General features: G+C 38.2%; 1 protein-coding gene across 4 annotated transcripts; it reads right to left on the bottom strand.

Annotated features, from left to right (window-relative positions):
* Positions 1-22,131: 22,131 nt before the first annotated feature.
* SPDL1 (spindle apparatus coiled-coil protein 1) lies at positions 22,132-62,210 on the bottom strand. Of its 4 annotated transcripts, XM_049874290.1 has the most exons (12): positions 62,071-62,210; positions 57,075-57,256; positions 51,403-51,579; positions 48,829-49,023; positions 48,085-48,234; positions 47,891-47,989; positions 47,704-47,814; positions 42,366-42,506; positions 29,110-29,213; positions 28,322-28,509; positions 25,439-25,775; positions 22,132-23,009 (listed from the first exon to the last, which is right to left on the bottom strand). In XM_049874290.1, exons 2-12 carry the CDS (start codon positions 57,231-57,233, stop codon positions 22,862-22,864), a joined length of 1,809 nt encoding a protein of 602 aa, XP_049730247.1. In that variant the 5' UTR covers positions 57,234-57,256; positions 62,071-62,210; the 3' UTR covers positions 22,132-22,861. The 4 variants fall into 4 exon arrangements, with proteins under 4 accessions (XP_049730247.1, XP_049730245.1, XP_049730246.1 ...); XM_049874288.1 differs by lacking the exon at positions 22,132-23,009 and having other exon boundaries at positions 24,382-25,775; positions 62,057-62,210; XM_049874289.1 differs by lacking the exons at positions 22,132-23,009; positions 62,071-62,210 and adding an exon at positions 61,668-62,005 and having other exon boundaries at positions 24,382-25,775.
* Between the last annotated feature and the right edge of the window lie 9,879 nt (positions 62,211-72,089).

Genomic DNA, 72,089 nt, shown 5'->3' with positions numbered 1-72,089 from the left:
AGGCTCATATTGTGTGCATAGTGACACCAGTCCTGTCCACATGTGATTGGCTCAGGGACTGACAGATTCCTTATCTAGGCACAATTACATTCAACACAGGTCCAGAACCAGCAGTCTAAAGGCCGACCTATTTGTTCAACAAGCACATTTCGTTCTCACAATGTTTTTTGTTTTGTTTTGTTTTGTGTTTTAACAATTGCCAGCAATGAACTGTCAAGGGGTTTCACCTGAATTTCTAACTTTTTAAAAAAAAAAAAAAGTGTGATTTGGCAACACAGGGCCTGCATTTCTATAGGGCAGAAATCAGCTGGAGGTCACTTCAGCTGCTATCTTTTAAACACAGCACACACTGTCTAGTTTGCCACAGTCTCTAGCATCCCTCTTCTCCCCCAATACTGAGGCCTAGTCTCAGCTGCCATGTATCATTAGATTTATTCTATTATTTTTCTTACGGTAAAGGCAAAAGGAAAGCATTACTTTAGCTCATGTTCGGTCAAAAGTGGGAAAATGAGAGAGACTAAGAGGATGTATGTTTGGATAAACATGGATAGACCTACATGTGGATCTATGCCAAAAGATCCCCTCTAACTACCACAATGAAACAAACCAAGTTTGCTTCACTCATTGAAGTTGCCCGAGTAGTCCTTGTAGTTGTTTGAGTTGTGACCCCTGGTGGATGTCTCAGAAATGAGGGAGGCTGACACTTTCTGGCCAATATGGAGGCTTCCTATTGAGTGATAGCAAATGAACCTAGTCAGGTCCCTTCATTTCAAAAACATAAATGCTAGGTGCTTCTGGAGAAGGCAAATTGCTAAAGTCAAGGGTGTCTCTTGAACAATCCTATTCTTGGACCGAAGCAAGCAGTATATGCCTTAGAAGGAGAAAACAGATTCCTCATAAGCTCCTGTGTTCTTGCAATAAGCCTCCAGCAACTTGGGTGTATCTCTGAAGGGTAAGTCCAATGAACATCTGCACACCATGCTGTTATTGTTGATTTACTTGGCCTCCACTCATGCCTAAAGACTGAGAGCGCCTTCACTTCACAAACATGTACTGAGAGCTCAAGGTGTGAAAAGGCACTGAGGATATATCTTAGTGAACAGGTGTTATGGATTAACTTGTGCCCCCCAATAAATATGTGGTACAATTCTAATTGCTATATCTGTGGATGTAATTCTGTTTGGAAATAAGGTTTTCTTTGCTATGTTAATTAGATAGTACCTGAGTAGGATGGGTTCTAAATCTACTCACTTCTGAGTTATAAAAAGAGCAGAAAAAACACAGCAATATGCACACGGGAAGACAGACAACATGTGAAGATTACCAAGGAACCAAAGAATACCCAGGGCTACCCGTAAGGAAGGAATCGACATGGCTGATAGCCAGGTTTGGACTTTTAGCCTCCAGAATTGTGAGAAAATAAAATTCTGTTCTTTAAAGCCACCCACTTGTGGTATTTCTGTTACAGCAACACTAGCAAAGTAAGACAATAACATAAACAAGATTCGTGCTATCATGGATGTTGTAGCCAAGCCAGGAAGGCAGAAGACACATGCAGGCAGAAACAAGTACACAATAAAGTTTAATAAAGAGAATAAAGCAGAGAAATGAGCTAGAATGCCTTGGGGAGCAGAAAAAGAGAGGGTCAGGGAAGGCCTCTCTGAGGAAGCAATATTTAAGATGTGACACCTGGGAAGAGTGTTCCAGAGAGCAGGAACCACAAATATAAAGATCCGACGGGGAGAATGGAAACCCTGGTGGCATAGTGGTTAAGTGCTACAGCTGCTAACGAAGAGGTCGGCAGTTTGATCCGCCAGGCTTTCCTCGGAGACTCTATTGGGCAGTTCTGCTCTGTCCTATTGGGTTGCTCTGAGTCGGAATTGACTTGATGGCAGTGCGCTTTTTTTATTGTTGTTGTTTGTTTTTTAAGGGGAGAATATAAACCAAACCAAACCAAACCCAGTGCCATTGAGTCGATTCCGACTCATAGCGACCCTATAGGACAGAGTAGAACTGCTCCAAAGAGTTTCCAAGGAGCGCCTGGTGGATTCGAACTGCTCACCCTTTGGTTAGCAGCTGTAGCACTTAACCACTACACCACCAGGGTTTAAGCACGGTGCATTTAAGAGACTAAAAAGGGGCCAGTATTACTGGAAAGCAGTGACTGTGTGGGAGGAGATGAGGATGGAAATCAGGTAGTGTCATGGACTGAATTGTGTCCCCAAAAAATACGTTTATCAGTTTGCCTGGGCCAGATTCCCAGTATTGTGTGGTTGTCCTCCATTTCGTGATTGATATAATTTTCCTATGTGTTGTAAGTCCTAATCTCTGACTGTGGTTAATGAGGCAAGATTAGATTATATTAAAGAGGATTAGAGTGGGATGTAACGCCCTTGTTCAGGTCACATCCCTGATCCAAAGTAAAGGGATTTTCCCTAGGGTGTGGCCTGTACCACCTTTTATCTCACAAGAGATAAAAGGAAAGCGAAGTGAGCAGAGAGGGGGACTTCATAACACCAAGAAAGCAGCACTGGGAACAGAGCTCGTCCTTTGGACTCAGCTTTCTTACGTGGACAGTCTCCTAGTCCAGGGGAAGATTGATGATAAGGACCTTCCTCCAGAGAGAGAAAGCCTTCCCCTGGAGCTGACACCCTGAATTTGGACTTGTAACCCACTAGACTGTGAGAGAATAAATTTTTCTTTGTTAAAGTCATCCACTTGTGGCATTTCTGTTGTAGTAGCACTAGATAACTAAGACAGGTAGGAACCAGACCATGTAAGATCTTGAAGACAATGTCAAGGAGTTCGAATTTTACTGTAAGTATGTTTTTTATACTGAGAAGTGAGGAAGAGACAGGCAGCCAGCCCTGAGAGTCAGGAGCCAGCCTACGACTCACAGCTAGGCTGTGTTTTCCTGTTGAACATAAACAATTTCTCAGAACATCAAATCATGTCTGAACACAGAAAAAAAAAAAAAAAAAGTTGTCCAAACCACAGAAATAACCAAACATCTCTCTCTCTTATGGCTAATAAGAGTGACTGCTACTTTTTCCTTTTAACCAATGTGAGTTTTAGCCTCATTCTCATCTTCCATTCTTCTAGATCAGATTTATTAAGATATCTAATCATATAATTAGCCCTGATCCCTTAAACACGACCTAAAATCACCTAAAACAAGCCCAAAATCCTATAATAAAGTCCCTTCTAACAATCTCTTACTAAAAGGCCCCATAGTTCTCCATGTTTTGAGGTTACAAGCAATAAACTCAATTTGTTCAACTGTAGGTTGATGTAGATGGATGGAGGGCATTGATGTGTGTCACTGGAGGATTTTAAGCTGAAGATAATATGATCCATGTTTTTTCTTAATTACTCTGATTAGAGAATAAACTCTAGAGGTCAAGAATAGAAGTGACAAGATCATTTAGAGGCTGTTTCAGCATCCAGGGAATGATAATTTTGGATGGGACCAAAGTGCTAGGGGCAAAGCAGTCAAATGCAACACATATTTCAAAGGCGGTATCAACAAGACTTGCATATGGAGTGATGGGTACATAAATACAGATAAGTAGACAGCCAAAAACAGATGTCCAAACTAAGCTTAAATAAGATAGAAGTCTATTTCTTTCTCCCATAAAGCCGTAGTTGGTATTGCAGCTCTATGAAATTATCAGGGTGCCAGGATCCTTCTTTTGTGCTGTTCCACCATCCCTCAGGGTTAAAACCCTTATATATGTGATCCAGTATGACTCACTACCACATTCCCATCCTGGCCAGCAGGAAGGAGAACCAGGGAAGAAGAGAGCATGGCTCAGAAATAACACTCATGATTCCTGCTCAAATTCTTTTGGCAGAACCTGGTCTTAGGCTACATTTAGCTGCGAGAAATTTCGGGAAATACAGCCTTTATTCTGGGTGGCCATATGTCCAACCAAACAGTCTGTTACTGTGGAAAAACAGGAAAGCAGATATTGAGAGAGTGGAGAAGGAAAGACAAAGCCTGTGAAGTGGGTTAAGGAGAGAGTGTAAGACAAGGAAACAGAAACAATGAGTGTTAGTGACTCTTTTTAAAAATTTTACTGGGAAGGAGAGCAGATAAATGGGGTAGTAGCTGGAGGGAACCACAGAATAAAGGAGACATTAAAAGATGTGTAGTGACCATGGAAATAAGGTCTCTCAAATATCCTACTGTGAGGTATATAATTGCCTAATGATGCCAGCTGCTGTTCTCTGAAATTCACCACCTCATTCTTATCAAGGTCATGCTTCTCTTGCAGCCCAACACTAAGGGTGACAGGGATACTAAGGTAGACACATTCTGGCATGACACAGGACTTCTCTGACTGGCAACTCTGGCTTGAGGATTCCCTGTTGGCATTGCCAAAACTTCCTTAGAGCTGCAATATGATGCAATCTAAGACTTTCCTTTATCCCTTTCTTCATTCTTTCCCTCTGTCCTTCACAGGGGTCAAATCTACATCATGGTCTGACGGCTCTCTCAGTCTCCTCCCCATTTTCACTCATAGGTGTCTCACCCAATAATATTTTTGTATGTCTAATCCCATCTTGGAGTCTGCTTCTTGGGAGCCCCAGGCTGATGCAAGAGGAGATATTGGACCATATTTATAGCCTGATGGGAATGAGTCAGGCATGAGGGAAAAATTGAGGATGAGATCATTACAGATGCCTAGTCCTTCAGTAGAAGCTCTAGCGGTGGTTAAACGTTTAGCTGCTAAAAAGGCCTGGTGATCTACTTCCAAAAAATCAGCCATTGAAAATCTAATTGAGTGCAGATGTGAATTAGAATCAGTGATTCTCCACTCTAGCTGTACACTAGGATCACCTACACAGCTTTTAAAACTTCCTGCCTCAGGCCCTCCCCTCCTCCCAGACACTGATTGAACTGGTCTGGGATGAGGGTCCAGCAGACATGATAAGGCTTCCCCAGGTGATTCCAACCTGCAGCCAGAGCAGAGAACCACTACAAGCAAGGGAAGCGTTTGGTTTAACCCTTTCAAAACCCACTTATTTTCTGCTTTGAATTTTTTGTTGATGCCATGTGTTTTCAGTAGTAGAATTCAGCTGAGTCATTGAATGTATTTACATTTTTGCTTGGTGATATAGATTTTGAGAAATATTACGTGAAGATACATGATTTGTGGGAGCCCATCTGGCCCACTCTTCTCGGGCTTTATTGTAGGGTGCCTTCCATTTGGGTACATGGCGCACCTGTGGTCTTGCCTAATACCCCAGCTATTTTGCTTCAATGAATGTTTCTTTCATCTTTAACCATTATATAAGTACCCACTGGAGGGAAGCAAATACTTTCAGTGGGAAAAGTATACTTACTCCCAAAGAACTTCAGAGGCATAAAATTAACTAAGGTCTTTCCAAGGGAATTCAGTGGGGAAGATCAATGGAGAGATTAAGTACAGGCAACAGAATTTAAGTTAGTTAAGTAGAAAATTGAGGATTTTGGTGTTAATGAAAATGTGGTTGAGGCAATGGTCCAATGAGGTAGAATTATTAAAGTGGGGTGAAGGGAATCTTTGAGAGCAGAAATGGCTCATAATCATTTCTTTATCCCTAGTGCCAAGCACATAGTAGGTTCCCAAGTGTTCTGAATAAACGACAACAGAAAAAGCAGTTAAAGCATAACATAAAAATTACTCTCATTCTGATGATTCTTTTTCAAGGTTCGGCCTAAGAAGTTATTTCTTGAGTCCAATGGACCTAAGGTGGTTTTGTTCTAAAATGATTTCTGTACTGGTAGTTCAATTACAGAGAACAGAATCTAACAACTTGAAGTAGGAAGTGATTTTGTTAGAGGATTAAGTGCACCACATAAAAGTAACCTATGCTGGGTTTCCAGGCATAAATAACTACCAAAGCTATACTGTGGAGTTCGGCTTGGCAATTTTTACAACCACCATGGGTGAGATCTTGATTTCATGGTAAATCAGTAAGACAAAGAGGAAAGAGAGCCATCAAATGAGAGAAGTGCCAAATATACACCAATGAAACTTTAAGTTGTTCTGTATGTTGTTGCTTAAGTGAGATAGAAAAGTGCTAGTGAGTGTACAAGATGTCCACAATGTCAAGAAACATGGGATAAACCTATTTTTAAGGGTTTATTGGTTACTTTGTCAAACAATATGCTTAATATACTCTTCTTCATTGTCCCGATAACTTTTTGAGTACCTCTAGATCTGTTAGTCTAAAAACTGTGTAATAAGTATTACTTTCCCTGTTATTATATTCCTCCTACAGGTTAACACGTAGACCCTTTGCTTTAGATTTAGAGTATTTTACTAAAAAAACTGAAGGAACATATTATTTGAAAATATAAATAATACAGTGTTGAACTATAACATTACCCTATATTTCCCAAATTTCCAGACACCTTGTATAATAAAAACAGCTCAGACCAATTCTCATCTCTGTATTTTTAATGCATAGCACCAAATAAAGTTATTTTCCAACAAAGAGAGGGCTTCATAGAGAGAATTTACAGGAAATAGGGATAACATATTATTCATGGTAAAGAATTCATTGTACCCAATTAGGGAAAACATTGTTCCAAAGGACCATCTGTTTAGTCAGAGGAAATCACTTTACTATGTAGGTCTGAAATTTCACTATACTTACTCTCCCTTTATTTTTTTGCCTGTGTTTCTTTTATATTTACTTGCTGACTCTTCTTTGTCTTCCCGTTCCACATTAGGTATCCCTCAAGGCTCAAAGGAAGGATCATTATTAAAAAGAACATTAGATATAGGGTCAAAGATTCTGGATTTAAGGCTGGGCTGTAAGGGAAAAACACCTTGCTCATTGGCCTCAATTTCATCACCTGTAAAATTAGTTTAATACACTCAATTACTGCTAAGCTTCTGTCTAGTTCTAATGTTTTATGAATTTGTATTAAAGAACATTCACTAAGAAGGGTTTTGATGTCAAGCTAGTTTGCAATACTGGATCAAATTCTAAATGAGTCTAAAGTCATTATTGGCTATGCCAATTGGCCAATTAATGTGTCCAAGAGTTCAAAAAAGAAGGTGGGATTCTGGAAAATTTTAGTTTGTTAATGTCTGTGAATTCTTCCATTAAAACAGATAAAGCAACCAGGAAACAAAAATTTCTTGGATAACATTGACAATAAATTTGGTTTCAAGGTATGCCCACAAACTCCAAAATATGAGTGCATGTTACCACATCAATAAAAAAAACAAAATTTTTTTTTTTTCCTTTATCAGTAGCTGTGAGATATACATGATACCAGACTCTGTTCAGGGAGAGGCAGAGAGAAGCAACAGGGCATTGGATGAACATGAAAATAGGAGAACCGCGAAATAGCCAACAGGTACTCCCTAGGAAAAGTGAAGGTACGAGAGAAAACACAAGCTGAAACTGAGAAGCATTTTGGCATACTTGCAGGTAAGTGTAAAGCGTCCACAGTTAGGTCAAAAGGGCTGGAACACCCTGCATTTTGTAATCTTTCCTGTTGTTGTTGTTGAGTTGATTCTGACTCATGGCAACCCCATGCGTGCAGAGTAGAGCTGCTCCACAGGGATTTTTTTTTTTTTTTTTAATAAAAGTAACCATTTTTACTGCTTCATCAAGGACATCTTTCAGTAGCAGCGGGCATTTTTTGCACCGTGAGGGTTCGGTCGTCAGTAAACAGTGACGACCAGTCCACACTGGATGCGCTGCCTCGATGCACACCTAGACCTCTGCGGTTTTACCCACCTATTACATTTGCACCATTAGTGCAAGTGAAAACTGCAAAAAAAAAAAAAAGTCTTGGTTTCATTATGAAAATAGTTCTGACATTGACAGGGTCTTGGGAATCCCTCCCCAGGGTTCACAGTCAATACTTTTGAGAATCACTGCTTTAAGGCACTAATCACTCCCCTGTAATTAAGAGTGGGGCCGTTTCCATCCAGTCCCCAGAGTTTAAGAGTGGATGAGGGAAGTGATCTCTGCAGACAGAAGACAGTGCTGTTTTCAGATGACAAGGTATGAGAAGGTTGAGTGACAAAAATAGCAAATACTCAATAATACTGTCCACGGAGGTCATGGGGTTCTTTGTCCCCACGGTACTTGAGAGGAGACACAACCACCTTGTCCCCAGTAATTCCATGATTCTCTTGCCAGAGGCACCAGCTTGGCACCCTGGGCTCCTTTGAGTTGTTCTTTTGTGCAATCTGCTGACCGTGCTGTATCCTTCTTCCCTGTGTTTTATAGGAACTGTGCCACATGACGTCAGAAAAATGCCTGCTTTTATTTTTCTTCTCAATTATTTTTTTATTGTGGTGAATAGATATACAACAAAACATTCGCCAATACAACAAATTCTACATGTACAAATTTCTTGGCATAGATGAGTGAGTGCTTCCAGTGTTATATCCATTTGTTGAAACATCTCATTTGGCATTCCATCAATTCTCAGAGCCTTTTCACCAATGCTTTCAGTGCAGCTTGGACTTCTTCCTCCAATACTATCGGTTCCTGATCATATGCTGCCTCCTGAAATGGTTGATCGTTGGCCAATTATTTTTGGTACAGAGACTCTGTATTCCTTCTGTCTTTTTTTTTTTTTTTTTAAATAATTTTTATTGTGCTTTGAGAGTTTACAAATCAAGTCAGTCTCTCACACAAAAACCCATATACACCTTGCTACACACTCCCAATTACTCTCCCCCAAATGAGGCAGCCTGCTCTCTCCCTCCACTCTCTCTTTTGGTATCCTTTTCGCCAGCTTCTAACCCCCTCCACCCTCTCATCTCCCCTCCAGGCAGGAGATGCCAACATAGTCTCAAGTGTCCACCTGATCCAAGAAGCTCACTCCTCACCAGCATCCCTCTCCAACCCATTGTCCAGTCCAATCCATGTCTGAAGAGTTGGCTTTGGGAATGGTTCCTGTCCTGGGGCAACAGAACGTCTGGAGGCCAAGACCACCGGGGTCCTTCCAGTCTCAGTCAGACCATTAAGTCTAGTCTTATGAGAATTTGAGGTCTGCATCCCACTGCTCCCCTGCTCCCTCAGGGGTTCTCCGTTGTGTTCCCTGTCAGGGCCGTCATCAGTTGTAGCCGGGCACCATTTAGTTCTTCTGGTCTCAGGATGATGTAGGTGCTGGTTCATGTGGACCTTTCTGTCTCTTGGGCTCGTAATTGCCTTGTGTCCTTGGTGTTCTTCATTCCCCTTTGATCCAGGTGGGTTGAGACCAATTGATGCATCTTAGATGGCTGCTTCATAGCATTTAAGACCCCAGACGCTACTCTTCAAAGTGGGATGCAGAATGTTTTCTTAATAGATTTTATTATGCCAATTGACTTAGATGTCCCCTGAAACCATGGTCCCCAGACCCCTGCCCCTGCTACGCTGGCCTTCTAAGCATTCAGTTTCTTCAGGAAACTTCTTTGCTTTTGGTTTAGTCCAAGTGTGCTGACCTCCCCTGTACTGTCCTTTCCCTTCATCTAAAGTAGTTCTTATCTACTAATTAGTGAAGACCCCCTCCCACCCTCCCTCCCTCCCCCCTCTCGTAACCACAAAAGATTGTTTTCTTCTCAGTTTAAACTATTTCTCAAGTTCTTATAATAGTGGTCGTATATAATATTTGTCCTTTTGCAACTGACTAATTTCACTCAGCATAATGCCTTCCAGGTTCCTCCATGTTACGAAATGTTTCACAGATTCCTCACTGTTCTTTATCAATGCGTAGTATTCCACTGTGTGAATATACCATAATTTATTTATCCATTTATCCGTTGACGGGCACCTTGGTTGCTTCCATGTTTTTGGTATTGTAAACAGTGCTGCAATAAACATGGGTGTGCATATATCTGTTTGTGTAAAGGCTCTTATTTCTCTAGGATGTATTCCAAGGAGTGGGATTGCTGGATCATATGGTAGTTCTATTTCTAGCTTTTTAAGGAAACGCCAAATCGATTTCCAAAGTGGTTGTACCATTTGACATTCCCACCAGCTGTGTAGAAGTGTTCCAATCTCTCCACAGCCTCTCCAATATTTATTCTTTTGTGTTTTTTGGATTAATGCCAGCCTTGTTGGAGTGAGATGAAATCTCATTGTAGTTTTGATCTGCATTTCTCTAATGGCTAATGATCATGAACATTTCCTCATGTTATCTGTTAGCTACCTGAATGTCTTCTTTAGTGAAGTGTCTGTTCATATCTTTTGCCCATTTTCTAATTGGGCTATTTGTCTTTTTGCAGTTGAGTTTTTGCAGTATCATGCAGATTTTAGAGATTAGGTGCTGATCAGACATGTCATAGCTAAAAACTTTTTCCCAGTGTGTAGGTAGTCTTTTTACTTTTTTGGTGAAGTCTTTGGATGAGCGTAAGTGTATGATTTTAGGAGCTCCCAGTTATCTAGTTTTTCTTCTACATTCTTTATAATGTTTTCTATACTGTTTATGCCATGTATTAGGGCTTCTAACATTGTCCCTATTTTTTCTTCCATGATCTTTATTGTTTTAGATTTTATATTTAGGTCTTTGATTCATTTTGAGTTAGTTTTTGTGCACGGAGTGAGGTATGGGTCTCGTTTCATTTTTTTGCAGATGGATATCTAGTTATGCCAGCACCATTTGTTAACAAGACTGTCTTTTCCCCATTTAACTGTTTTGGGGCCTTTGTCAAATATCAACTGCTCATATGTGGATGGATTTATGTCTGGATTCTCAAATCTGTTCCATTGGTCCATGTATCTGTTGTTGTACCAGTACCAGGCTGTTTTGACTACTGTGGCGGTATAATAGGTTCTAAAATCAGGTAGAGTAAGGCCTCCTACTTTGTTCTTCTTTTTCAGTAATGCCTTATTTATCTGGGGCCTCTTTCCCTTCCATATAAAATTGGTGATTTGTTTCTCCATCTCATTAAAGAATGTCATTGGGATTTGGATCGGAATTGCGTTAAATGTATAGATCGCTTTTGGTACAATAGACATTTTTATAATGTTAAGTCTTCCTATTCATGAGCAAGGTATGTTCTTCAACTTATATATGCCTCTTTTGGTTTCTTGCAGAAGTGTACTGTAGTTTTCTTTGTATAACTCTTTTACATCTCTGGTAAGATTTATTCCTAAGTATTTTATCTTCTTGGGGGCTCCTGTAAATGGCATTGATTTGGTGACTTCCTCTTTGATGTTCTTTTTGTTGGTGGAGATGAATCCAACTGATTTTTGTATGTTTATCTTGTACCCCGATACTCTGCTGAACTCTTCTATTAGTTTCAGTAGTTTTCTGGAGGATTCCTTAGGGTTTTCTGTGTATATGATCATGTCATCTGCAAATAGAGGTACTTTGACTTCTTCCTTGCCAATCTGGATGCCCTTTATTTCTTTATCTAGCCTAATTGCTCTGGCTAGGACTTCCAGCACAATGTTGAATAAGAGTGGTGATAAAAGGGCATCTTTGTCTGGTTCCCGATCTCAATGGGAATGTTTTCAGGTTCTCTCCATTTAGGGTGATGTTGGCTGTTGGCTTTGTATAAATGCCCTTTATTATGTTGAGAAATTTTCCGTCTATTCCTATTTTGCTGAGTTTTTATCATGAATGAGTGTTGAACTTTGTCAAATGCTTTTTCTGCACCAATTGCTAAAATCATGTGATTCTTGTCTTTTGTTTTATTTATGTGGTGGATTACATTAATTGTTTTCCTAATGTTGAACTATCCCTGCATAAAAACAGCAGCATACCTGGTATGAATCCCACTTGGTCATGGTGAATTATTTTTTTGATATGTTGTTGAGTTCTATTGGCTAGAATTTTGTTGAGGATTTTTGCATCTACATTCATGAGGGATATAGGTCTATAATTTTCTTTTCTTGTGCTGTCTTTACCTGGTTTTGGTATCAGGGATATGGTGGCTACATAGAATGAATTTGGTAGCATTCCATCCTTTTCTATGCTCTGAAATACCTTTAGTAGTAGTGGTGTTAACTCTTCTCTGAAAGTTTGGTAGAACTCTGCAGTGAAGCTGTCCGGACCAGGGCTTTTTGGGGGGGGGGGGCGGGAAGGGAGTTTCTTGATTACCTTTTCAATCACTTCTTTTGTTATGGGTCTATTTAGTTGTTCTACCTCTGTTTGTGTTAGTTTAGGTAAGTAGTGTGTTTCTAGGAATTCATCCATTTCTTCTAGGTTTTTAAATTTGTTTGAATATAGTTTTCATAGTAATCTGATGTGATTCTTTTAATTTCAGTTGGGTCTGTTGTAATATCACCCATCTCATTTCTATTTTTAACATTTCTTATTCAGGTTATTTGCTTCCTCTCCTGTTTTTCTTTTGTCATTTTGGCCAATGGTTTATCAATTTTGTTGAGTTTTTCAAAGAACCACCTTTTGGTCTTGTTAATTCTTTCAATTGTTTTTCTGTTTTCTATTTCATTTAGTTCAGCTCTAATTTTTATTATTTGTTTTCTTCTGGTGCTGTGGGTTTCTTTTGTTGCTCTCTTTCTATTTGTTCAAGTTGTAGGGATAGTTCTTTGATTTTGGCCCCTTCTTCATTTTGGATGTGTGCATTTATTGATATAAATTGGCCTCAGCACCACTTTTGCTGTGTCCCAAAAGTTCTGATAGGAGGTGTTTTCATTGTCATTGGATTCTCTGAATTTCTTCACTCCATCCTTAATGTCTTGTATAATCCAGTCTTTTTTGAGCAGGGTATTGTTCAGTTTCCAAACGTTTGATTTCTTTTGCCTGCTTTTTCTGATTTTGATTTCCAGTTTTATGGCCTTACGGTCAAAGAAGATGCTTTGTAATATTTCAGTGTTTTGGATTCTGCTAAGGCTTGCTTTATGACCTAATATGTGGTTTATTCTAGAGAATGTTCCATGTGCACTAGAAAAGGTGTAGTTGGTTGCTGTTGGGTGGAGTGTTCTGTATATGTCTATGAGGTCAAGTTGGTTGATTGTGGCCTTTAGATCTTCCGTGTCTTTATTGAGCTTCTGTCTGGATGTCCTGTCCTATACCGAAAGTGGTGTGTTAGTCTCCTACTAATATCGTGGAGCTCTCTATCTCACTCTTCAATGCTGATAGTTTGTTTTATGTATCTTGCAGCCGTGTCATTGGGTGCATAAATATTTAATATTTAATATGGTTATATCTTCTTGGTGTATTGTCCCTTTAATCATTATATAGTATCCTTTCTGATGGATTTAACTTTAAATTCTATTTTGTCAGAAATTAATATTGCCATTCCTGCTCTTTTTTGATTGTTGTTTGCTTGATATATTTTTTTTCATCCTTTGAGTTTTAGTTTGTTTGTGTCTCTAAGTCTAAGATGTGTGTGTTGTAGGCAGCATATAGACATATCTTGTTTTTTAATCCATTCTGCCACTCTGTCTCTTTATTGGTGCATTTAGTTCATTTACATTCAGGGTAATTATGAATAGGTATGAATTTAGTGCTATCATTTTGATGTCTTTTTTTGTGTGTCGACAGCTTCTTTTTCCCACTTGATTTTATGTGCTGAGTAGGTTTCCTTTATATATTGTCCTTTCCTCATATTTGTTGTTGTAGATTTTGTTTCTGCTGAGCCTGTATTGTTCCCTTGTATTTTATTTTCATGAGTAGGGTAGTTTGTCTACTTTGTGGTTACCTTATTATTTACCCTTATTTTTCTAAATTTATAACTAACTTTTATTTCTTTGTATCACCATATCTTCCTCTCCATATGGAAGGTGTATGATTACATTTCTTAGTCCCTCTTTATTATTTTAATGTTGTCTTCTATTATATAATAACATCACCATTACCCTGTGTTGGGCTTTTTTTTTAATCTTGCTTTGTTTGTTTGTTTGGATTTCCCTGTCTAGGTTGACTTTTGGTTGCTCTGCCCAGTGTTCTAGTCTTGGCTCAATACCTGATATTATTGATTTTCTAACCAAAGAACTCCCTTTAGTATTTCTTGTAGTTTTGGTTTGGTTTTTACGAATTCCCTCAGCCTGTGTTTATCTGGAAATGTCTTAATTTCACCTTCATATTTAAGAGCCAGTTTTGATGGATATATGATTCTTGGCAGGCTATTTTTTCCTTCAATTTTTTAAATATGTCATCCCATTGCCTTCTTGCCTGCATGGTTTCTGCCCAGTAGTCTGAGCTCATTCTTATTGGCTCTCCCTTGTAGGTGACTTTTCTTTTATCCCTCACTGCTCTTATAATTGTCTCCTTATCTTTGGTTTTGGCAAGCTTGATTATAATACGTCTTGGTGACTTTCTTTTAAGATCTACCTTATGTGGAGTTCGATGCGCATCTTGGATAGATATCTTCTCATCTTTCACAATATCAGGGAAGTTTTCTGCCAAAAAATCCTCAACAATTTTCTCTGTATTTTCTGTTATCCCTCCCTGTTCTGGTACTCCAGTCACTCGTAGGTTATTTCTCTTGAGAGAGTCCCACATGATTCTTAAGGTTTCTCCATTTTTTAAAAATTCTTTGATCTGATTTTTCTTCAAATATATTAGTGCCGAGTGATTTATCTTCGAGTTCAGAAATTCTAGCTTCTACTTGCTCAATTCTGCTCCTCTGAATTTCTATTGAGTTATCTAATTCTGTAATTTTATTGTTAATCTTCTGAATTTCTGATTGCTGTCTGTCTATGGATTTTTCCAGCTTATTAAACTTTTCATTATGTTCCTGAATAATCTTTCTGAGTTCTTCAGTTGTTTTATCTGTGTGTTCCTTGGCTTGTTCTGCATATTGCCTCATTTCCTTCCCGATGTCTTGAAGGGTTCTGTATATTAAACTTTTGTATTCTGCATCTGGTAATTCCAGGAATGCACTTTCATCTAAAAGATCCCTGGATTCTTTGTTTTGAGAGCTTGTTGAGGTTATCATGGCCTGTTTCTTTATGTGACTTGATATTGACTGTTGTCTCCGAGCCATCTATAAGTTATTGTATTAGTTTATGCTTGCTTACTGTGTCGTAGCTGCTTGCTTTGTTTTGTTTTGGTATACCCCTGTGGGTTGCTTCAGTGAGCTAGCTTGATTATTTTCACCTTTGGAGCTCTGGTGTCCTGTCCCCAGCTGGCTAGAGCTGTTATCAGGTATATCAGTCTAGGAGTCCATTCAGTTTTCTAGTATGAATTCAGCTCAGGTTTCCAGGTAGCTGATATCAAGTGTGTGGTACAGGCTCTGTCCTACAGTCTTAGAGGGGCAGGGGTGATTGGCGTATATACCGGTATGATTGCAACAGGGGATCACGCTCTGAACAAGGCAGGGGGCTGAGAACCGATCCCCAAGTGTCTCTGAGGAAAACACATCTCTGTTCCCTAGAGCGTGCTGGTGGGTGGGCTCTGCTGAGGGACCATGGGCACCCAAAGATTTTGTTGTAAGGACTGGGAGGTACCAGTTATTCCTGGGCCCCTGTCGTGGGTGGCTGGTCAACACAAGTGGAGCCACCAGTCCTTAGGTCCCTGTTGTGGGTAGGTGAGGACCTTGTTTAATAGGCAAAGCAATGCCAAACGTCAAACACCCACCTCTCCCCCACACTGCTGAAATGGTTGGAGTTTGCCAACAAGGGCCTATTCTCCCAAAATAGGCCCACACAGGTCCATGCAGAAGGGAAAGGTGCTCAAGGTCCACGGATGGTTTATGCCTGGACAGGAGCTGCTTCTGTGCTGAGCTCCCCCAGTTAATGGAGCTAGCAAATTATCTTTTCCCCCCAGTTGGAAATTTTTTCCTTCCCCAAGGCCGGGAATATGGCTCCAGGTGCTCACCAGGGTCTATCTCAGGCCTAGGAATTCAGCCCCTGAAGCTGGGTTGGGGGTGGGGGGAGCATGGTAAAATATACGGAAGTACTTAGCTTTTGCCGTGAGCTGGTCGTTCTCCTCAGGTTCCGGAGTTGTGAGTGGGCTGCGTGGCTGGCTGTTTCTCCCTGAGGAAACTGCGTCCGAACGCTAGGACCGGCCCACAGCCACCACTGCCGCCGCCGCTCCAGGAATGGTACCTGAGGGCTTCCCACGATTCAGGTCCGGCAACTCCTCTCCACTTCTGAAGGGTCTCTTCCTTCCCCTGCCTCTCAGTTCGTTGTCTGAGCTTGCCTTTGATGCTCAGGGCTCCCGGCTTGTCACAAATATACTCGTTTCACTTGTTTTTTTGGGTCTTTGTCGTGAAGAGGGCTCGACGGAAGTGTCTACTCCGCCATCTTGGCTCCCCTGTTTAACTTTTTAAGCATCTGCCATATTGCTTTCCACAGCAGTTGCACCATTTCACATTTGCTCCACCAATGCACAAGGGTTTTAATTTCTCTAAATTGTTGCTAACTACTTATTTTCCTTTAAAAAAAAAATTTTTTTAATTATAGGCACCGTAGTGGATATGGTTATAAATTAAGCTTCCCTATGAATCAGAATCAATTTGACAGCACAGAACAACAAATGACTAAAGATGTTAGCATCTTTTTATGTGCTTATTTGCTGTTTGTATGTTTCCTTGGAGAAATGTGTATTCAAGCCCTTTGCCCATTTTTAAATGGATTGTTTATCCTTTTGTTGTTGAAATATTAAAGCCTTATTAAATATGATTTCTAAATATTTTCTCATTCTCTGCATTGTCTTTTCACTATACTGATAGTGTCCTTTGATGCAGTTTTTTATTTTTATGAAGTCCAACCTACCTATTTTTTCTGTTGTGGCTCGTGCTTTGAGTGTCTTATCTAAAAATCCATTGCCAAATCCAAAGCCATAAAGATTTACTCCTATTTTTGTCTAAAAGTTTTATAATTTTTATATTTTGATCCACTTTGACATAATTTTGCATATGGTACTGGATGTATAAATTGTTTGGGGGAATTTGCTATATTAGGAATATTAAGTATTCCAATCCATGCATACAGAGTCATTCCATTCACTTAGGTCTCGTTTTTCAGCAATGTTTTCAGGAAATTCTTGCACCTCTTTGGTTAAATTTATTCATACTTTATTCATTTTGGTGTTATTTAAATGGAATTGTTTTCATTTACAGATTGTTCATTGCTAGTGTATGGAAATACAACTGATTTTGTATATTAATTTTGTGTCATATATTTGCTGAAATCTTTCATTAGCTCGAATATTTTGGAAGGAAGTTTAGGATTTTCTACATATAAGATCATGCGATCGTATATGTAGAAAATACATATAAGTGAATCTGTCTTTCCTATCTAGATCCTTTTAGTTTTACTTCTTGTCTAACTGCTCTGGCTACAACTTGAGTGCAATGTTGAACACAAGGGGTGAGGGCAGGCACCGCTGTTTTGTTTCTGATCTTAGGGGTAAAGCTTTCAGTCTCACATCTTTAAGCATGATTTTAGCTGTGCAGTTTTCATAGCTTTATCGTGTTGAGAAAGTTCCCTTCTATTTCTATTTTATTATTATTTTTTTTAATCATGAAAATGTGTTGGATTTTATCAAACGCTCTTTCTGAGTTGACTGAGATTATCATGTGGTCCCCCCCCCATGATTCTATTACTCTGGTTTATTATTACACCTTGACAAATTTTTGTATGTTGTTCCACCCTTACATGACTAGGACAAATCCCACTTGGTCATGGTATGTAAGCCTTTTAATATACTGCTGGATTCACTTTGCTCGTATTTTGTTGAGGATTTTTGCAAGTATATTTGTAAGGGATACTAGTCCGTAGTTCTCTATTGCTGTGACACATTTCTCTGGCTTTACAACAGGGTAATACACCCTTTCCTCACTTATCAACATGGTTAGGTTTCAAAGACCAGGTCATTATGTGAAATTGGTATTATACAAAACAGAGGATAACTGCATCAGATCAAAACATGATGGATGACTGTATCATTACATAACGGCCAAATTATATTACACAAATGCCAAGTTACATCATTACATATCTGCCAAACCACTGAGAATCATGACCCAGCCAAGATGACGAATAACCTTCACCATCAAAGCCAGTATTACTCTCACCTTGTACTTTGGTGCTGGTTTCTGCCAGATGTACGCTGTTAATGCACAAAATAGTTGGATAATAGATTTTTTACCATTGTCATAAATGCAAAATGTTGGATAATGAGACAGTTGGCAAATGAGGTGTACTGGCCTCACAGAGTGATTTAGGAAATGATCCTCTTATACTTTTTGGAAGAATTTTAAGATTAGTATTAATTCTTTAAACTTTTGGTAGAGTTCACCAATGAAACCATCTGGTCCTGGGCTTTTCTCTGTTGGGAGTTTTTTTTTTTTTTACTGATTCAATGTCTTTGTCAGAAGTCTACTCAGATTTTCGAATTCTTATACATTTTGTAGCATGTGTTTCTAAAAATTAGGCCATTTCATCTAGGTTGTCTGATTTGCTGGCATACAATTCTTCATAGTATTCTGTTTATAATCCCTTTTATTTCTGTGAGGCCAGTTGTATTGTCCACACTTTCGTTCCTGATTTTAATAATCTGAATCTCTTTTTTTTTTTTTTTCTTGGTCACTCTAGCTAAAGGTTTGTCAATTTTGTTGATTTTTTCAAACAACCAACTTTTGGTTTTGATGGTTCTATTGTCTTTCTATTCTATACTTTGCTTATCTCTGCTCTAGTCTTTATTTCCTTTCTTCTGCTTGCTTGGGTTTAGTTTGCTCTTTTTTTTCCAAAGTCTTAAGGTAGAAGGCTAGATTATTGATTTGAGATCATTCTTTTTTAATTTAGAAGTTTACAGTTATAAATTTCCATCTGAACACTGCTTTCATTGCATCCTACTATATTGTTATATATTGTTTTTGTTTTCATCCATCTTATTTTCTAATTTAACTTGTGATTTCTTCTTTGGCTCATTTGTTGTTTAAGAGTAAATAGTTTTACTTCCACATATTTGAGAATTTTCTAGATTTCCTTCTATTGATTTATCATTTCATTCCATTGTGGTAAGAGATTTTTGACTTCAATCTTTTTAAATTTATTGAGAATTGTTTTGTGACCTAACATATGATCTATCCTGGAGTATGTTCCATGTGCACTTCAGAAGAATGTGTATTCTTCTGTTGTTGGGGAGTGTTCTATGTATGTGTTAGTTATAGCTGGCTTATGGTGTTATTGCAGCTTTCTATTTCCTTGGTTATCTTTGGTCTAGTTGTTCTTTCCATTATTGAAACTGGAGTATTGAAGTCTCTAACTACTACTGTTGAACTATTTCCCCCCTCAGTTGTCAATCTTTGCTTCATATATTTTGGGGCTCTCTTTTTAGGTTCATACATGTGTATAACTGCTTTATCTTCTTGATGGACTGACCCATTTATTATTATAGTGTCTTTATTGGACATGTAGGTTCATGTCTTTCATCAAATTTGAGATTTTTCCAGCATTATTTCTTATAATATTCTTTTTGCCCTTTCTCTGTCTACTCTTCAACTCATTTGATATGCATATGCTGACATGCTTCATGGTATTCCATGATTCTCTTAGGCACTACCTTGTTTTGTAGATTTGCCTTTGGATTCACATATTTTACATAATTACAAAAAATTACTATATTAAAAAAAGCAATACCTAAACAAATTATTCTCAGCAGTCATAAACTTGCCCTGTCCAACATACATGTGAAGAGGCTAAGATTTGAATTCAGGTAGTCTAACTACAGATGGAAACCCTAGTGGTGTACTGGTTAAGAGCTACGGTTGCTAACCAAAAGGCCGGCAGTTCAATCCACCAGGTGCTCCTTGGGAACCCTATGGGGCAGTTCTACCCTGTCCTATAGGGTTGCTATGAGTTGCAATTGACCTGGCAGCAACAGGTTTGTTTTTTTCAGTTTAACTACAGATACTAGAATCTTCATCATTATACTAAACTATGTAGTGTGAAAAGGCATAAATAAAGTACCTATCAAAACAATAAACATTAGCTCTCTCCCACTACTACTACCTTACTTGGGTAAACAAAACATACTATCTTGCCATCTTTGTTCTAGGTCTGTACAATGGGCTCACTATGTCTAATAAGTGAAAACTGAATAAATCAAGACTATAAATATGACTATTTGACCAACAAGGCTACTTTTTGAATAATGAGGAAAATGTACGTAATAAAGTTATGTTACATTTTGTTTACAAAATAAAAGTTTGAAAAACAGACTCATTTTTGATTGCCTTAAGAAACACAACAATCTGTTAGTCTGTCATTACTGTGTTGGCTTGTGTATTACTATGATGCTGGATGCTATGCCAGCAATATTTCAAATACCAACAGGATCACCCATGGTAGCCAGGTTTCAGCAAAGCTTCCAGGCTAAGACAGATTAGGAAGAAAGGCCTGGTGATCTACTTCCAAAAAGTAGCCAATAAAAATCCTACAGATTAAGACAAAATATTGTCCAACTAGACTCAAACATGCCAACAATCGTGAAGATGGCGCAGCGCCAGGCAACATTTGGTGTTATAGATGGGTCACCATGAGTAAAGCGGACTCAACAGCAACTGACAACAACAAAACAAACACAAACGTATTCTTTGCCCTCAACACGGGCACCCCCGTTAAGTGAGTAAAAGTGTTTATCAAAACTGAAATAATACCTAATCTTTCTATTCACTACTGTTACCATCACTACTTATCCACTTATCTCAGATATACCATTTTCTTCGGAGTCCCACATCCTATCTGTTAGTAACTCCTGACCATTTTGCATCTCTAAACATTACTGTAACTCTGAGCACCACTCTATACTATTGTCAATGCCTCAGTCTGTACCTGTATTTCCTACCTGGACTACCTAATAGCCAAACTAGTCTTTTTCTACCTCAACTCTTATCCATTTTCCATTATGCCTCGAGTGTTTTTACTAAAAATTCAATGAACAATGGCACAGCTTTGCTGATATAAGTGACTTCCCATCATCTACAATAGTGATTTTTCAATATATATTCCTAAAAGACTCACGATTTAGTAGAATTGCCTCAGAGGTCCTTAAGAGTGATAAGGTTACACGGGTAAGGTTCCCTGTTCTTCAAAGTTCAACCATAGCTGCCCAATTTGTTTACAGGTCTCTGTAAGTCTTTATTTGTAAAAAAGGACTTCCCGAACACAAGCTCTTCAAAATGCTGCCCCAACCTATTATACAGCTTCATTTTAGTACTACTGCTTTTCGTAAAGCCTATACATCCAACCAATTCTAAGTCTTCAGTTTGATGAATAAGAAATGTTGTTTCATGTCCTTATCCTCTGAATAGCTGTTTCTTCCACCTGCAATGTTATTCTCCCCATGTCTTAGGAAATTCTGAAACAACCTTTAAGACTCAGCTTAGCGATAACAAAAATCTATAAAGACCCTAGGCAGTTTCTTGTTTCTTTTTCTCCATTCTTATAGCACTTTGTGCACTCCTCTATTAAAAAAAAATTTTTTTTTCAACCCATTAATTTTCCCCATCATTTACTAATTTTCCCCATCATTTACTAATGCCTGTGAGCCTGGATAAATAATTTAACCTCCCTGAGGTCTTAATTTTCTCATCTGTGAAAGGGGTTAAGTATATCTAGCTCACAGAGATGTTGGGAGAGTTAAATGTGGCAATACACAAAACGACTTAGAAGAGTGCCTAGCACATTTGATTTATCCAAATGTTAGATATAACTATTTTTACTGTTAATACCACCACTTGTCTATATGGATCTATTCAACTGTGACTCTGAGGCCTTATTTTTACACACCTAACACATGCTCACAGTAAGAACTCAATGTCAGAAGGAACTGATCTACATTCTATAACACGCAGTATGAATAAAGCCAAAAATTTACTGCCATCGAGTCGATTCCAACTCAGAGCAACACTACAGGACAAAGTAGAACTGCCACATAGGGTTTCCAAGGTATGATTATGATTATTCAATTACTGATATTCTCAGATTAAATTTATTATTTCTTCCCCAGTGTCTTCTGATCCTTCTTTTTGCGAGCTATTATGTAACATGAAAATTCTAATTTCCTTAAGAGTATGCTTTTTGTAGCAGATTAAAACAAAATAAAAAGTTCAACATTTATTTAGAAGTTAGAGGCAATTTCCTTCAACTTCATATATTTCAACAGATTTATCTAATTAGAACAGATCCCAACTATATAAAAAAATATATATATATATACATATATATACACACATACATATGAAATTACATTATAGACAAGACTATAATCATTTAAAGGGGAAAAAGTCTTTATTTGGAAATTTTAGAATTTAATAAATGTGAATGTATCAGGGAATTATGAATCCCTGAAGTTTCTGCTTTTCCTAGTTTATTCGCTTTTGATAACATGTTACTTTCTATACATAGTAAGAAAATGGAAAGGGGAGAAATTACTGCAGTTTTATTTAAGATTTCAAAAGTGCTTGTTTCATATGCTTGAGACACAAAATTTAAATTGTGTATATGATTACAAAGATTAACATAGGTTCTTTAAACACTGATGAAATCCTGTGACAATAAATAGTTTAAAATCAAATTTCCTATTTTTACAACACACTGAAAAACTAAGCTCATAAAAAATATGTAGGAAAATAAAATAGTTAATGATCTCAGTGTTCTCTAAGTTACTGGCTGTTCCCATCACTCAAAAAAAATCCATATACAATGTAGCAAAAAGATTTATATTAATTATAACATTTCCTTCAGTTAATAGTTTACTCACTGTGATTCACAGAAGCTCCATGAAAGATCATCACTTAAGGAACTCTCCATGTTAGAATTAAAACCAAATTTTGAGGGCTTGGTCAAAGAAGCATGAAAATGCAAGGTCCTGGCACAATGAGTGGATATAAATAATCCACAAGCTGGTAGACTTCCGATAAAGACAATCTTAACTAAGCTCCAGAGCAACCTTTTGGGCAAACGGTATCTTACTCTTATTAAAGCAAAGTCTTTACTGCTGAGGGCACTGGGTCTCTGGAGTTGATTTGGAGGACACGTATAAAATAGGGTGTGATTTCTTACAAGATTCCTTTTCCAATTTGCTTGCAGTTTCTTTCCCTTCTTTAACTTCTGTTTGAAGCCTTGATTCAGCAGTTAACCTATAGGCATTAAAGTATCCACTCTGAATTCAAATGTGATTAAGAAAAACTAAAGAAGAAACAAACCCCCAGTATAATGGGCCTCCTTTGAGGCATGTTGACTTTTTTTAGGTATACAATAAAAAATAATTTCTGTTGACTCCAACACCATTAAGAAAATGAGGTCACTGCCTCTCTTAAAAACCCTTTTTACATAAATAGGCTTAACTTTTAAAATGTCTTTTATAATTTTTTAAAAATGATAAAAAATCATGGCAAGGTCTAAATTAAATACTTAAAACATCATCAGGTGCTTATCATGATAAGCACACAACACAAAAATCAAAATGCTAGATCAATATTTTAAAGTTAACATACAAAAGGCTAAACATAAAATAAAAATAACATGGAATCTTTGGCTGCATAAATAGATATCTAACTACTTGTCTCACAAAAAAAAACCAAACTGAGTTTCAACTAGGAGAATAATAGTTTAAGAAAAATAAACAGAGGTAAGATATTAAAAAGGCCTATGGCAAGGATATCCAATTATAAAGCATGCAATAGTGAAGTTCCCAAGAAAACCCATATTTATTATTATAAAACTATCTTAGAATTGTGTATCTAAGTTAAGCATGCAGAAAACAAAAAGTTGGAAACGTCTTAAGTTAGCAGATGGACTCACACACACACAAAAACAAATGTTTTGTGGCTTTTTATTTGTTTTTGTTTAGCAAGACAAAATCCCAATGTGCTACTTAAGTCAATCAAGTAGCTACATACATTTGCTTAGTAATTTTTAATCAAGCAAAAAAGGCAGAAAAGAAATGAAGACAACACAGATAGCAAGATTTGCACTGATCAATTTTGGAAACCACCTCCAGAAATATACAATGGTCAAGTACATTTACACAATGAGTCACATATAAACAAGTATAACCTCCCGAATTGATCTCGGAACTATTCAGTACTGTGAGTCACATACCATTCATTTAAAGTTACTTTTTCCTTGAGAATACTAAACTTTTACTTTTTGTGGCTTATACTGTAAACAGTGTGCACTCAACTTCTAACCAAAAGGCTGGTAGTTAAAAATCCACCCAGCAGCACTACAGAAGAAAGGCCTGGCAATCTATTTCCATAAAATTATAGCCACTGAAAACCCTATAGAGTACAGTCCTACTCTGGCAAATGTGGGGTCACCAAAAGTTAGAACTGACTTGATGACAATGGGTTTGGTTGTTGTCGTTTTTTTAAATAGGTTATAATACTATTATATAAAAATTCAGGGAAGGGAATAATAACTATTCCTTATAATAATAGCAGCTAACATTGTTGAAGTGCTTCCATTGTTGAGTACTACATTTATTAGCACTGAAGACTTAAAGGGAATTTAGATAAAACATACAGGGAAGCCTTTTTATGTAAGGTGGACATGTCTTACTATTTTAACTCAAATGCACATTAATAAAATGTCTTATTCTGCATCCCTCTCTCTAACACTTATGTAGCCGTAACAGCACCTTAAAGATCTCCTTTCAAAGGAGACAATAAAAATTAACTATTTTCACATCAATGAATGGCCTTAATTTTTTAAATGTGTAAAGTTAATTATTTTAAATGTATCCATCATTCCTTTGCATGTGGACATCCTTCATCATTTATCATTTTTTTTGACCTCCTCTATTTTCCTCATTCACCCATTTTTTGCCCCACTCTTGGTCCTACTGTACACATCCAGAGGCTATTTCCTACTGCACTCCAGCCCCAGCTACCATTACCTACTCTTCCCTTCTATTCACCTTCTTTTACCTTCTGAGTATTGTTATTTTTTTTTTAAAGGACAAGGCCTTTAAAATGTAATTCCCTCAGACACATATGTCTGACACTTCCTTGTTTCGTCATAAACTCAATTATACAGGAACTAGAGGCTTGATATAAAATGAAAACGAATCCGCTTTGATATTTTAAAATGTCAAAACAGATATCAAAGGCCATTCCTGAAAACTTAAGATTAAACAATTTGAAAAGCCACAGAAAACTTCACTTGACAGTTTTCTAGGAGGCTGAAATTTCTTAGACTAGTACAAAGCCCTTTTAGAAGGCAAGTTATTTTGTCTTTCATGGCCATTCTTGAACCAGGAAAAAAATCACAGTACATTTATTCAAACCAACAACACCTTCAGAGATGTACTCTTTGATAGTCCAAGAAACAGAAACATCTGATTTTCTAAAAGCATAATTCCCTTATTCAGGAGTCTTTTCCCCTTGCAGTCATTTTAGTCTTTCTTAAAGTTTTGGAAAAGTTGAAAGTGGGCAGCTGAAACTGGGGGATTGCACTGCATGCAATGCTAAGAAAATAGATAAAGAAATAGAAAGCACAGTTCATGCAGCGATAGAGAAGAGAAGGAGAGGCCTGCTGGTTGCCTTGAGGAAAAGAGAACACTGACCTGGGAGAGCTCAGGGTGTTTCCACTTCTTTCACTTAAAGCTTCAGAGTCAACCGGAACTCCTATGAGTTTCACACGTTTCTTCTCCTTCGCTGGTTGCACATCCATTGGCAGATTTTTGTGTGGAGAGAGACTGACTACTGGTGTGTTTACAGAAACTGTCTTTTCTAACTCTAAGTTATCTCCTACATCGTTAGCACAGGACTGTGACTCCTCTTCCTGAGTTGGTAATCTATAAACTTCTTCAAGAGCACTGCTGGCACATATATCTTTAGGGGTGGCTACATCCACAGGCAGTACTTCGCGTCTCTTTTTGAGTACAGGCACTTCAATTTTCTCTGAAAATAAAAACCATCAAAAAATATCCAGTCAATGAATCAAAACAAAGACACAATGAACACAAAGAAGTGGAACTAGTTATACAGATATGTATATATATATTTTTTTCTTTTCCTCTTTTAAAATCCACTCATCTTAGTGAAATACACCATTCCTACCTTTTATCCTCTCTTTTTCATGAACTTCATTAACTTTATCTATTAAAGATATCTGGATATAAATTTTTCCTTAAACCCAGTGCCCTCGAGTCAATTCCTTGGGACCACAATATATTTTGTTGTTAGGATGAACACTTAAGGGTTCTTTCCTTGTGAAATTCCTGGCATTTTGATAACAGTCATAATGGAGGTTCATAAGACCTCACCACGGACATGAGGATGCAGTGGCAAAGAGTCAAGGTGCCCAGGCTGAAATCTAGTACCAGCACATAGCAGCTGAGTGAACTTTAGCAAGTACTCTCAGCTCCACTTTCTTCATCTGTAAAATGGGGATTGCTAGCACCCACTTCACTCAGTAATGCATGTTGTAGGGATTAAACGAAAAGAACAGGTTGAACTCTCTAAACATTGGTAATTTGTGCCTTTTAGCCCCACCTACAAAATATATTCAGAATTTTGAGCACTTCTAACCACGGATACCTCCCCAGTCCAAAGCACATCATATATCACCATAGACTACCACAACAGCCTTCTAATGCCATGGCCTAACACCATTCTCTCTCCTACACGGGTCCATATACACTGAATTAATTATTCTAATATCTTTTCCGTGTCCCATGCCAATGTGTTTTTCATTTTCAAAATCAAAATGCTAGTGAAGTCTAATAAGTAAGCATGGTCAGAGGTGGGATTGTCATGTTTGCTCTACATGCTGCTTTTAGATCAGTATTTCCCCTCTTACACTACTCCTGAGAAACACACATCATCTGGATATACTACTTGTTATGGATTGTGTCCCCCTAAAAATACATGTCAACTTGGCTAGGCCATGATTTCCAGTATTGTGTGACTGTCCACCATTTTGTCATCTGATATGATTTTCCTACGTGTTGTAAACCCTACCTCTATAATGTTAACAAGGCAGTTATGTTATTGAGGCTGGACTCAATCTACAAGATTAAGTTGTGTCTTAAGCCAATTTCTTTTGAGATATAAAAGAGAGAAGTGAGCTGAGAGACGGGTGGACCTCATACCACCAAGAAACAACAGCCAGGAGAATAACACGTCCTTTGGACCCAGGGTCCCTGCACTGAGAAGCTCCTTCACCAGGAAAGATTGATAACAAGGACCTTCCCCTAGAGCCAACAGAGACACAGAAAGAATTCCCCTGGGGCTGGCACCCTGAATTCAGACTTCTAGCCTCCTAGGCTGTGAGAGAATAAATTTCTCTTTGTTAAAGCCATCCACTTGTGGTATTTCTGTTACAGCAGCACTAGAAAACCAAGACACTACCCTTCCTCCCATCTCTTTGCTATGCTTGGTTCATTAGACCTTTGAAATTCATAATGGATAATCCTTAATCAGGGGAACCTATTAGAACTGGGGAAGAGAAGAAGAATGAGAGAAAGAGAAACCTTTTTAAACCATAAAAACGGCCTACTATTTCTGACAGCCCTGCCACTACTGTTGAAAACCACAGCAGTCACTGAGATAATACAAAGAGAAGGTGTTAGGCATGTGGACAGTATAGGGGCAAAAAATGGCTAAGAATCCTTAACCTAAAGCATGTAACAACCCATTTTTTTTTTTGTCTAAGAACATCACATTCTTAGACTTCTTTACTTTTGGCCATTTATTTTATTTTAAATTTTAATTTACATCCAGTAAGATGCATATGGTTAGTCTATTTTCTAGTGCTTAGGCTACTAGTGGTCCTCTACTACCTGCTGTACTATTCTTTCTTAATAATAGAATCCCCAGTATTTTGTGGGGAACATGACCCCTGAGAGTCAAGACTGCATTTTCCAGCTTTCCTTGTAGGCAGGGGTGGCCACGGGACCAAATTGTGCTCAATGGGATGTATACAGACCAACAAGACAGAAGGAGACTGGATCCTGACATTGTGGAGTGCTTTACCAGTCCTGGAATACTTCCTTAGACTTCTGTCAGGGGGAGGAATAAATATTTATCTTGTCTAAGCCCTCAAGCAAACTGTCTTCCTAGTAGAGCTTTTCTATTACCCTGAGCAAGCTGTCTTAACTAGTATAGTTCCCAAGCATCAGCTGCCTCAAAAAAATTAAATTCTTTGGTGTTACGTAAGATGCTGCAATCTTAAATGGAAAAGTCTCAAACATCAAGGCTCTACTTATACACTATTCTGTAAGACGAATTTACCCATAAAAAAATATTGTATTCATATATTTACCCAGTTCTCTGAATTTTCCTCAACATTCTGCAGCAATAAATTTATTAACTGTAAATATATAACCACAAATTAGTTTGTAATGAAATTTGCTTAAAGTGATAGTAAAGAAAAAAAAAATTGATATGATTTCTCAGAGGCAGTCATATGATTTAAAAGACAAAAATATATGAGACAAACATACCTTCAGGTTCATACTTCAGTCTTAATTCATCTAGTTTAGCTCTCAGTTTCATATTTTCACTTTGGGAAATCTGGAATAATCTTTCATTTGCAAAAAGTTTTCGCTCAATATCCAGAGCCCGCTGGCTCTCAAATAATGCTTTCATTCGCTGTAAGGATAGTTCACCTTTAGTGCTTTCATTTTCTTTGCTATGATAATAAAAAAGGAGAATTTTAAAAAAGTACTAAAATAACATATAAATGTATAGACCAGTTAACACAAATCTTTTATTGTGTATTTGAAGTGTTAGTTAAAAATGTAGTTCTCTGAGGTTTATAGCACCAAAGAAATACTGAACAATTAAAATAAAGCTTTAACAATATGACTTCCATATAAAAATATCTCATGCATTCTTTAAAAGTAATGGAAAAAAGGGGAAAATATTCTTCCCCGAATTTATGCATTGAATACACAAATTCCTTTAAGTTTTAAATTACATGATATTTATTCTTGAGAAATTTGGACTATAAGAATATTTTCTATGTTAAAGTTCTCTTCACTTAACAATCTAAAGAAATTAAGCACAAAGAAATAAACACTCAATTGAAGCAAGTATTTTTTCTTCAAAGATTAGCACTAATTATATCTTAAATAATCTCATGTACTGCACAAAGATATCTTTGTTATCTTTCTTTTCTGGAATTTTCTTTTCCCAATTTCAAAACAAAAGTTTGCAGTTACTAATAATATCTATTACAAGCAAGTGAACAGAGTCTTCTTATCTCCATCCACCTGGCCCAGGGACTTACTTTAAATTATCAAGCTTTATCTGAAGTAAATCTGTATAATAGGTGTTATCTTCCAGAACCCCAGAGCTGGCTGAAGGCTTAGATTCCATATTTTCATATAAACTCTAAAGAAGGCAACAATTCTTGTTAGTTCAATAAGTAACAAATTGGGTTAGTGTACATTTATTAATTTAAAACAAACAAACCCATTGCTGTCCACTAGATTCTGACTCATAGTGACCCCACAGGACACAGGAGAATTAGCCCATAGGGCTGGATTCAAACTATCAACGTTTTGGTTAACAGCCATGCTCTTAACCCCTGTGCCACCAGGGGTCCATTAATAATAATAGCAGCTACCATTTACAGAATGCTTACTACATGGCAGGCACTGTGCTAAGCTCTATGCGCTCACTCCAAAGTAGGTACAAGTATTAGCATTCCTCTCTTACAAATGAGAAAACTGGCTCAAATAAGCCACAGGGCTTGTGAATGGAGAAGAATTTGAAACCAGATCAGACTCCAAAGCCTGGGTTCCTAATCACACCTATACCCTATGGTGTCCCCCTCCTGGCCTTTAAAATGGAAGAAATAAATGCTCACTGGGTTTAATTCTGGCCTTTATGACAAAGTCATAACTTAGAAAAATATGAGAAAGTAGAATGGAGATCCTTAAGGTTTTTTAAAGTGTTCACTTTTCTGAGATTCTGATGGAAACTTTATATACTTCTCTAGGGGGAAAAATGTAAGTCTGCTTAAGAATTTGCAAACAATTTCAGAAACTGCAGGTTAAAAAACTCTGGTTTAAAGGTATAATTTTCAAAGTACAGTACTGGGCCACGTAGCTCTGTAACTGATGTGCTGAAAATTCAACCAGAATTGCAGTCCTTTCACTAGTTCTTACAGAAGATGATAATAAAACAAACTTGAAACTCTATGACACACCTATGCCTCCAATTTAGAACGTCTAAGACAGTTTTCCAAAATTTGTCATTTTTAAACTTCAGTTGCCATAGTTCATTAAAGTTTACTGAGAAGATATCAGTGATCATTACGTTGACTGATAAATATAATACAATCCTAATAAAAATACCAATAAGCTTTTTTTGGAGCTAGACAAGATATTTATAGAGAAAAACAAACACAGAAGAATAGCCAGGAAAACACTGAAAAAGAAAAGCTATAGTGGAGAGAAGCCCTACTAGATGCAACATACCATAAACCCTCTATAATTAAAACAATGTGGTACTAACACACAGGCAAACAGGCCAGCGTAGAAGAGAAAATCCAAAAGAGACTCAAGTGCATATGGAAATCTGATATATGAAAAAGGTGGCGTCTCAAATCACTGGGGCCAATGTTGACTTTTTAATAAATGATGCTGAGAAAATTGGTTATTTGTAGAGTGATAAAGTTAGATTTATACCTTGCACATAATTTAAAAGAAAAAACTTCAATGGGGATCAGGTCTCTAAATGTAAAAAGAGAAACTACACAAATACTAAAAGAAAACATGGGTAAATTCCTCTATAAACTGGGGTGTAGTGGCAGGATTTCCAGTTACGATTCAAAATCCAGATTTGGTAAAAGAAAAGATTGATAAATTTGACTACATATAAAAACAAAAACTTTTACATGGCAACACAAACAACAAAACAAAAACAAACACTACCATAAGGAAAGTACAAAAGATAACTGATAACCTGGGAGAAAATATTTACAAGATATATCACCGATAAATGGCTAATATCCCTAATATTTTATAAAGAACTCTCAAAACTCAAGGGGAAAAACCCCACAAAAACCCAACATGAACAATCCACATACAAACACACAAATAAATAAATCTCTTACATATATGAAAAGATGTCCAACCACATTCATAGAGAAATGCAAACTAAGACTACACTGAGATACCATTTCTTAACAATCAGACCAGCAATAGTTAAAAAGAATAACACATTCTGATAGAGAGGTTAGAGAGAAACACACAATCTCATACAATGCTGGTGGGAATGCAAATCGGTACAAGCCGTGTTGAGAGTTTGGAACTATGTAACAAAACTACATATGCATTTACTTTTTAAATTTTTTTCATGAATGCTCATAGCAGCTTTATTTGTAATTGCCAACATTTGGAAACAACCCAAATTTCCAATGGGTGAACACCAAACTATGGCATGTCCACATCACGGAATAGTCTGCAGTAATAAAAACGGGCTCAATAACTTGAATGAATCTCAAGAGAATCATGTCGGGTGGGAAAAAAGCCAATCTTAAAAGACCGCATAGCATATGATTCCATGTACGTAACATTCTTGACAAAACTATAGAGGGAGAAGAAACAAAGAACAGAACAGAGGCTGCCAGGGATTAGAAATGGGGACCAGAGTGGTATACATTTACTTTTTGACCCAGGAATCCCTCTCTAGGAATTCAACCTAAAGATACACCTGTAACAATAAGAAAACGCATATGCATACCACATGTGCTTTGTAGCACTTGTACACTTGCAAGTAATTGCAAAATACAGGACGCAATCTAAATTGCCAGACACAGGAAATTGGTTGAATAAATTAGAACACATCCACACAATGGAATTCTTCATCATTATCTATAAATAAGAACAAGGAAGATCTCTACGAACTGAGAAGAGGTGAGTTCCAGCATATCTCCTTAAGCGAAAAAAGAAATGTATGAAAGACTATCTGTAGCATGCTACCTTTTGCTCAAGAAAAACAGACAATATATATACAGCCACTCATTTTTGCAGAAAGAAATACAGGGTGAGTGAACCAGAAACAAATGAAACTGGATACCTACAAAGGGTGGGTGGAAAAGAGAGAAAAGGATGGAAGATGAGAATGAGGTAGAAGGGATGCAGGAGAGGGATACTTTTCTGAGAATACCTTTTTTTATACCTCTGACTTCTAGAAGCATTTTAACATTTCATACACTAAAAGAAGAAATCCAACAAGGATGAAGGTGGACAACAAAATGAAATACAAACAGAAACAATTCTAACTATTTCAAATGGGTAACATACTCCCCAAGTGGGTAAAGGGAGGAGAAAAAAAAAACTAAAACAACCCAAGTAAATTTTGAATACAATATTTGGACAATAAACTCTTAGGCTAAAAACACAAGTCCTGAACTCTAGGTGGCAGGTTAGTAATTTTCCAAAACTATGTGTATTTTTTAAAGTGTTAAAAAATAAAGATGTCACCTTGAGGACTAAGGTGCGCCTGACCCAGGCCACGGTATTTTCAATCACCTCATATGCATCCAAAAGCTAGACAATGAATGAGGAAAACCAAAGAATTGATGCCTTTGAATTATGAAGCTGGTGAAGAATATTGGGTATACTATGGACTGCCAGAAAAACAAATCTGTCTTGGAAGAAGTACAGTCAGAATGCTTCTCTGAAGTCAGGATGGCAAGACTTTGTCTCACTTACTTTGGACATGTTATCAGGAAAGGCCAGTCCCTGGAGAAGGACATCATACTTGGTAGAGGGTCAGTGAAAAAGAAGACGACCCTCAATGAGATGGACTGACACAGTGGCTACAACAACGGGCTCAAACGTAGCAACAACTGTGAGGATGGCACGGGGCTGGACTGCATTTCATTCTGTTGTACATAGGGTCGCGATGAATCAGAACCAACTTGATAGCACCTAACCACACGTGTATTCTAGAATTGAGCAAATATGCAAATATATTGAGGACAGGTTTCACGCTGACAAAAAAGGGGGTAGGCAATGAACCCTGTGGTATTATATTCGAATTGGGGTTATCAGTATGAATTCAAGGTTTTATTATGTGTATCTGTATGTACCTACATATAAACACATACATAAATATACACTCACATACATAAATATATATACATATATACTCCTAACTCTGTCTGCTGAAAGAGTTTAGAAGCAATGACATTCTAGTAGCAATGAGCACACCTGGTGCCCAGGTCTTGGTTTCTATATACCGTTATTCACTAAATGAAACCAGTGCTACACAGACAAATGACAATTCGGGGCTGGGTCACATGAGCCAGGAATACCTTATTTCATGTGCCAGTGTGCAATAAGGAAGTGCTTAAAGAAAAGGGGGGCTCCTATCGGCCAAATCTCTAACAATGTGAGCACCAGAGTACATAAGAAAAGTAATAGATTTTAACCCATGGTATAAAATAAGAATCCATGAGGCTATACTGATATAAATAAATAAGTGACTAACAAGAAAAAAAATTTTTCTTTTCCTCTGGAATTACTATTTGACAATCATCCCATACAATACATATTTTTGGCAAAAATCAACAATCAATGCTCAGCCATACGGAGAAAGAAGTATTTACTTAATTTTGAAGTATCTCTTTACAAGATATTTACAATTACAAAGGGAAAAATTATAATAGTGGAAAAGCACGGCAGACATAACCTTAACCAAGTGATCAAGGTTAGTAAGACCACAGCAAAAGTAGACATCATGTGCCTCCTGAAAAGGATATAATATTACTTCTGTAGTATTTCTGTCAAAACTATATAGCCTGAATCTAATCATGAGGAAGTGTCAAACAAACCCATAATGAGGGACAATGTACAAAGTAACTGGCTATACTCTTTGAAATATCAAGGTCATAAACGATAAAAAAAAGACTGAAAAACTATTCCAGATTCCGGGAGAGTAAACAGACTTGACAATTAAATATAACATGTGATTCTAGATTAGAACCTAGAACAGCAAACATTTGTGTTTTTGTTTGTTTCGCCATAAAAGACATTAGTGGGATAATTGGCAAAATGTAAAAAGTCTATACTTACCGAATTCTACGTATCTGTTAATTTCCTGATTTTGATAATTGTATGGTGATTATATAAGAGAATACCTTCAACATACAGAGGTATTTAGGGATAAAGGGACATTTAGTTCGGAACTTACTGTCAAATGTTTCAAAAAAAATAATACCTATATGCATGGAGAAAAGAGCCAGACAGTAATAAAAGCAAATGTGGTAAAACTGAAAATTGGTGGATCTAGGTGAAAGGTATATAGGAATTCTTATACAACTTTTTTGAAAGTCTGAATTTGTTTTGAAAAAATATTTCAAAGAATTTGTTAGGAGGCGGGGTCAAGATGGTGAACTAGTCAGAAGCTCCTGCTGAATCCTCCTGCAACAAAGACCTGAAAAAACAAGTGAATCAATTACATATATGGCAATCTAGGAATCCTGAGCATCAAATGCAAAATTAAGGAATCGGTCTGAGCGACGGGGGAGAGAGAGACGGTGCAGAAGCAGCGATGAGTTGCAGAGCCCATGTAGCATCTCAGCTCCGATTCCTTGGCACTGTTCTTTGGCATGAAAGTGGCAGGGCTGATGGTAGTTTTCTGAGACACAGCAGCTTTAGTGAAAGAAGGCAAGCAGAGTGGCGTACCCCTGACCTTGTGGCGTGTCTACAGCGGGGGTGGCTGTGGAGTTTAGCAAGCAGCTGCTTCAGCGAAAGAAGGCAAACGAAGTGCTGGCACCCTGATCCCCTGGTGTGATGGCTGTGGGACGGGCTGTGGAGTTTAGGACAAAGCTGCTTCAGCTAAAGAAGACAAGCACAGGACACAGCCTTAAGCCCCTGGGGCAATCTCAGCAGAGACCCAGCCAGCGCATACAGGCTACACACACCTCTGGAATCTGAGATATGACAGTGCTCTCGACACAAGATAAGTGATTTTGTCTAATTTACCCTGCGGATCTAATAGCTCCTTCTTTTGAAAGTACTCTCTCCTATCTATCTGATCCTTCCCCCCTCTGCCCCAGCCGGCTTCATTAACAGTTGATTACCCTGGGCCTGAGATAGAACCTGCTGAGCTCTTGGAGCCATTCTCCTGGCCTGGGAGAAGGAACAAATTAACAAACGGGAAAAATACTTTCCTGACTTCCCTAATCAGGAAGCTCAGAGCAGAAGCGGCTCTAGTCCAGGCATAAGCAATCCACAGACTTTGGCTTTCACCTTTACACGGATCCAGGTGGCTATTATATTGCAAGGGCAAATCTGTTAGAGGTCTGATTGTAATTGTTTCAGCTATGCAGTGGAGAAGCAGGTTTTGGAGGTCTGATACCACTCTGCCTATTAAATAGGGCCCTCACCTACCCACAGTAGGGACCTCAGGGCTGAAGGCCCCATCCATGACACCTAGCCACCTAAAAAAGTGGTCTGAGGATAGTGGTGCCTACCAGTCCTTACAGGTATAAGCATTGGGTGTCTAAGGTACAGCTGCAGAGCCCACACACCAGGGCACTCTAGCGAACAGAGACATTCCTTCCTCAATTGGGGGAAGGCTGTCAGCACCCAGCCTTCCTCAGATTGTGGGCACCTGCTGTTATCAGAAGCCAGTGCATACAACCATCACCACTACTCCTCTAAGACAGTAGGTGAGAGCCTACACCACACACCAGGTGACCGATGATCAGGTCACCTGAGCCGAATCTATACAAGAATAGTGAATGGACACCTAGGCTCATTACCTGATAACAACTCTAGCCATCTGGTAACAGGACACAAGTGCTTCAAAGGCTCCAATAATCAAGTCAGTTCAATCTAGTAGCCTATTTGGGTATACTGAAACAAAACAAAGCAAGAAGCTAGAACACAGTGAGCAAATGTAAACTAAATTATTACAATAACTTATAGATGGCTTGGAGACAGCAGTCAATATCCAAACACATCAAGAAGCAGACCCTGATTGCTTCAGCAAACTCCCAAAACAGAGAATGAAGGACTCTCCCTGATGAAGATGTATTCCTGGAATTGCCAGATGTAGAATAGCCAGATGTAGAATACAAAAGATTAATATACAGAACTCTTCCCAAGATGCTCATCAAATGCCATACAAGGTAGATCCCAAAACAAAGTCACCAAGACATATTTTCATCAAACTTGCCAAAACCAAGATAAAGAGAAAATTTTAAGAGCGGCCAGGGATATGTGAAAAGTCACCTACAAAGGAGAATCAATAAGTTCGGACTACTCGGCAGAAACCATGCAGGCAAGAAGGCAATGGGATGACAAACATAGAGCATTGAAGGAGAAAACTTGCCACCCAAGAATCATATATCCAGCAGAACTATCTCTCAAATATGAAGGTGAAATTAAGACATTTACAGATAAATAGAAGCTTAGGGAATTTGCAAAAACCAAACCAAAACTACAAGAAATTCTAAAGGGGAACTCTCTGGTTAGAAAATCAATATCAGATATCAACACAACACTAGAACAAAGAACAGAGAAACCAGATATCAACACAGATAGGGAAATAATAAAAATAAATCAAGATAAAAAAAAAAAACACTCAAACAGGGAATTGCTGATGTCATTATATAAAAGATGACAATAATCAATAAACCAAAAACAAAACCCAAAAGAGGGACTAAATAAAGGTAGGCATAGATCTTCATATGGAGAGGAAATCAAGGGAATATAGGGAGATACAAGTTAGGTTTAAACTTAGAAAAACAGGGGTAAATATTGAGGTAACCACGAAGAAGACTAACAATCTTACACTTCAAAATAAAAAACAAAATAAACATAAGTACTCAGCAAAAACAAATTCTACTACAATGAAAAAGAGGAACATACAATTTACAAAGAAAAACTTCTCAGCGCCAAAAAGTGGAAAGATGAAACTGTCAACAACATACAAAAAAAAGCATCAAAATGACAGCACTAAACTCATACCTATCTATAATCACGCTGAATGTAAATGGACTAAATGAACCAATAAAGAGACACAGAGTTGCAGGATGGATAAAAAAACATGATCCGGCTATACGCTGCCTACAAGAGACACACCTTAGACTTTGACTTAGGCACAAACAAACTAAAATTCAAAGGATGGAAAAAAAAATCTATCAAGCAAACAACAACCAAAAAAGAGCAGGAGCGGCTATTCTAATTTCTGACAAAACAGACTTCAAACTTAAATCTACCACAGAAGATAAGGAAGGACACTACATAATGATTAAAGGGTCAATATACCAGGAGGATATTACCATATTAAATATTTATGCACCCAACGACAGGGCTTCAAGATACATAAAACAAACTCAAACAGCACTGAAAAGTAAAATAGACAGATCCGCAATAATAGTAGATTTCAACACACCACTTTCAGTGAAGGGCAGAACACCCAGAAGGAAGTTCAATAAAGATACAGAAAAGCTAAATATCACAATTAACCAACTTGACCTCACAGAAATATACAGAACACTCCACCCAACAGTAGCCAAGTATACTTTCTTTTCTAATACACATGGAACATTCTCTAGAATAGACCACATATTAGGCCATACAGCAAGCCTTAACAGAATCCAAAACATCGAAATATTACAAAGGATCTTCTCTGACCATAAAACTAGAAGTCAATATAACATAAATATCAGGGAAAAGAAATCAAACACATGGAAACTGAACAACACTTTGCTCAAAAATGACTGGATTACAGGATTGAGGACAGAATAAAGAAATTCATAGAATCCAACAAGAATGAAAACACTTCCTATGAGAACCTTTGGGACACAGCGAAAGCAGTGCTCAGAGGTCAATTTATATCAATAAATGCACACACACAAAAAGAAGAAAGGGTCAAAATCAAAGAATTACCCCAACAACTTGAACAAATAGGAAGAGAGCAACAAAAGAAACCATCAGGCACCAGAAGAAAACAAATAATAAAAATTACAGCAGAGTAAAGTGAAATAGAAAACAGAAAAACAATTGATAGAGTTAACATGACCAAAAGCTGGTTCTCTGAAAAGATTAACAAAATCTATAAACCATCAGCCAGGCTGATAAAAGAAAAATAGGAGAGGAAGCAAATAACCCAAATAAGAAATGAGATGGGCAATATCACAACAGACCCAACTGAAATTAAATGAATCATAACAGAGTACTATGAAAAACTGTACTCTAATAAATTTGAAAACTTAGAGGAAATGGACAAATTTCTAGAACCACACTACCTACCTAAACTATCACAAACAGAGACAGAACAACTAAATACACCCATAACAAAAGAAGAGATTGAAAAAGTAACCAAAAAACTCCCAACAAAGAAAAGCCCTGGACCTGATGGCTACACTGGAGAATTCTACCAAGCTTTCAGAGAAGAATTAACACCACTACTACTAAAGTTATTTCAGAGCATAGAAAAGGACAGAATACTCTCAAACTCAAACCCTGATACCAAAACCTGGGTTTATCCCTCAGGAACTTAGATGCAAAAATCCTCAACAAAATTCTAGCCAATAGAATTCAACAACATATCAAAAAAATAATTCACCACAACCAAAAAAAATAATTCACCACAACCAAGTGGGATTCATACAAGGCATGCAGGGACGTTTCAACATTAGAAAAACAATTAATGTAATCCATCACATAAATAAAACAAAAGACAAGAACCACACGATCTTATTAACGGATACAGAAAAACTCTCAGCAAAATAAGAATAGAAGGAAAATTCCTCAATTTAATAAAGGGCATTTATACAAAGCCAAAAGCCAACATCACTCTAAACAGAGAGAGACTGAAACCATTCCTACTGAGAACAGGAACAAGACAAGGATGCCCTTTATCACCACTCTTATTCAACACTGTGCTGGAAGTCCTAGCCAGAGGTATAAGGCAAGAAAAGAAATAAAAGGCATCAAAATAGGCAAAGAAGTAAAAGTATCTCTGTTTGCAGATGACATGATCTTATACTCAGAAAAACCCAAAGAATCCTTAAGAAAACTACTGAAACTAATAGAAGAGGTCAGCAGACTTTCAGGATACAAGATAAACACACATAAATCAGTTGGATTCCACTACACCAACAAAGAGACTGATGAAGAGGAAATCACTAAATCCATACCATTTACAATAGCTCCTAAGAAGATAAAGTACTTAGGAATAAATCTAACCAGAGACATAAAAGACCTATACAAAGAAAACAACAAGACTCTATTGCAAAAAACAAAAAAAGACCTACATAAGTAGAAAAACATACCTTGCTCCTGGACAGGAAGACTCAACATTGTAAAAATGTCTATTATGTCCAAAGCAATCTATAGATACAATGCAATCCTGATCCAAATACCAGTAACATTTTTTAATGACATGGAGAAACAAATCACCAACTTCATATGGAAGGGAAAGAGGTTCCAGATAAGTAAAAGAATTACTGAAAAAGAAGGACAAAGTTGGAGGCCTCACACTACCTGATTTTAGAACGTATTATACTGCCACAGTGGTCATAACAGCCTGGTACTGATACAACAACAGATACATAGACCAGTGGAATAGAATTGACAATCCAGACATAAGTCCATTCACATATGAGCAGCTGATATTTGACAAAGGTCCAAAATCTGTTAAATGGGGGAAAAGACAGTCTGTTCAACAAATGGTGCTGGCATAACTGGATATCCATCTGCACAAAAATGAAACAACACCCATACCTCACACCATGCACAAAAACCAACTCAAAATGGATCAAAGGCCTAAATATAAAATCTAAAATGATAAAGTTCATGGAAGAAAAAATAGGAAAACACTAGGAGCCTTAATACATAGCATAAACGGTATACAAAACATTACTAGAACTGCACAAATAGCGAAAGAGAAATTAGGCAACTGGAAACTCCTAAAAGTCGGACACCAATGCTCATTCAAAGACTTCACCAAAAGAGTAAAAAGATGACCTACAGACTTGGAAAAAGTTTTTAGCTATGACATCTTTGATCAGCATCTGATCTCTAAAATCTACATGTTACTGCAAAAACTCAACTACAAAAAGACAACCCAGTTAAAAAATGGGCAAAGGATATGAACAGACACTTCACTAAAGAAGACATTCAGGTAGCTAACAGATACATGAGGAAATGCTCACGATCATTAGCCATTAGAGAAATGCAAATCAAAACTACAATGAGATTCCATCTCACTCCAACAAGGCTGGCATTAATCTAAAAAATACAAAATAATACATGTTGGAGAGGTTGCAGAGAGATTGGAACATTTATACACTGCTGGTGGGAATGTCAAATGGTACAACCACTTTGGAAATCCATTTGGCACTCCCTAAAAAGCTAGAAATAGAACTACCATATGATCCAGCAACCCCACTCCTTGGAATATATTATAGAGAAATAAGAACTTTTACACGAACAGATATATGCACACCTATCTTCAATGCAGCACTGCTGACCATAGCAAAAAGATGGAAGCAACCAAGATGTCCATCAATGGATGAACAGATAAATAAATTATGGTATATTCACACAATGAAATACTATGCATTGATAAAGAACAGTGAGGAATCTGTGAAACATTTCATAACATGGAGGATCTGGAAGGCATTACGATGAATGAAATTAGTCAGCTGCAAAAGGACAAATATTGTATGAGACTACTATTATAAGAACTCAAGAAATAGTTTAAACAGAGAAGAAAATATTCTTTAATGGTTATGAGATGGGGGAGGTAGGGAGGGAAAGGGGGATTCACAAATTAGATAGTAGACAAGAACCAATTTAGGTGAAGGGAAGGACGACACGCAATACAGGAGAGGTCAGCACAACTGAACTAAACCAAAAGCAGAGAAGTTTCCTGAATAAACCGAATGCTTCGAAGGTCAGCATAGCAGGGGCAGGGGTTTGGGGCCCAGGTTTCAGGGATCATTTTGGTCGACTGGCATAATAAAAGGTATTAAGAAAACACTCTGCATCCCATTTTGGAGAGTGGCCTAGGGGGTCTTAAATGCAAGCAAACGGCCATCTACGTTGCAATAATTGGTCTCAACCTACATGGAGCATAGGAGAATGAAGAACTCCAAAGACACAAGGTAAATATGAGCCCAATAGTCAGAATGGGCCACATAAATTAAAGACTACATCAGCCTGAGACCAGAACTAGATGGTACCCAGCTACAACTGATGACTGTCAAGACAGGGAGCACAACGGCAAATCTCCAAAGTAGCAGGAGAGTAGTGGGATACAGAACCAAAATTCTAGTAAAAAGATCATACCTAATGGTCTGACTGAGACTAGAGGGACCCCAGAGGCCATGATCCTCAGACCTTTTGTTAGCACAAGACAGGAACCATTCCCAAAGCCAACTCTTCAGACAGGGATTGGACTGGGCTATAAGACAGAAAATGATGCTGGTGAGGGGTGAGCTTCTTGGGCCAAGTAGACACATGAGACTTTGTGAGCAGTTCCTGTCTGGAGGGAAGATGTGAAGGCCAAGGGGGACAGAATCTGGCTGAATGGATGTGGAAACACAGGGTGGAGAGAAGGAATGTGCTGTCTCCTTAGGGGTAGAAAAACTAGGAGTATATAGCAAGGTGTATATAAGGTTTTGTATGAGAGACTGACTTGATCTGTAAACTTTCACTTAAAGCACAATAAAAAAAAAAGATTTTATTAAGAATTCCAGTTGCCACAGAATGTTGGACAGTATGACACAGCTAACTTCTACTGTATATCCAATAAGAAATGGAGAAGGGTAACGGCACTGAAAAATAATCAATTACATGCAACGGAAATAAATTTCATTGACATAATGTTGAGTGGAAGACAGAAGCGAAAGTATATACTAAATGACTCTATATAAATTAAGAGTATTTGTACATGTAATGCTCACACGAAGTCAGGAGGAGAGAGTACTCATTTAAAAGGAGTATGACAGAGCCTTACAGAGAGCTTGAAATATTCTATATCATGATATAGGTGATAATTACATGGGTGTATAGATATGTTAAAAAGCACTGACTTCTACACCAAAGACTTGAGCATCAGAGTTCAGAATCGAACCCACCAGGTATAACGTACACATAATAATGAGGCAATAACAATAGCGAAAATGGGGTAGGTTTGACTCTACTAAAAGAAGCAATAGTCAAAACTGAAAAGCAAAAACAGACCAGAGGAATAAAATAATTTAAATATTTGGTCGTTCTCAACTGAAACTAAAAAGCTAATTATATAATAAAGAAACCTATTTGAATTAGGGAAACCCTGGTGCCGTAGTGGTTAAGAGCTACAGCTGCTAATCAAAAGGTCAGCAGTTGGAATCCACCAGGTGCTCCTTGGAAACCCTACGGGGCAGTTCTACTCTGCCCTATAGGGTCGATATGAGTCGCAATCACCTGGACAGCAACAGGTTTTTTTTTTTTAATTCGAATTAGAAGTATCAAGATATTCAAACCAAAATTTGGCTGCACTTTTAAAAGGTGTTAGACATACCTTAAATTTCTCCAGATTTCTAATTTCACCTAATAGATGTTTTATTTCACCATTCTTCTGCTCCAACATGGCAAACAACCGTTCCTGCTGCTCAAATTCAGTTTGAGACCCTTTCATCTGTAGCAATGTGGCAATTTGCAACTAGGAAAAAAAAAAATTAACCTTCAATAAAAATCAGTGGGGAGAACACAATTTTCAAAGATAATATAAGTGGCAGAACTCATATTTTGAGCTCATTTTGGAAACTAATTAGCTTTTTTAGTCTAAAAATTTTAAAACATTTGTATCAACAACGTTCATCATAGATTCCTAACAAAGGAGTATTTATTTTGACTATGTACTTATGCATGGTATCTTAAGCCTATAACAGAATTATCTGTACTTTTGCTAAAATAAAATTAATGGCTGTAGTTTGGAAACAGGGCAGTTAATGATAAGTAAGCCTGGCCAAATGCTCTTTACTCCTCATATGCACTCTCATTACGGTTCTGATGGGGCTTCTCAATTTTAAATTGCCTTCAATAGTGTTGTTGTTAAGTGCCCCTGAATCAGTTCTAACTCACAGCAACCCCATGTACAACAGAACGAAACACTGCCCAGTCCTACGTCATTCCCACAACCGTTGCTGTGCTTGAGCGCATTGTTGCAGCCACTATGTCAATCCATCTCACTGAGGGTCTTCCTCTCTCTTGCAGACCCACTACTTTACCAAGCATGATGTTGTTCTCCAAGGACTGATCCTTCCTGACAACATGTCCAAAGTATGTGAGACATAGTCTCACCATCCTTGCTTCTAAGGAGCATTCTGGTTGTACTTCTTCCAAGGCAGATTTGGAAGTCCAAGTCTTTTGGCAGTCCATGGTATATTCAATACTCTTCGCCAACACCACAATTCAAAGGAGTCAATTCTTCGGTTTTCCTTATTTATTGTCTAGCTTTTGGATGCATGTGAGGTGACTGAAAACACCATAGCTTGGGTCAGGCGTACCTTAGTCCTCAAGGTGACATCTTTGCTTTTTAACACTTTAACTTTAAAGAGATCTCTTACAGTTAATTTGCCCAATGCAATGTGTCTTCTGATTTCTTGACTGCTGCTTCCATGTCTAAGACAGACTAGGAAGGACCTGGTGGTCTACTTCTGAGAAGAATTAGCCAGTGAAAACCTTATGAATAGCAGCGAAACACTGTCTGATATAGTGCCAGAAGATGAGCCCCTCAGGTTGAAAGGCACTCAAAATACAACTAGGGAAGACTTGCCTCCACAAAGTAGAGTCAACTTTAACGACGTGGATGGAGTCAAGCTTTTAAGACCTTCATTTGCCAATGTGGCACAACTCAAAATAAGAAGAAACAGCTGCAAACGTCCATTAATAATCAGAACATGGAATGTAGGAAGTATGAATCTAGGAAAATTGGAAATCGTCAAAAATGAAATGGAATGCATAAAGATTGATATCCTAAGCATTAGTGAGCTGAAATGGACTGGTGTTGGTCATTCTGAATCCGACAATCATCCGGTCTACTATGCCAGAAATGACAACTTGAAGAGGAACGGCATGGCATTCATTATCAAAAAGAACATTTCAAGATCCACCCTGAAGCACAACGCTGTCAGCTGACAGGATAAGATCCATACGCTTACAAGGAAGACCAGTGAATACAACTATTATTCAGATTTACACATCAATCACTAAGGACAAAGATAGAGAAATTGAAGATTTTTACCAACTTCTGCAGTCTGAAATGGATCAAACATGTAATCAGGATGCATTGATAATTACTGGTAATGGGAATGCAAAACTTGGAAACAAAGAAGGATCCGTAGTTGGCAAATACGGCCTTGGTGACAGAAACGATGCCGGAGATCACATGATTGAATTTTGCAAGACCAAGGAGTTCTTCATTGCAAATACCTTTTTCACCAACATAAACAGATGGCATACACAGGAATCAAATCAACTACATCTGTGAAAAGAAACAATGGAAAAGCTCAGTATCATCAGTCAGAACAAGGCCAGGGGCTGACTGTGGATCAGACCATCGATTACTCATACGCAGGTTCAAGATGAAGCTGAGGAAAATTGGATCAAGTCTACCGAGAGCCAAAGTACGACCCTGAGTATCCCACCTGAATTTAGAGACCATTTCAAGAACAGATTTCACACGCTGAACCCTAATGACCGAAGACCAGACAAGTTGTGGATTGACATCAAAGACATCATGCACGAAGAAAGCATTAAAAAAGACAGGAGAGAAAGAAAAGACTTAAATGATGTCAGAAGAGACTCTGAAACTTGTTTTTGAATGTCGAGTAGCTAAAGCAAAAGGAAAAAACAATGAAGTAAAAAAGCTGAACAGAAGATTTCAAAGGGTGGCTTGAGAGGACAAAGTAAAGTATTATGATAACATGTGCAAAGACCTGGAGATAGAAAACCAAAAGGGAAGAACACGCTCAGCATTTCCCAAATTGAAAGAACTGAAGAAAAAATTCAAGCCTCGAGTTGTAATACTGAAGGATTCTGCAGGGAAGGTATTAAATAACGGAGGAAACATCAAAAGAAGATGGAAGGAATACACAGAATCACTATACCAAAAAGAATTGGTCGACATTCAACCATTTCAGGAGGTTTAACATATGATCAGGAACCCAAGGTACCAAAGGAAAAAGTCCAAGCTGCTCTGACGGCATTGGTGAAAAACAAGGCTCCAGAAATTGACAGAATGCCAATTGAGATGTTTCAACAACGGGATGCAGCACTGGCAGCGCTCACTCATCTATGCCAAGAAATCTGGAAGAAACCTGGCCAACCGACTGAAAGAGATCCGTATTTATACCTATTCCCAAGAAAGGTCATCTAACTGAAGGTGGAAATTATTGAACAGTATCATTAATATCACATGCAGGCAAAATTTTGCTGAAGATCATTTAAAAGTGGCTGCCACAGTGTATCGACAGGGAACTGCCAGAAATTCAGGCCGGATTTAGACGAGGACATGGAACCAGGGATACCACTGCTGATGTCAGGTGGATCCTGGTTGAAAGCAGAGAATACCAGAAAGATGTTTACCTGTGTTTTATTGACTATGCTAAGGCATTCAACTGTGTGGATCGTAATAAATCATGGATAACACTGCAAAGAACGGGAATTCCGGAACACTTAATTGTGCTCATGTGGAACCTGTACATAGACCAAAAAGCTGTCCTTTGAACAGGACAAAAGAATACTGCATGGTTTAAAGTCAGTAACGGTGCACGTCAGGGTTGTATCCTTTCACCATACCTATTCAATCTGCCTGCTGAGCAAATAATCCGAGAAAGTGGACTATATGAAGAACGGGGCATCATCATTGGAGAAGACTTATTAACCACCATCGTTATGCAGATGACACAACCTTGCTTGCTGAAAGTCAAGAGGACTTAAAGCTCTTACTGATGAAGATCAAAGACCACAGCCTTCAGTATGGATTATACCTCAACATAGGGAAAACAAAAATCCCCACAACTGGACCAATAAGCAACATCATGATAAACAGAGAAAACATTGAGGTTGTCAAGGATTTCATTTCATAGTATTAAGTAGGGGAAATTAAGCTACTCCATTTACAAATGTGAGATTCACAAATGACAAAAATGGAAAAAGAAAGTAAAAGACAATCTAAGGATATACCATGTTCTTATTTTTTAGAGCATCAATCAACTCACCTAATTACGACTCCACCGAAATCTGGAGTTGCATAGAAATTGGAAGGAAGTTAACACCCCCTGCCTCCACCCCCAAAACTAAATCCATTGCCATTGACTTGATTCTGACCCATAACGAGGCCACAGGACAGAGTAAAGCTGCTCCATACGGCTTCTAAGGCTGCAATCTTTATGGAAGCAAACTGCCGCACCTTTTTCCTGCAGAGCAGCTGGTGGGTTCAAACTGCTGACCTTTCAGGTTAGCAGCTGAGTGCTTAATCACTTGACCACGAGGGTTCCTGGAAGGGAGTCAACTAGAATCTAAATCTAGTGTTCTTTTATGTCTAAAAAGCATCAGTTAGTTAAACACCCTTTTGAGTAAAGCAAGCAAGGATATGAGGTTGCAGGTAGGTTTAAGAGAGAAAGACGATTTTTAACATTTTAAAGTATATCCTGCTTCACACTGGAGGCTAGGCACATTTTGTCTAAGAAGATTCAGAATGCTATTAGTCTCTAATGACAATTTGGAACATCCTGGGAACATTGGGAGATTCAGAGTAGTAGCCCAACAAATACTGAAAGAAAACGAAGAGTTGATACGAGAAAATGTGCACAGAAATCAATCCCAGAAAGGGGAGAACATCAGTAAACTAGGCAGCACAGTCTGGAAATCCTTAGTCATAAAACCCACAGATACTATTTTATTAAGTAAGCACTTGCTTATTTGCCAAGCACCAAAGAAGCATTTTACTATACTCCTTTAACTCTAAGGACAATTCTAAGAGGCAGGTTCTATCACCTTCATTTCACACATAAGGTAACTGATATTCTAAAAAATAAAAATACTTGTCCAAGGTCACACGGCTCACAGGTAACAGAACTAGGATTCAATCTCAAGTTCACCTAACTCCAAAGCTTAATCATGGACCCTTCTCATGTCTTTGATATATCCCATCAGCCTGGATAAAAGGAAAGAAACCTTTCCAGGTTTCCAGCTACCACCTGAGGAGGGTCAGGCACAACAGATCAAGGACAAGGATTATAAAGGCTGTACAATACTGGACTCTCCTAACTTCCACAAGTTTGTTTTTCTCTTACCTCTGCTTGACTACAATGATGACCAGAAAACCCGTTAAAAAGGCCTATGTGCTTGACTTGAGATGCTGTGAGGAAAAGGGACACTCAAGAATCAATATTTCACTCTATAGTAAGCCTTTGTGGAAGAACTGCAGAATGGTGAGACAGCTCATTTTAGTTTAAGTAGGAACCCAAAGCTGTGCTCAGAAAGACACCAGACCAAGAGCAGGCAATTAAAATGTTTTAATTCTCTTTCCCCACTCTACAAAGATAACTCCCTAACAAGGTTAGTGAGTTACCATAAAAAAAAAAAAAAAAATTATATATACACACACACATATATATACCAGTGATGCTAAATATACTAATACTAAACTTTTATTCCAGGATTAACTTTTAAAAATAAAATATAAATGGATCTTTTGCTCAATTAAAAAAAATACATACATGTAATTATATGTGGTTCTTGAAATAATTATATAAGTACATTCCTTGAAGGAAAAGATGGTTTCTTTGATATATTTATACACGTAATACAAAATACATTTTAATAAACCTTTAATGGCTGTAATTCTATACCTTCATTCTTTGCATCTGTTCTCTATTAAATGCATTTTGTTTCTTTAGGGACTGATACTTGACTTTCACACTGATAAGCTCACGTTCCATTGCTGCCCTTCGATCTTCCACCTACAAAATATTAAAATGTTTGATTGTTCTTTTTGTAAGTGAAAGGCCAATTTATTCATTAAATATTTGTAAGTACCTCTGCAAACAAAGAGTTGCCTTTACTACTGGGGTCTAAGGCTTGCTGGAGTGCCTGGTCCAACTGCACTTGAAGATCTTGATTTGCTACACGAGCTTTCTAAATTCAAAAGAAAACAATTTAGCTAACAGAGATTAGATCAACAAGAATAACAGCTTATTAGAGAAAAGATGGTGTTACTATGACCATAATACCTCTAACGCATTGCAGTAAGACACTGCTTCTTTTTCTCTCTCCTGTTTTTCTTCTTTAAGTCGGTCTACCTGGCGCAGTAAGTTGTTATTAAGAAGCTCTAGTTGTTCTTGTCTGTACTGTAGTTCATTCACTTCTTCTTTGAGGGCGGTCTATTGAACAGAAATTGAAAAATAAGGCACTCTCTTGAATAATCTTTCATTTAGCAGCTGCTCAGTTTATTCATCAGTGGTGGTCACACCCAAAACCAGAATTAAAGAACTAGTCAAAGGTTAGGAGGTACATAATAAAATAATAAAAATTCCTGACGTTTTCAGCAGGGAACCAAACAAAAGGCTCTAGAGATCACCTTTTCCCCCTATGAACTTATGGCTTTAATTTTTAATTAATCTCAGTGTGCAATAATAAAAACCTTCATGTGTATTTCAATTTCCACTGCACCAACATTTTATATTAAGCTTTTATGACACAGGATCAGAATAAACACCTCTAAATTTCATGCAGAGATTTCATTACTCTAAAGGTAAACTCTGCCGTACATAATCATATAATCTGAAACTATACCATGCACAAATGTAATCCATCTAAAAACTTTGTAAAACATTTTTAATTACTCCGGTCAAAGTTAGGCCAAAAAATGTTTCCACCTTAAAACTAGCTCATAAGGATTATTATAAAAAAACACATAAGGAATACTCAAAAAAAAAAAAAAAAAAAAACCAAGAAAGCCCATCCATAAAAATTACCTTCACACTTTCCATTTCAGTCAACTCCATTTGAAGACCTAGCATCTCTGAAGACATGCTTTCATGTACACGTTCAGACATCATCCGCATTTCCTCTGACTTAGAAGACAGCAGCTCCTTCTGATGGTCTACTTTGTGCTTTAGCTGCTTTTCATTGAGCCTAGCTTCATCTAATTCAGCTTTCAGTTTTTCTAACTGAAGTTAAAAAAAAATTTGCCATCTTATGAATCAAAAGGTAATGAGTCATCAAAATATACAACCGCAGTACAAGATGTTCTGATATCTGCAGGTTAACTGCTTTGGAAAAGAGTCAAGCTGAACAAACCTATCTTATTACCCTTTCTAAAATGTCGGTTTCTAAATCTTGGGAAACTGAGAATATGTAGCTTAAAGAGAAAAGTACAGCAGAAGAGTGAAGCTTTAGGGTCAAACCTAGGTTTGAATCCTTCCTTGGGGAAGTTACTTAACCTGTCTAAGCTTCATTCCTTATATGTAAAACAGGTAAGTAAATGATGGTGCCTACCATTACTGGGTAATTGTGAGGTCAGAGGAATAAAACATTCAGCACAGTGCTTAGCATTCACTAAATGGTGAATAAATGGTGAATTTTAACAATAAAAAGCTGTCTTGATGTCTAGGGTTATTATTATTTACACTGAATTATATTCAATAAAGTCTTAGCATCTCTTAGAACATACCCTAGTATTTGTTTCTTATTTAAAAATAAAAGCCTCTTAGCATATTTCTTTTCCCTTTTCTATTTACATGATGTTAAATAAAAACTTCAGATGCATGACTATGTAGAAATACAGGCATCTTTCTGAAAAACATGACTGACTGATCCAAACATACTGCATAATGATACTATTGGGGTTTTCTGTTTGGCCAATGCTACTTATCTTCTGGAGTCCCTGGGTGGCAAAAAGAGTTAAACAACAGACCACTAACTGAAAGGGTGGCCGTTCAAATCCACACAAAGGTGCCTTGGAAGGCAGGCCTGGTGATCTGCTTCCAAAAGGTCACAGCCTTGAAAACCCTATGGAGCGTAGTTCTACTCTAACACACACGTAGTCACCATGAGTTGGAATCAACTTGACAGCAACTAACAACAACAACAGGCATCTTTTAACAGACAGTGATATGCCTTGTTTTATAAACACACAAATAATCCACACAAGTAATCAGAGTAGGCAGCCAATACATGAAGTGATTTGAGAACATCAACAAGGCTGAAAATATTTTTGACTGATTGATTCTTTTCTCCACCAAAAAGCCATTTCAAAAAACGGCCTTTCCACAGTTCCTGAATATTTCCAATATCACTCCATTTTTTGTTTAGGTAATGAAAGTTACTGATAAAATGAAAATACCACCCAGGAAAAAAAACATAATGCATCATTATTAGTCATTAGTGCCACGACTGAGATTAGTCGCAGACAAGCTACATTACCATCTGCTCCCGTGGTATATAAGATGATTCTAAGTGTTACACAAAATCATATTTTCACAGTTAAGTTTATTTTACTGGATATTAGGAAAATACATAACTACCTCAAACATGTAATTTCACTGATTTACAATGAGAAAATATTTAAAAAGTGGGTGACTTTAATGAGAAATTAATATTGGTGGCACAGAGACAGAGGAAAGTCGTAGAAGGTGCTACATAAAAAAGTGAAAATTGGAAAACAGAATTCTGAGAAAACAAGACAAGAGTCAGGCAAGTTTTGCTATAGAGGGATCTGGAAAAGTCTGTACAAAGAGGAGCCATGATAAAAGGTCTGGATTCCTTAAAAGTGGCCTGAAGGCACTGGGTAGTTGGGGGTGCCAAAAGGGAATGGGTAATTATTGCACTCTCATTATATACTTTGTATTTATGCTTGAAACGGAGCCAATATAATATGTGTTTAGATTAAGTACAGTGGTTCAGTAACACAGGCTTTGTAGTCACACTGCCTCAGTTCAAATCTTGGTTAGCAATTTCTAGCCCTGTAATTTTGGCCAATTTGCTCAATTTGTCTAAACACTGGTTTTCTCATTTGTTACCTGGAGATAATAATGGTACCTCTCTTACAGAGTTGTTCTTAGAACTGCGTGGTGTAGTAGGTCACATGTATTTGTTTATCTTCAATAAACGAATTATAAAATACCAATTCTAATGTACATCATTACAAGAACCTATTGGTTTCTTCAGGGGAATCGCAAAGCATGCCACGAGTTGCAGTAGGGGGTAAGGGACTAGTCTTTCTGCAAGGGGACTGCTTTACTATGTACTGTAAGCAAGGAGGTGGTGCTGCTCACTACCCATGACTATGAAACCAACCCTCCATCACAAATAACCAGTTATAAAAATTAGGGAATTACATTTAATTTAATTAGTTAAATATTACTTATACAAGTCCCTTAGGTAAATTCCTGTTTTCAGTGTTTCCGTCCGCAACATTAAGATAATGTAGCATTTGACCTTAGGTATTTTGCATAGGTGATATTCAAGAAAATCTTCACCACCTAAAGTTTACAGATAGCTGCATAAACATGGAACATTTTTGCTCTGAAATACATAGACATCCAAACCTTATTTTTTAGCTCATTCACTTCCTGCCCATGGCGCCTGCTCAGTTGTTCTTCTAATTTCTCCAAATGCATTTTTTGTTGTTGTTTAACAGCTTCACATTCAGAACTCAAACTTTCTAACATTCGACTCTTGAGCTCAACTTCTCTCTGAAGAGTGTATTTTTCTTGTTCGTAATTCTGAAAGCAGATTCAGTTACAATTCAACTAAATATAGCTTAAAGCCATCATATACAAACAGTTCTCACACACAAGCAGTTCTCACCTTTAACTATTTTATTCCTAGTTTCACAAGTGCAAGTAACAACTATACATTAAATACGAAATGACTTTATAGCTAATCAGTCTTAAGCCCCTAAGGAGTATTTTGAAACTGCACTGAAGTCCACGCTAAGGATCCAATAATTGCTTCTATGCCCTATCAAGGAAGTAAAAAGCGCCCAGTGGCATGTCAATGTGTCAAGTAATCTCTACTACAAAAAAAAAAAAAGAAAGATTTAATAGCACTCAAGTTTTTCTAGTAAGAGTTACTTGGTTTGATAATGAGATGCTCTCCTTGTAGCTCCGAACAAAATGAAGAAATAAGAGGAATGGGTGAAAAGGAGAAATACTGAATTAAACCTTACTTTCAGAATGTAGTCATCTGAAAAATATTCACAAAATGACTTCTAGAATGAATACAGTGCTGAGACAAAAAGAGGACTTTTGCTCACAGAGGAGTTTAGAGCTAAAAAGAGTATCAGTTCAAACTCCATCAATAGACTTTAAAAAAATATTTTAAAAAACGGCTGAAACTTCACATTATTCCCCCAAAAGCCCTCCTATTTTATTTTACTGTACTTTAGGTAAAAGTTTACACACCAAATTAGGTTCTCATTTAACAATTTTTATACAAATTGTTCCATGACTTCGGTTACAATTTTCACAGTGTGTTAGCATTCTCATTATTTTAATTCTGTTTGTTGTTTCCACTGATCTAGCTTCCCTGCCCCTACCTGCCTTCTCACCTTTGTTTTTGGGTAAATGTTGACTATTTGGTCTCAAACAGTTGATTGTTTAAGGTAGTACATTACCCAAGGGTGAGACTGTTTATTTTGTAAGCAAATCTATTATTTGGCTGAAAGGTGACCTCTGGGAGTAGCTTCAGTTCCAACTTCAAATAACATCTTAGGGTGATAATATCATAGGTTCCTCCAAGTTCTATTGGTCCAGTACGAGTGGCCTTCTTTAGGAATTTAAATTTTGTTCTACATTTTTCTCCCTTTCTACCTGGGACCTTCTATTATGTCCTGGGTTAGAACTGTTGGTAACGATAGCCGGGCACCACCTAGGTCCTCTGGTCTCAGGCTAGAAAAGGTTGTAGTTCATGTGGGCTATTAGTCCAGTGGACTAGTTTCTTCTTTGAGTCTGGTTTCCTTAATTGTCTTTTGCTCCATACAGGTAGAGACCAACAGTTATATCTTAGGTGGCCACTCACAAGCTTTTAAAACCCCAGATGCTATTCACCAAACTAGGATGTAGAACATTATTTTTATGAACTATGGTATTTTTTTTTTATGGTATGCCAATTAACTGAGTTGTCCCACGAGACTACAGTCCTAAGCCTTTTAACCCAGTAAACCAAGCCCTCAAGGTGTCCAGATATATTTAGGAAGTTTCCACAACTATGCCCCCATATGCTTTATATAGACATGAATATATATGCAGCACACTCAAACATGTAAGCACATATGCCTAGAGGTACACCTATATGTTTACGCGCATGTACTCACATATGCATACGTATATACCTACGTGACCAAGCTCATAGTTTTTGGTTGTTGTTCCTGTTGCAAAACTGTGTATGTTACAGCATTTACTGAAATTGTCCCTTACTCTTGCATACTTCTTAGAGCTTTCATTTGCTTTGGTCAAATTGTACGGACTTAACCCATAATGGGTACTGCCTTTCCCATCACCAAAAATGTCAAGTGTCTACTATCTAGAAAGTGATTCCCTCCCTTTCCCCCTCCCATCCCTGGTAACCATCAAAGAACATTGGTTTCTGTGTGTATTTCTATTCTTGACTTTTTATAAAAGTGAGACCATATAATATTGGTCCTTTTGTAACTGACTTATTTCACTCAGCATGATGTCCTCCAGATTCATCCATGTTAAAAGATGTTTCAAGGGCTCCTCATTATTCTTTATAGTTTCATAGTATTCCATTGTATGCATGTACCACAATTTGTTTATTCATTTATCTGTTGATGGGCACTTAGGTTGTTTCCACCTTTTTGCTACTGTGAATAATGCTACAATGAACACAGGTGTGCATATGTCGATTTGTATCACCACTCTTTTATCTCTAGGATATACACCTAAGAGTAGGATTGCTGGACCATAAGGTATTTCTATTTCTAGCTTTTTGAGGAAGCACCATACCGTTCTCTATAGTGGCTGTACCATTTTACATTCCCACCAGCAGTGTATAAGAGTTTCAATCTTTTCACAACCTCAGCAGCATTTTTGTTGTTTTTCAACAGTGTCATTTCTGAAGGGGTAAGACAGTATCTCATTGTAGTTTTGACTTGCATCTCTCTAATGGCTAATGATCATGAACATCAGCTCATGTGTTTGTTAGAGGCCTGAATGTCCTCTTTGGTAAAATGGCTATTCATGTCCTTTGCCCATTTGAATGGATTATTTGTCTTCTTGTTGTTGACGTTTTCTATATATTTTAGAAATTAGACCCCTATCAGATATGTTGTTACCAGAGATTTTTCCCAGTCTGTAGGCTCTCTTTTTACTCTTGGTAAAGTCTTTTGATGAGCATATGTACTTAATTTTTAGGAGGTCCCAGTTATCTAATTTATCTTCTGTTGTTCGTGCATTTTTAGTTGTGTCTGATAGACTATGCCAAAAATTAGGCCCCCTATTTTGTCCCTATGTTATCTTCCAGGAACTTTATAGCGTTAGCTTTAACATTTAGGTCTTTGATGCATTTTAAGTTAGTTTTTGTGTTTAGTGTGAGGTATGGATCCTGTTCTATTTTTCTACAAATGGACATACAGTTTTGCCAGCACCATCTGTTAAAGAGGCTGCATCTTTCCCATTGACTGGATTTCAACCCTTTGTCAATTTACTTCTGGGTTCTCAACCAGGCTGTTTTGATTACTATGGCTGTATAAGTTATGAGATCGGGAAGTGTGAGGCCTTCTACTTTGTTCTTCTTCAATATTGTTTGAGCTATTTGGGTTCTCTTTCCTTTCCACATAAAGCTCGAGATTAGTTTTTCCATATCCTTAAAGAATGTTGTTGGGATTTGGATTGGAATTGTATCTATAGATTGCTTTGGGTAGCATTGACATTTTCCAATGTTAAGTCTTGCAATCCATGAGCATGGACTGTTTTTCAATTTATGTAGATCACTTTTGGTTTCTTGCAGAAGTATCTTATAGTTTTTCTTGTGTATGTCTTTTATATCCCTGGTTAGGTTTATTCCCAGATATTTTATCCTTTCGTGGGCTACTGTAAATGATATTATTTTCTTGATTTCCTTTTCAGTGTTCTCCTGGTTAGTTCAAAATAGTGAAGCCCTTCTATTTTAAAAGAAAGCAAACAGAACCTTAATTGTTAAACTAGCATTTAAATTAGGGAATACTGTCAATCTACCAAAACAATCGACTACAGTACAACTTTATTTTCTACCATTAGTGAAATTTCTAAACTTTACTTTGCCTTTAGACCTTGGTACTGTGTTCTTGGTCAAGAACAGTAATATACAAAAAAATAAGGATTTCCATTAAATATTTTTAGATGCTAGCTTTATAATTTTGGAATACAAGTTTAAATATAAGTTAAGAGTGTTTACTAAACAACTGATTAATTCATTCTTTCAATCGATATTTAATACATGTGCCAGGCACTAGGGACACAGTAGATTGACAACACTCCCTGTCAGGGAGCTTATAATTTGGAGGTAATTAACACTGCAGAGAATTAAGAGTGAATGGTGTTAACTTTACATGACATAGTCAGGGAAGGTGACACTTAACTGAAACCTAAATGCTGAGGACTCAATACATGAAGAGTAGAGGATGAACATTTCAGGAGGCGGCAACAGGTAGTACAAAGCCCATAAAGTAGAACTAGTATAGCTAAGAACAAGGGGAAGTAGTTTGACATGAGGTCAAGAAGGTTGGCAGAATCAGATCATACAGGGATCAGCAAACCACAGTAAGGGCTCAGGTTTCGTCATAAATGTAACGAGAAGCCGTTATATGGTTTTTAGCAGGGCTATGACATGATGTCTTGTGTATTTTTCAGCGACTGCTCTGGCTGCTGTGTAAAGGATGAATTGCACGAATGGCAACAATAGGAGCAGGCAACCTGGTCAGAAGGCCATAGCAGTAGTTTAGGGGGACAGATGATGGTGACTTGGACTAGAGCAGCAGTAGGGTAGATAGATATTTTGTAGGTCAAGTTCTTAGAACTTTATGGTGAATCGAGCATAAGAAATAAGGGAAAGAGCATCTGGGGTCTTAAAAGCTTATGAGTGGCCATCTAAGATACTCCACTGGACTCTTCCCATTAGGAGCAAGGGAGAATGAGGAAAACCAAAGACACAAGGGAAAGATTGGTCCAAAGGACTAATGGACCACACTACCACAACCTCCACCACACTGAGTCCAGTACAACTAGATGGTGCCCAGCTAACATCACTGGCTGTTCTGACAGGGATCACAAGAGAGGGTCCCAGACGGAGCTGGAGAATAAAGTAGAACAATATTCTAACTCACAAAAAATAATCAGACTTACTGGCCTGACAGAGACTGGAGAAACCCCGAGAGTATGTCCCCCAGACATTCTTACAGTTCAATAATGAAGTCATTCCTGAGGTTCACCCTTCAGCCAAAAATTAGACAGGTCCATAAAACAAAATAAGACTAACTGGGCACACCAGCCCAGGGGCAAAGACTAGAAGGCAAGAGTGGACAGGAAAGCTCATAATAGGGAACCCAAGGTTAAGAAGGGAGAGTGTTGACATTTCGTGGGGTTGGTAACCAATGTCACGGAAAATATGTGTGCTAATTGTTTAATGAGAAGCTAGTTTGTTCTATAAACATTCATCTAAAGTACATATAAAAAAAAAAAAGAAATAAGGAAAAAAAGATATAGAGTAAAACTCCTACAGTTTTGACTCAAGCAATCTAATAAATTTATTTACTAAAGAAACTTGCAAGAGATTGGTTAGTGGACAGGGAATCAAGTATTTTGACTGTTTACCTTAAGTCTGAGTTAGCCATTAGTGGGCAACTGAACACACAAGTCTGGACTTCAGGTGAGAAATAAAGGCTTGGCATAGATTTGAGTGTCACAGGTCATTTAAATGTTATTTAAAGTTACCAAACAAGATGAGGCCACCTGGGAAGAGTATAGACAGACAACAAATCTAAGGTCTATTACGTAGTAAAGAAGGCAATTATAATCTAATTTTTCCAAGTCAGAAGACACTGGGTTGAAAAGAATATTAGGAATTCATTTAGTTTTTCCACTTCATTACGGCTAGGGACAAGGTGGGAACTAGACTAAAATCTTCCAAACAGAATAAAATAAATATTAATAATTGCTAGACAAGACTCATCTTCAATAGCTAAGCACAACCCTTTAAACTGAGGCGTGCAGAGTCCTACCTCAGTCATGGTCATCATTTCATTACGACACTTATCCAGTTGATTCTGCAGTTCATTTTGGCTCTCCACTAGCTGTAAACCGTACTGTGCAGCTTTTAGTCGCTCTTCTTCAACCTCTTTGAGCTTGGATCGAAGATCTGCGATTATATCTGCCTCCATGTTCTTCTCCTGTTTTTAGCCTACTGTAAACAAAGGAAATAAAACTGTTTAAGCTTAAACAAAAAATGTTCTACAATGATATCGATAATAAAATATACTGAATACTACTGCTATGTAACAACAGTGTTATGATTTTCTACCTGACTTATAAGTGGTCAAATATGCATCCTCGTTCTATTTTGTTACCTGATTTAAGACCATATCAAACAGAAAAAAGATGAATGCATTTAAATTTGTTTCTAAGAAATTCAGCATGAGGAAGCTGTTTGGTTATTGTGTGCTAAGCTTCCTTAAAACGCTAAGGTAGGGTGGGTCTCATTATGTTACTATACATATAATCACAGTAAAGAGAACAACGAAAGAAATCAAGAAAACTTATAGTATGATGACTGCTACTTAAAATGTAAAAAGGCAGCTTTTTTCCCCACAAATATCAACCTGAATGCATTAACTTTTCTTTATTGAAAATAGACTCACTAGTATTTTCCTAGTTATTCATGAAAGCATACAAAATAAGAACTATGTTCAGGGTAATTAAAAGACATTGTTCTCATTCTAGATTTTCAAAGAAGGGCAAACACTATACATATAAACATTCCACTTTAACTCAACCTCAGTCACTATCCTTCCCTATCTGGTTCTAGCCTCTTAGGCCAGACTCAAGCTTAACTTTGCCTTCAAAGAGCACCAGGCCATTACTAAAGTATTCCTCCATGTCTCCAATCATAGCATCTAACAACACCAACAACAACATTTACTGAAAATGTACCATTTGCCAGGCTGTTGTGGTTAGGTGCTGTCGAGTTGGTTCTGATTCATAGCGACCCTATATACAACAGAATGAAACACTGCTCGGTCCTGCGCCATCCTCACAACCGTTGCTATGTTTAAGCCTGTTGTTGCAGCCACTGTGTCAATCTATCTCGTTGAGGGTCTTTCTCTTTTTCACTGCCCCTCTTACTTTACCAAGTATGATGTCCCTCTCCAGGGACTGGTCCCTCCTGATAACATGTCCAAAGTATGTAAGACCAAGTCTCACCATCCTCCTTTCTAAGGAACATTCTGGATGTACTTCTTCTAAGACAGATTTGTTTGTTCTTCTGGCAGTCCGTGGTATATTCAATATTCTTTGCCAACACTATAATTCAAAGCCATCAATTCTTGTTTTTCCTTATTAATTGTCTAGCTTTCACATGCATATGAGGCAAATGAAAATACCTGAAATACCTTGGTCCTCAAAGTGACATCTTTGCTTTTTAACACTTTAAAGAGGTCTTTTGCAACTGAATGAATAATTTCTTTGGGAGGATCAGCACAAAGCTGGTTCCTATGAGGTGGAAGTTAAAGATGTCCCAAATGTCCAACTTTTCCAAACTCTGTACCACGTTATAGACTCTAACATCGACTATTCGTCCTCCCCTCAGTACTCTCCCTTCCATTTTTGGGTTCCATAATTTGCTGCAACATCTCACAGAATTCATGAATCATCAAAGAAATGGCTCACACGGTTGTGCAGGCCAGCAAGCCCCAAATTCATGGGTCAGGTGTCAAGCTGGAGGCTTCTCCTGACTCACTGGTTGCAGGGGCTGATGAACTCAAATCTGCAGGTCAGATGACAGGCTGCTGGCTCACAAGGCTGTGGAATCTGGCAAATTAGGTCACATAATAGGCTGCTGGCTCAAATTCAAAGAACCAGAGGTCAGATGATGACAGGCCAGGTGCAGGATCCACAGCAAGAGAGAGACCTTTGCCAGAGCAATCATATACATATCCATATATATATATACACACACATGCATATATATATGTATGTATACATATATACACATACACATATACATATATGTATATGAGCAAGGCAGTGCAAGGCTGTGACTTGAATAAGGATAGTAACTAGGGTAAGGGCGGTGACTTGAGTCACGCCATCTAGTAAGGCAGTGACTCAAGATGCATTCTACCCTAATTCTACCTCATTAATATACAGACAACTCATTCCCAAATGGGACCAAGATGCTAGGATTTACAACACATCACAAAATGTAGGATAATTACATTAGACCACAAAATGCAGGAAGATTACATCATTACATAACGGTCAAACCACTGAAAATCAAAGCCCAACCAAGTTGACACATAACTGTAACCATCACAGGTTGCATACACCTTATTTGCATTAGTAGCACGCAGTCCAATTCCCTTGGTGGGGCCACAAGCACACCATTTGCACAGTTCCACCCAATCACTGTGTAGGAGTCACAAAAATTATGGCTAGAAGGGCCATATTAAGTAATTCATTGCACTACGGCAATAGATTTGCCCAAGGCAATACATCGTTTCATTTCCTGAATGCTGCTTCTGTGGGCATTGATTATGGATCCAAGTAAAATGAAACTCTTGATAATTTCATTTGCCAGGCAGAGTGCTTCAGATGCTCCATCTCATTAAATTGTCTCGACGAGCTTGAGTTAAGTATTATTGTCATTTCCATTTACCAAAGAAAAAAACTTAAGCTAGTCTCAAAACACCCTAGCTAGGAATGTCCAAGGAAGCCAAACAAAGGTAATTCCCATTCGTTCAAAAGATTTCCTGGAATTCCTATTATGTGTCAGTCACTGTGCCAGTGTTAAAGACACAACGGCGACATCAAAACTAAGTGGAAAGTAGAAAGGCATTATATCAAATAATTGAACGATAAAGTTAGAAGTGTGGTAAGTACAAGAAGGAAAGATGTATGGTGCTACCTGAGCATACAAAATGGGTTTATGTTCTGCTCTGTATTTTCTCAATAACAAATTATTAAAAAAGTAAAATGAGGTAAAAATACAATGATGTCAGAGAAGTATCACTTCAAAGTGTCAGCAGTTTAAATTTCGAACGCAATCTTGAAGATTGTAGGCAATACTATAAAAAAGTTAAAAATAATAAGACTTCATTGAAAACTGCATTCTTCAGAAAAATATCAATGACATGGTCAGAGAACAACAGTTAAAAAGCTGATAAAAGTATGTAAACCTGTATCAAGATTAATTATTTTGCATGTGTTTTCTTTAATGTTCAGATAAGCAATATATACCTGGTGTCATGGATTGAATTGTGTCCCCCAAAAATATGTCAACTTGACTAGGTTCCCTTGTATGATTGTATGACTGTCTACCATTTTATCTTCTGATGTGATTTCCTCATGCATTGTAAATCCTATCACTATGATGTAATATGATGGATTAGTGGCAGTAATATTGATGAGGTCTACAAGACTAGGTAGTGCCTTATGGCAATCTCTTTTGAGATATAAAAGAGAGAAGTGAGCAGAGAGACATGGGACCTCATACCACCAAGAAAGCAGCCCCGGGAGCAGAGTGTATCCTTTGGACCTGAGGTTCCTGTGTCGAGATGCTCCCAGACCAAGAGAAGACTGATGACGAGGACCTTTCTCCAGAGCCTACAGAGAGAGAAGGCCTTCCCTGGAGCCGGCGCCCTGAATTTAGACTTGTAGCCTACTAGACTGTGAGAGAATAAATTTCTCTTTGTTAAAGCCATCATCCCCTTGTGGTATTTCTGTTATAGCAGCACTAGATGACTAAGACACCTAGATATGCTACTTTTATTATTTTTTTTAATAATTTTGTTTAAAATAGTTTTTAATAGAACTAATTTTATGTTCACCAATACATTAAAACTAATTTGTACTGTTGATCAATAAATATTTTAAAAAATTAAAAAGAAAGAAAAAAACCATACAGAGCAGTTTTACTCTGACACATATGCGGTCACCATGAGTTGGACTTAAAGGCAACTCGTCTGAATAACAACTAAAGCTAATATGTGTCAGGCATTGTGCTTGGTACTTTGCACACATTATCTTATTTAATCCTCTCAACAATCCCATGAGGTTGTGGTATTTCCCTCATTTTACACATGTGCAAACTGAAGCACAGAAATGTTAAATAACTTGCCCAGGGTTACTTGCTAGAAAGCAGCTAAGTCAGATGGGAACCAGGGAATTTATCTGGGAACATCTAATCACTTTGTGTACTGCCTCTCAGAGACATACCACACACACACTGAAAAAGTCAGACTGCCTGAGTTCTTATCTCTTCTCCACTACTCAATGGCTGCCTGAACCTGGACAACTCATTTCATTTTTTATTTTCTCATCTACAAAATTAGGAAAATAACACCTCTTAATATGGCTCTTGAGAGGATAAAATCAGATAATGGAAAAAAAGGCAGAGGGCAGAATCTGAAGACACAGTGGTCTAGTGCAGCGCTGTCCACCAGAAATATAATGCCAGACACATACGTGATTTAAAAAATTTTAGTAGCCACATTAAAAATTAGGAGAAATTAATCTTAATAATATTGTTTAAACCAATGGATCCAAAGTATTATCATTTCAACACGTAATCATCATAAAAACCATTAATCATATGTTACCTTTTTTTGGGTACTGAGTCCTCGAAGTCCAGTCTGCATTTTATATCTACAGCATTTCTCAATTCAGACAGCCACACCTGGCTAACGGCTATCCGTACTGGACAGAGCAGATCTAGCGTTTATCTTCATCACCATCATGAGGACCAGGCAGCAGACCTGACCTTGCATATTTATCCAGAATCCCGGAAGGCGACAGGCGACCCAACACAAGATTATGACCGGCTCGGAACCTGGTTCGTAAGAACTCAGAACCCGCTGGAGAAGCTGCTCTTGCTGATGCCCACGCCCCAGGTTTCCTTAGGCCCTGCTCCTGCCCCCCTAAAACCCCTCGCTACGCCGCTCCCACAACTCCTCTCCACACCCTTAGCCCACCAGCCCCTTGCCCCTACCTTTCTCTTCTCACCTTTCCCCTGATGCTGCGGCCGGCAGCTCGCGGTAAGAGCTCAAGACACCCAGATTCGTGACCGTAGCCACTTAACTACATAAACACCCATCCATTGCCTTAGCTCCCTTGCGGGTAGCGCCAGGCCTTTTTGAACGCAGTTGCCGCGATAACTCGCACTTCTCACGAGAAGTTCCGCCCAAGTCGCGCGCATAGGAAAAACCCGGAGGAACGTCGGACCGCGCGCCCCGGTCTCCTTACGGCGACTGCGCAAGGGCAGGAGGCGAGTTGTGGGCTTGGCGCAGGCGCAGAGACAGGTCCCTGGCGGGTCAAGTTTGCTGGTTACCTGGATCGTTTCTAAGTGTCCGCTTCTAGTTGGCGTGTGTTTTTTATGACATCGCCTTCGGAGGGACAGTGTCGCTACAAAACTAGGCTGTGGTCGGCCAGGGTCTGGTTGTGGAAAATCGCCATTGGCTCCTTCTGGTTGTGCCGGCCTCTTACAGCCTACGAATGGGATGGCCTGTGTGCTCTCTGAGGGTCCTTCGGTGTCTGGTAGTTCCAGGAATCTGAATCAGCCTGCCAGTGCCTAAAAGCATCATATGATAGAACGTATACAGTTATCATCCTAATGACGTTGACATTTGAGCCTTCACCTTCTGCCAGTGTGGTGCCAAATTTTATATGGATTATCTCATTTAAACCCGCAAACAGTTTGATGAGGTGTTTATTATTATCACCTCTCTTTTCTACAGAGGAAAGCAAAGCACAGGGAAGAAAAGTATCTTGTCCAAGTGGCAGAGCTTGAATTTGAACCAACGCAGTGTGTGTTTAATAGTAAAGAATTTGTTTTGTAAAGCTCAAAAATTTAAGCAACCAGAAATAATAATAAAATAAATTATTATTATTATTTTAGAAATAATAATAGCTAACATTTAATGAGCACTTCTGCGTCCTGGGAATTGTTATATGGATCATTTAGTGGTTTTGAGCCCATGGTTTTTTTACTTGGGTTGGCTTTACTGCCTCTTCTTTTCATCACTTTTTTCTTTTCTAACGGCCCTTCCCTATGAGCAAATAAATATAGTGTGATGGTTTCCATCTCAAAAAATAATAACCTCCTTTGGCCCTAATTAGCCAGTACCCCATTTATTTACTTCTCTTTATAGCAAAATTCTTGAAAAAGAAATTTTTGACTATCTTCATTTTCCTACCTTTCAGTCTTTTTTTTTTTTTTTTCTCTCCAACCAGGTTTTGGTTCCCACTAATCCAGTAAAATGGTTCTTGTCAAGGTCACCAGTGAATTTTACCTCACAAAACCCCGTAGTGAATTTTTAGTCCTCACTTCTCCTGACATTGGACAGAGTTGACAGCTCTCGATGAATCTTGATTTGGCTCATGGAGCAACACACTCTCCTTGCTTTTTTCTTTTCAGTTTCCTTTCCTTCAATTTCTAACTGCATTAGATCAGACTTTAAAGTGTTGATCTGTTTTTTAAGACTTGGATAATGATGCCTTCAAGTTTCTCACAATATAGCCAGCAGATGTATTTGGAGCCTGAATGAACCAGATACTGATCTTCATAGTCACTCCCATGTTCTTGGAAATGAAACAAATTTCATTTTTTACCATAATTTAACTCAGGAGTCAGGAAGACACTGTTCTAACCTAGGCTAATCATGACCCGCTGAAATTAGGTAATCTACAATTTACTGAGTTTCATTTTCTGCTCTGTCACTTTAGAAGATAGATGTAGATTATCATTAATGTTTCTCCCAATTCTAATGTTTCTAAAATATATTTGGATAGTGTCTGGATAGTGTGCTGCTGTTTCCACTGGATACTAGATGCCACAAATGAAAAGAATTCTTGATAACCCTGCTTCTTTGGATCACTTTCTCCCTGTTCACAGTTCCGGATGCAGATCCGCATACCCACATGAGGTCTAAATTTCCGGCCCTAAATGCCAGGATCAGAAAAAAGCAAATATCTGTCATTTTCATCTTCTGTGATGAGAAATGAGACTTTGCCTCCTCATGCAATGGTGGCTTCAGGAAGCATAGGAAGGGTAACCAAAAAAAGAAAAATCACCTCCCCATATAATTCGTAATATCATACTGTTGAAAACTGGGGTGAACTGCTGCAGTAAACATCTCATCATTCCTTCATTGTGACTATTCTAACAGAAGTGAGGGGATTAATTCTCAGAAACAGTATAGAAAAGAGTTGCATTGTGTTGAAAGTTGTATGTATTTTGACATGAACTTATTAAATGCTTAAGTTTTTTTTGGCATCGCAAGCAAATAGTCTCTGTCCTCAAGGAACTTAGAGTTGGGCGGAACAGGCATTTACCAAATAATAAATCTTTACACAGAGGAGGGTTAAACTTCTTCTCCCTTCTCATTTTTAAGTAAAGCTCTAAGCTAGTCTTTTTTGGTGTTAAGCAAGAACAAGTCCAGTACTCTGAGACACAGGGTCTGCAAATAAGAACTGGGTTCATTTACAGCTAAAGTTTCATGATTTATAGGGTGGGCCAGGAGAAGTTTTGGAAGTTACACTCAAGGTGGTGGTAACTGAAACCTTAAAAATGGCTGACATCAAGAAAAGAAGGTTAACGAGCGGGAAGGGAAGGCTGTGTACAGGACTTTGGGGATTGTTCTAATCCACAAAACAGGAGGATAATCCAACAAAAGAAACAGAAGAGCCATCTGAAAAGAGATCAGGAAATTGCACTGTCATAATTAGATATCAAATTGAATAATTAGATATCAAAATGAATAATTATACCAGGCAGGTGGAATTGATTGTTTACTAATAATAACAATGACAGTGACAGCCCAGTCTGCAGTCTCTCTTGGATCTGCTATGTGTAGCACTAGCTTCACCTCTTAACGGGCCCTATGGCTATACTAAGGAGCCCTGGTGGCATAGTGGTTAAGTGCTTGGCTGCTAATGGAAAGGTTGGTGATTTGAACCTGCCAGCCGTTCTGTGGAAGAAAGGTGTGGCCGTCTGCTTCCATAAAGATTACTGCCTTGGAAACCCTATGGGGGTAGTTCTAGTCTGTCCTATGGGGTCACTATGAGTCGGAATCGATTCAATGGCAATGGGTTTGATTTTTTTTCTTCTTCTTTTAATGACTATACTCGTTTTCCCACTGAACAGTTGCAGTTCTCACTCAGAGTCAGGGTACACCATCCCAATATGGTGACCATTTAATGTTTGACTCCCCAGCATCAATTCCTTTCTCCTTTTCCTGCCAAAAACATCCTGATTATTCTTTGGGGAACTTATTGTTCCCACCATTCTCAGCCACATTGGTTGTTTAAAATTGATCATGTGCTTGAGCTCCAGTGTGTCCTATCACCCTGGCTACAGTAATTGGTTCAGAGATGGGCATATGACTGAATCCAAGCCCATAAGATAAAATGATATTTTCATTTGGACTGCTGGGAAAATGAATTTTAACCGCCTGTGTATTTAAACTTTGTATCCCAGAGCCTCCAGCTGCCATCCTGGGTCCACAAAGGACAAGTTTGCTTGAAAATGGAATCATAAGCAGAGCTGATAAATACAGAGGCAAAAATAAATAAATAAATAAATAGATAGATAGATAAATAGATAAATAAATAAATAAATAAGCAAGCAAGCAAGCCCTGGTCATGCCGTTCAAGCCCTGCATTAAGCCTCTTACGAAACTAGAAATGTTGTAAAGACTTCTTTAAAGTTCTAAAAAGAAAAGATGCTGCTTTGATGACTAAGGTGCTACTGATCCAAGCCATGATCTTTTCAGTTGCCTCATATACTTTTGAAAGCTGGACAATGAAAAAAGAAGACAAAAGAAAAATTGATGTATTTGAGTTCTGGTGTTGGTGAGCAATATCGAATATACTGTGGACTACCAGAAGAACAAACAAATCAGTCTCAGATTAAATACAACCAGAAGGCTTCTTAGAAGCAAGAATGGTGAGACCTCGAGTTGCTTACTTTGGACATGTCATCAGGAAAGACCAATTTCTAGAAAAGGACATCATATTTGGTAAAGAAGAGGGTGAGTGAAAACGAGGAAAACCCTTAATGAGATGGCTTGACATGATAATATCAACAATGGGCTCAAACATATAAAAGATCGTAGAGAGGGTACAGGACTGGGCAGTGTTTTGTTCTGTTATACATAAAGGTGACCATGAATCAGAGCTGACTCGATGGCAACTAGCAACGACAACAAATTTAGTTTTTGCTCAAATAGCTTCAATTTGAATTTTCTGTTACTTTCAACATAAAGAGTTCTAACCGAGACACTCAGTAATACATATATGTTTGAGCTTGAGTAGACCAATTAACCTGTTGGATTCCTAGTCTGCGTTTAGGATTTTGAGGTTAAACCCCAAAGTTGCTAACTTTGGTCGTCCAGTGTCTACTGATGGCTCCTTTGAGAAAAATGCCTTGGTTCAACTAAAAGGAAGGCTTAGCCTAAATGAAAAGATTTAGTGCATAGCAGAGGAAGTAAAGATCCAAGCAGCTCATATAGAATCCCTTTCTTAGCATAGTTTCAGCCTTCCACTGCACCCCTCCCCCATTTGAACTGACTCCTACAGGTGGTTTTTAGCACCTTAGCCAATTATAATTAGGATTGCATTTTTACTTGCCAATACTAGTTCCTACTCTAGTTAAAGATATATATTAATATAAAAAATACTACAGCCCTAATTTTTATAGCCATTCATAAGACTGTAGTTGTTACTTATGGCTTTCTACCTTCCAGAGCCCATTAAAACCAGTTGTTGTAGAGTCAGTTCCTACTCATGGCAACCCTATGTATGTCAGAAGGGATCTATGCTCCTTAGGGGTTTTCCTCAATAGTAAATTTTTCGCTGTAGATTACCAAACCTTCTTCCAAAGCACCTCTGGGTGAACTCAAACCCCCAAATTTTCTGTTAGCAGCTGAGCATGCATTAACAGTTGGCACCATCTGAGGACTTCACAGCACCCGTTACATACTCCTTTTGTTATCTGACAGTACCTATACTAGTTGGAGCTTTTTACCCTGTAAAACCGTAAAAAAACCAAACCCGTTGCTATCGAGTCGATTCTGACTCATAGTGACCACGTAGGACAGAGTAGAACTGCTACATAGGGTTTCCAAGGAATGGCTGGTGGATTCGAACTGCTGACTTTCTGGTTAGCAGCCGAGCTTTTGACCACTGTAATATCAGGGCTCTCAAAATCTTCGCTACTGAATAAAACATATTCACTAGTTACGACTTATTGGCCTAAATTTATTTGGCCTGATAAAACTTAGGGCTCTGTTCTCTTTCTGAGATCTTGAAACTATCACACCACTTTTCTTTATGTGTATGTGTGTATCTCAGTTCACTTGAAAGAAACGGTCATTGCCTCAGTGTTGTAATGTACTTAGCTTAATGCACTTTGTTTCTAGAAAAAACAGCTTGGAAGTGCACACAGTGGAAAAGGAAGTTGATGAGTCAGCATCCTCAAGTAAGCAGCTGGGTACACCTGTTCAGTAATATCAGCCTATAAGCTACCTCCTGCCTTTTGCCACTAGGTGACAGTCTTTGCAAATGTTTTATCTGAAGGGCACGCCTTCCTGTCATAGAAATTGGATTTTGCTTGGAGGGATGCATACTTGTCAGTGGCAGTTAGGTTAGCCAAACTCGTGTTTTTTATAACCTACACTCTTAGTCATTCGAAATGAGAGTTATTCTTCATCTGGAGAATTCTTACCCTCCCCATCCTTAGTTAACTCCTTAATCTCATCCTTTTCTCTAGAGAGGCCCTATGACTAATTGTCAAGAATACAATACAGGTTCTGGAGTAAGCGTCTGGTTCAAGTGCAGACTCAGTTACTTCCTAGCTGTGGTTACCTTTAACAAGTGTCTTAGCCTCTCTAAGCCTGTTTCCTCATACATAAACAGGATATCAGAGTACCTAATTCAATAGGTCATTGTGAGGCTTAAATGAGCCAACACCTTGAAAGCACTTAGCCTAATGTCAGCAAGTGGTAGATATTATTATTAAGAGCATTGTCTCAGCTCAAATGTCACTTCCTCGGACCCCTTTTCTGAATCCTCAGCCTAGAGCAGGTCCCCCAGGTAGGTTCACAACACCCTCTGTTCATCCTTGGAACACTTATAATAAAAATAAATTTTATATAATAGTTTGTAATAATTTGTGTGATTTATGTCTGTTTCCCTCACTCAACTATAAGCTCTTTGAGGCTAGAAAAGATTATCTGTTTTGCTCACTACGGTTCCTCCCAGAAAGTGTCATCATAGTGCCTGGGACATGCTAGATGCTAAAGCAAAGTTTGATACCTGAAGAATGCACATTCAAATCCTGAGTATTAAATGCAGTTTATCGATCTAAATGGAAAGTCTCCTTGAGAGATCAAAGACAGATAACTTGTACATGAAAAGTCCTGAGGGAAAATGCTGAGAATTTATTCATCATCTTACATAAAATAAATATTCCCCATGGTACACCAAATAAAGTATTTGGGGGATATCTAATGCTCTGAGATTTTAATGGCTGTATTCAACTATGGCATTATAAATGTCCCTCACCTGAGCCAATATTTCTTCATTGAGAATTAATGTATTAATCTAATTTGTGCAATTCAGACATTTTAAATGTTTTAGGGGAGTTGGTATGCAAAATAAGCCCATTGGCTAGAGTAAACGTTCACTTTTGTGTAAATACAGGTTTTCATGTATCAAGTTTGCTTAAAGGGAGAGCTACCCTCTATGAACTTAAAGTTTTAAAATTCATGTTTTCCTAATATTTGATCATTTCATGCCCGGGCTTATATTCAGCAAAACAAATGCTGGCACATGTTATTTATTCTCCAAAACAGAAAAAAAAAAAAAAAGAGTGTACAATTTCAAAAATCTTTAAAGTTCTTTGGTTGTGAAATGTCCAACTAAGCAAGTAAGAAGGTCCGAAAACAAAGTAATGAGAAACGTCCCAGAAATAGTTATTTTTTTATTTTATGAGGGAATTGCATGTTCCCAAAATTTTCTAGAAATATGAGAAATGAGAAAGTATTTTGTGGGCTTGAGATTCCTTATACGGACAGTAGAAGATCCATTTCTTCCTTCCTTGGTTATAAAGCTTTAGGTAGCCCTCATACTAGATGTGCTACTTTCTTTGCATTGTCTTGCTTTACAGTTCTGTTTGCTCTCCACTACCTGGCAGGATGCTCAGACTCTGGCTCCATCACCGATGAACTCCATCAACTCACCCTGACATACTGCATGTTAGTTATGTTTGGCCACAGTTGATAAATAGGCCTGTCTTGTGAAATACCTCCCTAAACTGAGGTTCTGGAACTCCTCACGTATCTTCCCTGACACTCATGTCTTCCTTTGGCTCTCAGATGACCCAGGCAGCTGGGATAAAACTCATATCCTCCCACAAGCATGCTTCCTTGGAAATCGAGAGCTATTGGCTTTTGGCGCTTCAGTAATGCTCTTGCACTTTCTCTGCAATCAAGGCTGAATAATCTCTTGGGAGTCAGTGACCTTTTAAATGTTGGAGGACTAGCAGTTACAGGGATCAGTGTGCATTTAGTTCTTTGTAAGAAAGGTCAGAGAAATGAAGAGTGTTCCCTATGACGACATTTGAATGCAGTAAGGCCAAGATTATTTTTTTCCTTCTTGTAAATTAGTCTGGAGGTTGGTATCATACTCTTTCCTCTGTGTCAGTCTATCAGTTTGTGCACAGAGCAATCTCTATGCACAAAGGAAGTATGGCTTCTGAATTAATTTGGAGTGTAGTCATTGTTATTATGGTTGAAGGCGAGGAGTTATAGAAGAGTCTTGTGTGACTGTCATTCCCCAATCTATAAAACTCCTGGCAAAGGGATTAACAAGTGTACTATAAACACAGCCAGAGTTAAGTTCTTAAAAACAACATTCCATTATTAGGGTTTAAATATCCCAGCTGAAATGGGAAAAATAGTTTAAAAAAGTTAACACCTGATTTATTTTTAAATATGGTTTGAAGGTCTGATTTCACCCCTACTCTCACAAAAGTAATTGATGCTGCTCTCATCCTAAACAACAGAGGTATATTGAGGTCAATGAGTGGTTTCCAAAATTTCTTCTACATTAGAAACACCCAAGAAGCTTTTAGTCTGTACCCCATGCTAATTAAATCTACATGTCTGGGGGTGGGTGTCAGACATCAGTCATTTTTAAAGATCTCCAGGTAAAGACAGTGTTCAGCAAAGTTTGAGAATCATGGGTGAAAACAGTCATACTCTCTCTACCACACTTCACCTTCCCTTTATTCCCTCTTTAGCTCAGTGGTTCTCAACTAGACTGCTTCTTAGAAGCAGCAGGGCTTCTTCAAAAACACCATTCTGATTCACGTGGTCTAGGGTGGGGTGCAAGCAATGGAACTATTTAGCTGTTCCCCAGGTGACTCTGATGTAAAGTCATAGTGGATGTCTTAGGCTGTGTTCTCCAGAGAAGCAAAGCCAGTAAAGCGTATAAATATATGTAGAGAGAGATTTATATCAAGGAAACGGCTCATGTGATTGTAGAGGCTGGAATGTCCCAAGTCTGTGGATCAGGATAGAGGCTTCTCTTGATTCATGTAGCTGCAGGGGCTGGCGAACCCAGGATCAGCAGGTCAGAGAGCAGGGCTCTTGCTCGCAGGCTGCGAAGATCAATGACTCCCAAAATCAGCAGATAAGCTGATAGCTCAAGTCCCAAGAACTGGAGGTCAGATGAACAGGAGACAGCTACAGGATCCAGAGTGAGCAAAAAAGCCAGAATGTCTGCTTATATTCGGATGCAGGCCATACCCCCAAGGAAGCTCCCTTTCAACTGATTGGCTATTCACAGCATATTTAATCATGGGAGTGATCACATATAAACACTAAGAATCATGGCCCAGTCAAGTTGACATGCAATCTTAACCATCGCAGTCCACGTTTTGTCAACTTGGCAGATGCATACATCTCTTTAAACCAAACATAATTTCTGAATAAAGACAATTATAAAGTCGCACTTGGGCCTAACATGATACAACTAACATGCATACAACCAAAAAGGCACTAGCCCCGTTTACATCTTATATTTTATAAATGAGGAAAACAAAAATATGTGATGCACACATACAAAGTAGAAATACTCATGACAATTACAGTCCTCGTTTCTGCAACTGGTCATGTGGCCGTAACTGATATTTAGAACTGCCTTCTTCCACTGCCCATTCTGTATTCCCTTTGCCCTCAGCAAGCACCTCAGCTGGCCTTGGTTCTTTATTTGGTGGGGTGACCCAAACCTTCATTTCTGAAGGGTCTGGGTCATTAGTAGTCATGTCAGAATTGGGTTCCTGTAGTTTTCCACTGACTTTAATTACAGGGCGTGGTAGTAGTAAGAGAAGCCCTAAGGAATCTCTTCTTTACCTCCATTATGTAATATCAATCCGATTTCCTCTTGGTAATCAGGATCTGTCATACCAGCCACCATGGTAACTCCCTTCTTTGCCTGTTAATCCAGAGGCATAAGGAGCCCAAAGTGGCCAAGTGGCATTCTTACCTTCCAGTTCAGAGGAATCAGTGATGTGTCTCCAGGTGGGAGCATTCCTCCCTTTGGAACTAAGACCTCTAGACCCACAGAGCATAAGGTCACAGGGACAGGAAGCAAAAATCTTGCAAGTGGGTCACTAGGGGTAGTGGTGAGTGGTGCCACTCCTATTCCCACCCCTTATTCCTGGACCCATTAATCCTGGCTATGGGAGAAACCAGCACCGTGTATTAGACACTGGTTTAGCACATATACAGCCTCCTGGAGAACACTGCCCCAACTCTGCAAGGTATTGCCACCTCGCTTGCACCATAATTGTGTATTTAGAAAGCCATTCCATCTTTCTATCAAGCCAGCTGCTTCAGGATGAGGAGGAACATGGTAAGACCAGTGAATTCCATGAACATGGGCCCACTGTTGCACTTCATTTGCTGTGACGTGAGTCCCTTGATCTGAGGCAGTGCTGCGTGGGCTACCGTGACGGCGGC

This window comes from Elephas maximus, chromosome 2 (genome assembly GCF_024166365.1).
Source record: "Elephas maximus indicus isolate mEleMax1 chromosome 2, mEleMax1 primary haplotype, whole genome shotgun sequence".
Lineage (NCBI taxonomy): Eukaryota > Metazoa > Chordata > Mammalia > Proboscidea > Elephantidae > Elephas > Elephas maximus.
This window is presented reverse-complemented; position numbering and strand designations above follow the sequence as displayed.

What these genes read in the sequence shown, in the direction of transcription:
- SPDL1 (XM_049874288.1), bottom strand. Translation starts at nt 57,233, where the DNA reads ATGGAGGCAGATATAATCGCAGATCTTCGATCCAAGCTCAAAGAGGTT. An exon ending in CTTACTGCAATGCGTTAGAG is followed by an intron (nt 47,990 to 48,084) that starts GTATTATGGTCA and finishes TTTTGAATTTAG; the next exon opens with AAAGCTCGTGTAGCAAATCA. An exon ending in AACAGATGCAAAGAATGAAG is followed by an intron (nt 42,507 to 47,703) that starts GTATAGAATTAC and finishes TTTTTTTCCTAG; the next exon opens with TTGCAAATTGCCACATTGCT.